We start from the raw sequence: 72,089 nt of genomic DNA on the forward strand, positions 1-72,089 counted from the left end.
TTTTCACTTTACAAGAGGATCTTTTCCAAATTCCACCCTAAATCTGGACAGATACATTTTGAAGAACTTCTACTTTCCTCATATAACTTTTATTTTCAAGTTTATGTCTGGAGAGAAGTAAAGCTTAAAAAAAAAAGGCTATTTCATATTGCACTGAGGCTATTTGGATTCCACTGGGAGACAAGGGGAATGGGTGCCAAAATCAAATCTGTATAAAACTCTGAAGTTTGGGACAGAGATTATAATGCTCTCTTATAAATAAGAATCACAGGTCTTTTCTGATGGGGTCTGGTTTATGAAGAAAATGGAAACTCTTTCTCTTAAGAGACCACAAGCAATATGTTTATCTTTCCACCTGAGGTTAACGTTGTTTGTGACTTTCGAGCTAGCAGCAATTGAAAAACCATGTTGAGTTTTAATATGTTATGCACATGTTAGTTTTTATGAAAGCATAAATGCATATGTGATTCTGATGACCTCATATGAAGTATAGAGAAATTACATTATATAGAAGAGTGTCTACAAGACTTTTCTTGAAATCTTTTTCCTGCAGAGTGGAAATATACTTCTCATGTCATATAAATTATAAAAAGTTCTCCAAACATAGAACTGCCTACTTTTAACTACAGCTAAAGGCATCATGACTGTGGGATATGGAACTTCTGAGTCTCAGATAGCAACAAAAACAAGGCATGAACACTGATTTTACTAAAGCCATTTTCCAATGATTGCCATCAAGGCATTTTAAAAACTACATAAGCAACACTTATATATTCAAGCTCATCTGTAAATACTTTCTTCACAACAAAATAAGCAAATTGTTAAGGATTTATAAAACATAAAATAGACACAAGGAATTGAGTCATCAAATATAAGCAAATCAGACCGCACTGACAAAGAGCCTGATGGGTCTGGAGTCTAAATAGAAACAGTGATGGAAATCAGGAAGCATTCAACCCTCCTTTGGTTAATATTTACTGATCAATACATATTGACAATTACACTTCTAAAGCCATTTCTTGAAGCAAAAGTTAAAATACCAAAACCTACCTTCCAACATTGTAAACAGTGCCTTTCTTCTTAAGGTCCAAACATATAGGTGAACTAAAGAGAGATCATGCACACATTTCCAAATACATGCGTTTATACAAAAAAATAAAAGCCATAATGTACACACGTACCTGAGCAAATGATTAACTAGCATCCTTACTTCAGGTAACTTTGGCAGCTGTTTATGGACACATCACCTATTTTAGAATAGGGATAGCTTGAACCTTGTGCTGGTAATGCTCAATATTAATGGTCAAGGCACACATATATATGTGCATATATTATATGTATATATGTACATATATGTGTATGTGTATATATATATATATATATATATATATATATATATACCATTATATAATTGTTACAGCAAAAGCAATAGTAAAAACAAATATCTGGGACCATTGTGGTACAGTGAGATAAGCGTTCATGGTGGTCTTGGCTGCTCCATTGACAATGTATCTCCCTGCTGAGGCTTGTAGGAGGTGGTGGGTAATGATTCACTATTTTGGTCCCTGCCACACATGTGGGAAACCAAGATGGGATTCCTGACTCCTGGCTTTGGTCCAACACCCTGGTTGCTGCTGCCATTTAGCATATGCACCAACAGAAGGAAGATCATCACTCCTCCCTGTCTCTTCCTCTTTCTACCTAACTAAATGATGTTATGACAGTTCAGATTATTCAACTAGACACATGCTTTCTTAAAGAAAGTAGCTTTTTCTCTGTAAGAAATGGTGACACAATTTCCAAGAAACAGTTTTCAAGGGATAAATCCAATAGAGCCGTTCTGAAATGTTTCCTTTACAAAGGCAGATTATTGTTTGTTTTTTCCACGGCATTTAAGAGCCCACTTGAAATATCAAAAACCATATCTGAGAATGTGGGTTCAAGTACCAGCTTCTTCAGTTCCAATTCCAACTTCCTTGGAGGCAGTGCATGATGTCTCAAGTAGTTGAGCCCCTAGCACCTACATGAGAGACTCAGAGTCAGTTCTAATGTTGTGCTCATGAGCTTAATTAATATCTGTTACATGGAATTGATATATGGCAAAACTATGAGTTTTATATATATATGTACATACATATATATATATATATATCCACTTTATACATCTGAAACAATTATTTTTAATAGTTAGTGAGTGGCACATTTTACTTTTACACTGCATTGCTATGCTTTGTTTGTTTTACCAGTTTTCAACCAGTACAAAGAACCACAGGGCAGTGAGAATAGAAGACTCTGGTTTGTTTGTTTTTCTTTGCTCTCTTTTCCCACGTTAGTCTTGCTATCTCTATTCATTTGATGCTTTGGAGCTTTGACTGTTTTTCTCTTTTCTGTCTCACCTATGATCTTGAAGTCACATTCTCCCTAGGCCTTTGGAAACCCACCATTAATTATGTCATCTTGCACTTTTATCTTAAAAACCTTTCTCTTCATTAGTTTTTTTATGTGCTGTCATAAATATACTCCTGAGTTCCTTTTGTTGAAAAGTAGCAAAAAACAGCACATACATACATGCACTAGCATATTTTTCTTCTTGTCTACTATCTTCCCATCTATCTCTACTAACAATTTCAAAATTCTTTTACATCCTCAAAAACCCTATGGGTCTCAAATTTTATTTGACATTATGTGGAAATGGTCATCAGATTTCTATCCATTACAGAGTTCTATGCTTTAGGTAGGTACTAAAAAAATTTAAGCAACAGTTTAAATACATGAATGTTTCAAACGTACTGTGCGGAAAAAACACAATTCTGGAAAAGGTCCAAATGCCTAAGAGACAAATTCTCATTATAACTCTTACATTGTGCAACCAAATAATAAAAAAATTAATTTATTCCAGCTGTAAGAATCCATAAGAATGACACTTAAAAATTCCTGCTAAGTATAAAAATGAAAGAAAAAAACAATATATGTAACCTAACTCAATTTACATGAAATTTAAAATTAACAAAATTGAATATTATATGAATTACAGGCATATTCATGTATATAAATAATATCTGTTTCATAACTTAAAACTTCTATGCTTTTTCTTATTTTTATCTCTTCATATCACAGTTTGAAACTTCTGGCCTGTGGAGACATAAGTCTCACACAATCATTCGATAATCCTTGCTAAGGCAACCACAAGCGAGGCAATAGATGAAAGCCAGGATAATTTTTAAGCTGATAATTCTGATGGCCCATGAATGATACAATAAATATCCAAATGACCCTTGGCAGCAAACAGCTTGCCCAGCCCTGCATATTGCTCAACAATGATATTCCTTTTGTTCCTTTTTGTTATTATTGTTTTGATAAGAATCTTTAACACCAGATCTGCCTCTACACAAAATGCTAAGTATAAAATATAGTATGTTAAACAGGAACAATTAATAGGTATAAAGCAGCAATTACACAGCCAATAATAGTCTTTTTCATTTCTGATGCCCCCACCAATCTTTTTCTAACTCTCCCATTATATGTAGCTTTACCTAGCTATCTTTTATTTTTCTCAGACAAGTCTTTCTTTGTTGACTCCATTGTCCATATTATCTTATGCTTTGTCATTCTTGGCATTCAGCTTATTTGTTCAACTATATACCCATTTGGTTTTTTATTTTGTACAAATATTGCCTTATATCAGATAGAACTTATGATATCTGCCCAGCGGCTCCACTTCTGATCCAGATCCTGGCTGGTGCCCTGGGAAAGCAGCAGAAGATGACTTAGATACTTGGACCCTAGTATCCATGTAGGAGACCTGAATTGAACTTTTGGCATTGGCCTGACCAATGTCTTGCTGTTACAGCCATCTAGAAAGTGAACCAGCAGAGTCTCTCTCTGTCTCTTCCTCTCTCTCTACAACTCTGCTTTTAAAATAAATAAATAAATAAACCTCTTTTTTTTTTTAGTTTTTTTTAAAGATTTATTTTTACTATTTTTTTCATTGGAAAGGCGGATATACAGAGAGGAGAATCTTCCATCCGATGATTCACTCCCCAAGTGAGCGCAACGGGCCGATACTATGCCAATCCGAAGCCAGGAGCCTCTTCCGGGTCTCCCATGCGGGTGCAGGTTCCCAAAGCCCTCGACTGCTTTCCCAGGCCACAGGCAGGGAGCTGGAAGGGAAGCGGGGCTGCTGGGATTAGAACCGGCGCCCATATGGGATCCCGGGCGCGCAAGGCGAGGACCTTTAACCACTTGCGCCACCGCGCCGGGCCCAAATAAACCTCTTTTTAAAAGAATCCCCTTTACAAAAAAAAAAAAAAAAAAGAAGAAGAAGAAGAATGGAAAACAGATGCTTTTTGAGTTGAACTATTCTCTTTCTGATCAAAAATCTTATAACAGTAATTTGTTCTTATCACAAAAGCCTCATCTGCTCAAATTTATTCCTCATTATTCTAAAATATGACTTTTGCCCCCCACAAATCTATTGTAGCTTTTAGAAAAGTCAGCAGTGATCTCATAATTGCTTGTAGGTATTACAAGTCCTTAACTATTTGACCTCTCTGAGATATTTGATGTCTAAAGAGAACATTCAGTAATTTGTTAGACATCTATTGAGTCTTTCACATGTGTCAGAAAAATGTGAAAATGCTGCCACTAGGCTCCATCACATTTGCTTCACTAGCCCTTCAACTTCATCAACATTTTTTTTCTGTCTTCCATGAGCCCTACTTGATGTCTTATTTTTGTCAAGGATTCTTCCCAGACTTTTTCTTATGCTATTTTTGCACACTGATAAGTCTCCCTTAATCAAACTGCTCATCATCTCTTATACTATTATGATATCGTTCTTACCACTACCCGCTGAAGTAAAATGGATTACAAGAAATTTTGTACACATTGGTAACTTTATCAGATTGGCCAGGTTTCAGATCAGATGATACAAATGATATTCAGTCTGTGGTATATGTAACAGCTGGGTATTTCATTAAAAAGACTAAATGTTCCCCTGAGTCAAATTAGAGAAGTATTAGAGAATAGTAAGTGTGGTAAGGGTCAAAAGATAATTACATGGAGAAATAGTGACACATGACATGCTGGAAAACTGGTAAGTTTAAGACAACACACTTCTTTCAAGCTATCATCTCTCAACAGCTCCCTGGCCTCTTGTTCAACAGTTAACCATTCTGCAATGGTACTAGATGGTGGGATACACAGGATAATAAAAATTATCTCTAATCATTAATCTTGAGGCTTTATTACATTTACAGCTTGCTGTATTTCTTGCTCCTCATTTGATATATAAGAGGAAGATTTACTCTTCAGTTATCCACACATGGTTAAAAGTTGAATTTAAAGGAGACAGATTGAGGCTGCATAGAGTTTGAATTTGAATCCCAGTATCACCTATCATCAACTTGATTATCTTGATGAGCTTAAGCTGTAGAACAGCCATTAGAAACACTAACATGAAAATATTCAATGTGATGGAGAACAAATTATTTAGTTTTTTTGATAAAAGCACAACATAAAATAATTAACCTCATTCAGGTACAGGAGCCACTATTTATGATTTTGCTTCACTGAATACTGCGTTTTAGGTCTACAAAAACCAAACACATGCACAGAAGGAAATTCTCAACTGTTTTCAAGGGAGGGGGGCAAAAATGGAAGTCTGGGTGACTTTCTGAAGTATTTAGGACAACAGTTTGAAGAAGGTATCCCCAACCCCAGGATGTAAAATCCATGTTTGGAGAAAGTGAACAGACACCTGTGAATAACATACAACAGGGAAAAGTGCCTTCACAGAAATCAAAGTTTTTAATTCAGTTTTTTAAAAAATTGATTTAAAATATGTCTAACCAGGGAAGGCCTCCCCAAGAAGCCATTGAATGTTATCAGGACAAATAGATGTTGGACTCAATGCTGGGTGTGTGCTTGCAATGAAGGAATCTCAACTGAACTTGAACTGTGGTTATGCCCTATGGGTGGAGGGTTGTGGGAGGAGTGGGGGAAATCCAAGCACCTATAAAACTGTATCACATAATACAATGTTATTAACAATAAAAAAATAAAATATGTCTAATAGTATTCACAGTGAAACAAAGCAATCATGGGAACATAATTTTTTGAATTTTTGCTCATTTTTATTGAAAAGTCAGATACACAGAGAAAAAACAGAAATGAAGATCTTCCTCCCACTGATTTATTCCCCAAGTGGCCACAACAGCTAAAACTGAGCTGATCCAAAGGCAGGAACCCAGAGCCTCTTCCAGGTATCCCAAAAGGGTGAAGGGTCTGTCCCATGGCTTTGGACCTTCCTTGATTGCTTTCCCAGACCACAAGCAAGAAGCTGGATGGGAAGTGGGTCCACCGGGATTAGAACTGACTCCCATATGGGATCCCAGCATGTGCAAGGCAAGGACTTTAGCCATTAGACTATCGTGCTGGGCCCAAGGTTATAAAAATTTTAAAACTAAAATTAGAAAAACATAAAGAGGTTATGAAATACCAGCCAAAACAGTGTAGGTGGTATTCTGGCTAAGCTGCTTTTACATTGTATATAATGCAATTCCATTTTTCTGAAAAAAAATTTGTATTTTAGTATTACCTAAACATTAACAGCAATGACAAGTCTCACACAAGGCCTTCAAAAATGTAATGAACATAGTTCTGATTAGAAAAATATCCCCAACCATGGATTCTCATCATTGTATTCAGCTACTTTAACACTTCTGAGGAAAGACTATGGATAGATATGAAAACTGCAAGTAAAATTCAAAGGACAAATTTCTCATATGAGTATTAATCTGTCTCATAATCATAGAAAATGACCTTTCACTATATATATGCATATATGCATATATATACATATGTATATATATGCATTCAACAATATCTAGATTATGTTTACTTTTTTTTTAAAAAAGAAGACTATATATATATGCATAATGTAGACTGGATTTTGTTGAATTTCATGACCAGAAATATATGTATGTGAAGGAAATTAGTAAATCACAGTTTAATGTTGTTTTAAATAAATATGACTGAATTTTTAAAAAATACATAGCAGTGTCTTCTCACATTATTTTTGCAATCTTTTGAATTATACTTTTTGTTTCGTGTGTGTGTGTGTGTGTGTGCTTTGATATCTTTTCAAAGATTTGCAGAGAGAGAAGGAAAGAGACAGAAGGTCTTCTATCCACTGGTTCAATCCCCAAATGGCTGCAGTTTCCAGAGTTGAGCTGATTTCAAGCTGGGAGCCAAGAGCTTCTTTATATCTTACATGGGCACAGGACCTCAAGGACTTAGGCCAGCCTCTGCTACTCTCCCAGACCATATGCTGAGAGTTCAATTGGAAGCAAAAGAACCAGGATACAAACCAGCACCTATACAGGATGTGAACACCACAGGGAGGAAGGCTAGCCTGTTGAACCATGGCACCAGCCCCTGAGGAACAGATTTTTAATCTCAAACTTACCAATGCAGAAATTAGGCAAGTCTAGAAAGGATTGAACAGTAGCTTCTAATCAGATAAAAGTGATAGAGATGGCATCTTACTACATAAAGAATTCTAGGACTCTTACATAATGGAATAATGGTTAAAAATCTAAGCAAGAACAGGAAAAGACCCCTTTTCACGTCAAGGTAAATATAAGAAAAAAAAAACACCTGAAATAATCTACAAGTAATCTACAAAAACTCAGAAGTATGATACATGGCATGCTAGCACTTAGGTTCCCATGTGAGATAATACTGTTTTCAGTAGATCTCAATATAGATCAACAGACGATAAACATATATTCCTTTAGTTAACATTTTCCAAAACAATGTCAGTTAAGAATGAGGAAGGGAAACTAAATTAATGAAGATTCTGTCATCTGCTTGAGTAACATTAAAGTAAATAGCTTGTCCACCCAGCCTAAATTGGTAGTTCTGAAATATGCACACTGGAGACTCATGAGACCCTTCAACCTGTTATGCTATCTTACAGCTGCTGTGTAGTCTGTTAGGAGCCACAGACTTACAGACCGTAGACTTGGCCTGCCTGACAACCCGCAGCATTGCAAAACCTACCTTGGGCAAGCAGGGCCACAGCAAGTAGGCTATCACAGCCAGAACTTTCCGTGCAAAACAGGCAGAATAGAACCTCCACCCTTGTTCCTGTGCAAATCATTAGTTCCTCCCCTGTTTCAATATAGATAATTAGTTCCAGGAAACCCTTCCCTTTCTCCTCTTCCCCTAGAGGAGAAGGTATATATATGAGGAGTAAAATAAAGAGCATTGGCACTCTCTTTCACCAAGTACCTGTGTCCGTGTGTTTCGGGCCAGCAGCCAGGGATTCCCAGTCCACCCTCAGGGTTTGAGTGTCACGTCCTGCAGGCCTGGACAATATTCAACATTCTTATACATTATTGTTAGGATCTAAATTTCCCCTATGGTCAGGCAGTTTGTACACCTCAAAATTATGTATTTCAGGAAGGAATTAGGAGGTCAGCCTTTACCTGCTCTCATGTCTGAGCAGATTTTGCCTTTCTTTCCTTTTGACCATCTTCACATCCTAAAAATATGCAAAGCATCTTGTGGTTGTAGGGTCATAGTGAAGTCAACCCTTGAACTACAAATGTTGAAAGAACCTGCATAACTAGATATCATGATTATTGTCAGGTGGAAAGTTAGAAACATAATATGTTTTATGGTTTAGGAAGTTTGCTATTCTACCTCCACACAAAGAATGCTACAAATGACCAGGGATTGGTATAAGTAAAGGCGGGCTTATAAAACAGTTATGCTTAATGTGAACCTTAGATGTAGCAAGGGAATTTGCAAGTTAAATGTTGAGTGCAGCAGAAAGTAAGACAAGAATTATTTTAAAGACTTATTAAAATTAGAAATTCCATATTTTGCAGTATGGATATCATGTAATAATCTATTTGTTGAAGGACCTGACAAAGTTAATTTTCTACAAAATATTCATAATTATAAGAACTGCTAATAGTAATAATACTTATGGTGATATTATTTCAATTTAAACCATCACACATTTATTGGATACTTGCTAAACATAGGTCAAGAAACATACACTATACAAGGAGATAATTCATAGATTGCACTTACTTTTATTTCATTTTTCTGTGGAAAGTGTTTCAATCACAATTGCAAGAGAATAATAGCAGATAGAAAAAGGAAACATCTAAGCCCGACATGACAGCTCAGTGGCTAAAAATCCTCACCTAGCATGTGTCAGGATCCCATATGGGCACTGGTTCATGTCCCAGCTGCTCTACTTTCCACTTCAACTACAGCTGTTGCAGTCACTTAGAGAATGGAAGACCTTTTCCTCTTTCTTACTATCGGTAAATCTGCCTTTCCAGTGAAAAATAAAATAAAACGAAATGAGTCTCCCCAAGAAATAAAGAACATGGAAACATCTGATATTCTGGGACTCGGATAGAGGGAGAAGTTACTAGAGAGACTTAAAATAAAAAAATAAAACTGTATCTTTAAATGTAAATATATTATTCAGATATGTTATATATAGCATCTTTAAACATAGGACTTCTTTGTTAAATATACTATACTAAATGTGTAATGTTTGAAAGTTATTTTTAAAGTATTTTGCTAAATAGACAACATGATTTAACAAAATTATTGCATAGAATAGTTATTTAAAAAGCACACATTTTAAATAAAATAACATACCATACAAACCAACATGCAAAGTGTGTATTATTGATTTTTTGCAACAATTTTTACAGAAAATGGCCACTTTATATTTTTGATTACAACTATTTTCTGTGTGAGCCTTTGATGGAATGTCTTCACATGAGAGATGCTTTAAAATTCTATTAAAGAAGTTAGTCAATTATAGATAATCCATTGACTGAATGAGGTTTCTATCAACAGACTAAAGTGGTTGAATGACCTGTTTGAAATTGGGTTGTAGATTGAATCTATTCACGAAAACATGTTTCGTATTGATTGGTTCTTAGAGAATTTGATGATTTAGCTTTAATATAAAAACTACAGTTAGTGTTCCTAAGCTCTACTTGAATATCTTTTGTTAATCTTTTTCACAAGGAAGCCAAATTATTTCTTCCTCATAACTGCCGTGCAATTTACCAGGATTAGTTTAAGTGTGAATTGTCAAGTATTTTTTCCAGCTGTCCCCTGTCAGGCTATAATCCCGTACAGAGCCTTGTCAGAGGTCACTGAGCTCTCGACTAATGCACTTCATTAGAGGAAGAGAGCAAAATGCTTCAGCACATAAATGGCAAGCAAGGTATAGCAGAACTGGGAATTCCAAAAAAGCACATCACACCAGGCTTTCAATCTGCCAAATTTTAAATATTGCCTTCGGAATACTACAAATAATTCAGAATTATTATTATTGGATTGAATGTTTGTAATGATTTGGCATTTTTTTTAACATCTGATAAAAATTTGCACTTTTAAATTCAAGCCATTAACGGTGGATATGCCATTAAAGAAAACTGTAATTTTTTAAAAGCTTCTCTATTTTCATAGTTACCCGTTTAGATCAATTTTGCATTTTAAAATATTCAATTCCTCCTGACAACAAAATGTTACTTTTTTTCAAGACTTCTGAAAAGCCATCAACTTTCAATTTACAAATATAGAAACGGGCAGAATTAAAGAAATTTGAAGTTGTACAGATCTAATCTTTTGTACAGGAATATTTGCTGATTTCCAAAAAAATTCTTCCAAAACGGTTACCCCCCCCACTTACAAAAAATTACTTTAACAATTGATCTTTAAGAAAACTGTATTTTTAGTACCTTGGTATTGAAATTGTTATTGTTGGGCTTTATCCTTATAGGAACAATCCTGGAAGATTATTCTCCACCATGAGAAAAACTAATGTTCATGATGCAGCATACTGTAATACATTATGCTACTTCTATTGCTATATTTACATAACCTTAACCAAAAATAAGGGGAATATGAGTCTGAAAATATTTTGTATAGAATCGACACATGAACCTGATTTTCTTATGTAAGCATCGTTTATTTCTAGCAAAGAACCAAAATTTTTAATCATGCCTGTCAAAAGTACAAAAGTAATCTACATAATTAAGGATTATAAAATGGTCAATATCTTTGCACGACTCTCTCAATTGGCAAACATGTTGCTATTTTCAAAAAATTCTTTTCCTCTGGAACAATTTATTTTAGTATCAGTAAGCTGTAATTTAAAAGCAAAGGCATATATAAAATACAGTAAAACACCTTGAAAATCGTAGGAAGTTTTGCAGTAAGTCTAACATTGTGCTTGCTCATCTTAAATTGTTCAAATTTATTTTTTCTCAAACAACATAATGCAAAATTGATGCTTCATCTTTAGAAATTATCTACATCAATAGGCATTAGTTCTCTGTAACGAGAACTATAGTGATTTTGCCATTTCTTTTCTATAAGCTAATTATGCAAATATTAAATATTTTTGGCATATAAGTCATTGGTGTATTTTTACCATTTTCCTTTTATCTTTTTTCCCTCATTTTTTCATCTAACACAGTAGATAGCAATTAATGTAAAAACTCATCAGTGAATGCAATTTACAAAGCAGAAATGTGGTAAAATTTCTTGAATATTCATTATGTCATTTGCAAAGAAATCCAGAATCGTGCAATTAATTTCAATAACCCTTTGAAAACTACTTTCCCAAGCAATGTTCAAATATTCACTGTTTTCTTATAATTAGTTAACTCTCTTTTGTTACATGATTATAAACAGATATCCTTAAGATATTTTCTTCTCAAAGATTTTAGAAAACTTTAGATATTTTCTATACCAAGACTTAATCATGTGACATTTTATATGCTCTTACATTTCTTTTTCTACATAATTTGCAGTCTCCCATTGGACCTCCATGGCAGAAGGGATTAAAGAAATTTTTCTAATATTCCAGTGCTTCACATTATGGATCAAGTATAAGCTCTTCTCAACAAAAGGATCATAGGTCTCAGTTTAATTAAAGTTTCCCAGTGGTCTGCAATGATCTCAGCATTCTGTCTTTCACTTATGCCTGTGTTTTTACTTAAAACTAACTTTTATTTCAGGGAAAATAATTTCAGGTGGGCTGGCAGGGCCCCAGGCCAGGACACGGCCCCAATAGGAGACTGAGCTGGGGAACACCTGAGTTCCCAGGTACAAGGGCTGTGGAGTGACCAGGAAAGGGGGATAGGATGTGTGGAAGGGGTTTCCACTCAGGGAGTATGACACAGATAAGCGATGACTTTCAGGGTACTTATGCTGACAAGGCCACTGTATGTACAGGTAACTGAGGGGGACTGAGGCTAAGTAGTTTGGTAGAGGGAAGCTAGCGGACCTTTCTGAGTCAGACTAATTCACCTGCCCACACAGGACACTTGAGCTGGTCTAGTTAGCATCCATCAAGACTGGCTACCACCCTTTGGTTCCCACTAAAGTTAGGTCTGGGAGCCTCTTTGGCAGGGCTCAATTGCAGTATCTGCCAGTGAGTATCAGAACAGGGGATGAGTAATGAATGATAGGCTGAGCCATGACAATGACCAGCATGTGAGAATCAGGTCTAGGAGCAGATTCTGTAGGGGAAATATGGGCTCACAGCTGTGTAACTCTGATATCTGATGCTTTGCTCAGGAGCTAGGACAGATGACAAGAACACCCCCCTCCCCAATATTCCTGGATAATGGGGTGGGGAACAGGCTGAGCTAGTCCAGGCTACACACCTGTAGGAGCACCCAGGAATAGGGTACGGGTGGACACAGCTACAAATATATCAGCACATAAAAAGGCCAAGATAGGGATTAACTATACCATGTAAGGGCTTAACACACACTGACACACATAAGATCTGGATCAGGGAGTAGACCTGGTTGGGAAACTCCTCTGGTGAGATATAACTTCAGCTGGTGAGCATGTGAGTCAGTATTGGGTGTTGGTCAGGTCAGGTAAGGATGCTCCACTTGCTGGCAAGAGTATGAGTTAATACTGGTGGGAGGAGGGGGAGAAGGTAAGGATGTTGGGGAGGGATGGTGAACTGAACAGGACCAAGTCAAACCTTAGCACACTGGCATGTGCAGGAGCCAGGATGGAGTGTAGGCCATGTCAGGCTAGGTTACCACACCTACCAGTTTGCATGAAAGCCAGGGATGGGAGCAGACTAGGCACGGCTGTGCTGCAGCACCTGCCAGCTAGAGCTAGGACTGGGGGAGGGCTGGGACAGGTCAGGCTGATGCAACTGATGGCAAATGCAAAAGTAGGGCTGGGCTATGCCAGGTGAGATTATAGCAACCACTGGCATGCACAAGATCTGTGACTGGAGGCAGGCTTTGTCAGATTGTAGTTGGGTTGTGGTTCCTGCTGGTGAGCACAAGAGCTGAAATCGAGGGTGAACATGGCTGCGACATCCCTCAGCATAGGTGTAGACTGAGTCTAGGATGTGCCAGACTGGGCTAGACTCTAACACCCACTGGTGCTCATGGAAGCTAGGATGATATAAGACCAGCTGGATAAGTCTCTGCACCCACTGAATCATGCTAGAGCTGTGCTGAGGGGTATACCAGGTGTGACTGGGTTGTAGCATCCAATAGTGAGAGCCAGAATGTTTGTGGGCCATATGAGCCACAAACTGTACTGCGAGGACAGGAGTCAGGCCAAGTCAGTTTGGGCCAAGCACCAACCAATGTGTGTGATTGTTGTTGAAGGACTACACTGCTATAACATATGGGAAATCACTGCAAAGGAGGAAGAGGAATGTTAAGTGTGGAAGGGGAGAATTCCTGAACCTAAGGAGTTATATCATGAAAAATAAAAAATATATATTTTAAAAAGGTGTATCCCTAGACTCAATCAATCCATCAATAAACAAATAAATAAATGAATTGAGGCCTTTCATTTTGTAAAATCAATTTATTTTATTTTTTATTTGAAAGCAAAAAAAAAAGGTATTTCCCATTTGCAAATTCAAAGTTTAAGCATCTAAAACAACTCCAATTCATCTAGGCCAAATGTAGGAGGTCGTGAATTAAATCTGGCTCTCCCGTTTTGGTATAAAGACCCAAACACTTGATCTGGTAAGCTTCCCAGGCTGCATGTTAGCAGGAAAAAAGAATTAAGAGAATAGTGCGTATTCAAACTCTGGCACTTCTATATGGCTTTGGGCATTCAAAGTGGTAACTTAAATATTATACCAAACACCTACCCTGATATTTTCATTTTAAACATCTTTTATTTTAAAATCTTCAACTGAGTTATTAATATCAATTAAAGCTTCTTTAGTAAATACATTTAAAAATTCATCAAAGATCCCTATGATAGTGCCTAACACATAGTTGATATCAACCCACCCATCCATTCCATTCATTCATTCATGAAATAGTCATAAAAAATTTTGAATAGCATTTGGTTTACTTGCATTTACTATGCATTGAGATTACAGGATGAATAAGACACCCCATTGTCCTATTCTGAGGATTTCATAGTCTAGTGACTTAAACACACACACACACACACACACACACACACACACAGAGATTTAATATGTGAACATAAATGAAGTGAGAGAGGTATATAGCAGGATATCATGGAAAAAATAGAATAGGGACACTAAACATGCAAATCCTATTAGAAGAAAGGTCAGAACAAATGAAATCAGTATTCAATTCCAATTCCAATGTGACTTGACTATTTTATTTCATTATAGGAAACTGCTATAGAAAAATATGCTTTAAAGAAGAACATGTGTGAGAAGTGTCTTAGTGTCAAATGATATCGAGTCTTCCTTTTACAACATAATTTGTGGTACATAAAAGCTGAGCAAGACTGTCTCATTGTATTGTGTTTAAAGTAAAACAACCACATCTGATATTCATTTAGGGATTGTTATATATCAAACAATGTCCTGAGAATTTTGCATATATAATTTATTTATTCCTAACAATGAATCATTGAGGTAGGTCTTAACACTGTATATCTATGATAGGCCTTGAGCTGTTCTTCCTACACATATTTGCTTAATGATATAATCTAAATACTTTTTCTCTAAATAAATTATTATATAAGTCTCTGATTTAGACTCCCCTTTGAATTCAAGATTCGTGTATCTTACTATGTTGAATGTATGACAGGCCTTAAAAACCTGGAATACTGAGTTTGTGTCTATATTCATTAAAAAATTGTTTTATGTCTTTTTACTTTCAACTTTTCAATTTTTGCACCCAAAATTTTAGAGTTACCCAGGACAGTATTCTCCAGTTCCTGTAAGCAATCCATCTGCAAAGGCGGTTACCAGTATTTTCAGAAAGATATTCTGAAACTTGCCTTATTTTTGCCTTTATTACCATCAAGCTGAAACTTCATCCCATACACTTGTCTAGATTCTAATGAAAGATCCCTAGGCAGTCTTCTACTTGAATCTACTCCTGGTACACCTGACAGAGAAATCCTGGGCAAACACAAAGCAGATCAGGCCACAGTTCTGCTTAAAACATGTTCAAGGCCTTGCAGATCACTCAGAATACAACCAAACTCCTGCAAATGATCTATGTGGTCTAGAAACTCTCTCTTTCATCCTTTTCATGTTTCTCAGAAGTTTTACACCTTCACTTTCTTAGTAAGATCTTTCTCTGAGACTTAGACAATCCTCTCTTCCTTAAGCTCTTCCCTCATATCATCTTCTCAATGACGCATTTACTGATGTCCAATTTATTTCCTATAGTTTTTATCCACTTTCTTTTCCTTCTATCTTCTCTATTTTACAGTCCAACATTCTACATCTTTTTGTTACTGTTCTCTATTGTCTGATTTATCTAGTTTAGATTACAAACTTTATGTCAGAGTTTCTGTCTTGGATTATTCTTTGTTGAGCACATAAGACAGTGTCTGGAACATATTAGACATTTCAAAAATACTTCTGGAATGTCTGAGCAAACTTGTGATGCACATTAAGGGATGATACCAGGAGTCGATCTGCTCATCCCAGGTTTTGTACTCAGCAGAACCATTTCATCTCTGAATCCCCAATTCTTTCAGGAAACTGAAACCATTACTGGAATTTCTTTAATAGCAAAGCTCTGGCAATCAATGTACCTGAACATGGAGTGTAGAATATTTTCCCTACTGTGGGCTATTACAAAATTGGATGCATTCCGGAAGAGTTCAGAACATTCAAAACTGTATCTTAGTCCCGGAGACCCCCAGAAATGTCCCAAATGCTTTTGCCACAGAAGCAATGGCTATCTCATCAAGGACTGTCAGTATGGGCACCAAAGACCCAACTGCCAAGGAGATCACAGGGAATTTGGGTGCCCTCGTATGCCAGGAACTCTGAGGTCAACCATTTCTTATCAGATCTCCTACATGAAATGGAAGAAGCCCAGAACCCTCCCCACAGGGTCTAATGACATCAAAGCAACAGCCAGGAGCCCTGGGTGGTCCTCAGAGACAGAGGAATAGTAAACTTCCTTCTGGACTCAGGAAAGGCGCTTTCTCTGGTCTTTACTTAGTTCCAACTTTGGCTCCATATCCTCTCTTGCAATGACTATCAGAGTCGCTCCAGAGCTCCCAAAATTAGATCAGATATACAGAGAGAGACTAACAAGGAAAACTTAGAACAGACAAGAAAATGTCAGCTTGGATTCTCATATACCTCACTAGGTAGGGCGCAAAGATGAATTACTTCTCATTAACCAAGTTATTGAAGATTTCTCTGCGCACCCCTCCTAAACTGTTCTACTCCTAAATTTTTAATATATGGCCTGTTAGAGTTATAAGCCTGTTTGGATTATCCTAAAATTCACAAAGCTCAGTACAATCTCTCTTGAATACTATAAACTGCTATATATATATATATATATGACTCAATACAGCTGAAATATACCCTACAACCATTTTAAGGTTATGTACGAAGTAAAATTGAGATGTCAATGAAGTAGTTACAGAATTTGGTTAAGAATTTGCATTTGCTATCACATTGGTCATTCAGTAGCATGTTAGTTAACTTCATGGTGTTGTAAATTTCCATTTTTCATCCTGTTGTTGGTTTTGCATTGTAGCTTTTCATTTAAGGGGATAATACTCTGCCATCTCTACTTTCAGATCAAAGATAGACACCCAATGAAACTGTCAAATATATCTTGACAATAAGATGCTGGACTCTCTGCATGGTCCATGCCCGTAATGATAGAATTAGGACTGTTTATGAACTATATTATTTTAATAATATAGAGGAAATCAATATGGTGGGAAGGTCTTTGAGAGGGGTTAAGGGAAATACAAGAGCCTATGGAACTGTGTCATAAAACAAAATAATTTTTAAAAAGGCTATTGTAAATTTGAATGCATTCTGGAGGGGTTCAGAACATTCACATCATGTCATATTGTGTCAAGTCCTGGCAAAACTTCACACACACACACACATGCTGAATGAATCCCACACTTTTGCAAATCATCTGTAAAACACACACATACCATTTTTCTCATTACACTAAATTGGCATTAATATCGAATAACATTCTGCTCCCTAAACTGAGACACACCTGTATAGGCTAGTATAAAAGTAAAGTTGACAACATCTTTTACGTATTAGCTTATATCTTGGCCAAAGATTTGTTTGCTGCCATGGAGACTTGGATTTAGAGCTGTTTTTAGTGTAACATAATAGAACACATATAGAGAGTATCAGCCAACTTTAAAAAAGTGTATATTGAACACCTACCCTGTCCAAGGCATAATGAGGTTAGAAAAAAAGGATGAGAAGTAGTTCTACTGTAAAGGATATTATGGTTTGTGTGGAAACAATAAATAAGTAAAATATACATGAAAGTGTTATCAAAATATCAAGACCCAATTTATAATCCTGGCTGGAAACAATCAAGATAAAGATAAACCAAAGTTGTGAAGGATAACTCCATGAAGAAATTGAAAAGTTCCTTTAGTAGTAAAAATGTGCTGTGTTTCAGGTGTTTTGCATATATTGCCTCACTTAATCATCACAGTCATGGCAACCATACGGGGTTTTTATTACTATGTGATTTTTATAGGTAAGGAAATTGTGCTGAGATCCAGTAAGTATTTATTACAGTCTTACTAAAATAATTTTAGATCTCCAACCAGGAATAAAATACCAAGCTTGTATGATAATACAAAATGATTGGTTTCTGCTCTTTATGAATTGAAAATTTGGGTTAGAAAAGTTAGAACAGTGCCCAGCACGATGGTGCAGTGGTTAAGGTCCTCGCCTTGCACGTCTGAGATCCCATATGTGTGCCAGTTCTAATCCCAGCAGCTCCACTTCCCACCCAGCCTGTGGCCTGGGAAAGCAGTTGAGGACGGCCCAAAGCTTTGGGACGCTGTACCCACATGGGAGACCCGGAAGAGGCTCCTGGCTTCGGATTGGCTCAGTTCCAGCCGTTGCGGCCGCCTGGGGAGTGAATCATTGGATGGAAGATCTTCCTCTCTGTCTCTCCTCTCTGTATATCAGCCTTTCCAATAAAATAAAATAAATCTTAAAAAAAAAAAAGTTAGAAGAAACAAAAATGCAATGTTACATTGAATCATTCTGATAAGAACAAATTTTCTTCCACCAAAAAATCTGGTGCACAGTGGCGAAAGTAGGAACTGTGCAAAATTATTAGGAATGACAAAGATGAAACTTCCTCCAAAAAAAAGGGACTCCCTGATCAGGCAGATTTCTTCTACTGTGTGACACGTATATAAATCACAATCACAAAATGTATACTTGTGCAAGCCTGATAGAAGTGAATTTTTCTCATCCTTGTGAAGTCAAACTTGAAGGATTCTTTCTTAGAAGAGTGATTTATGGAGTGAGAATACTTTTATCACATTTCTACCATAGGGGATCAGTAGCGTCCAAGGTCTTCAAGCTTTTCAGTTTTAAATTGATGGAACAAGAAATGCTTAACTAATATATACAGAGTGTTCATGCGCCAATCCTCGAAGAAGTTAATTCTATTTGAATTTTCTTAAAATCACCTAAAGTCACCCACATTCATTTACAAGAGAAAAAACTGAGAAGTGTTTTCTGTCTTTTTTTCTGTAGGAATGAAACAGATTTTATGAAGAGATGACGGCACCTGCCTTGGTATATAAATTCTATTATTGGTGTGGGATAAGAAGAGGCATTAGAGGAAGGTAAAACCCATCATAGAAACCTTTTACTTCATTATCAAGAGCTTCAATTTATATAACCAGACATTCATCATGCATAGTCAGGCACAAAAGGTACTATGGGCAAAAAATAAATCCCAATTTTTGCCTGCAGATTAATTATTTTTTAGTAGGAGACACTGTAAGAATAATGATAAAAGGTCATGATTTATATGTGGATGCATGTCGAAAGAAGTTATGTAGAAGAAAGAGGCTGATGTGATCTAATTTGTTGTATAAGTACTATTGGATTATGACAAGCATGACACAATTGGAAATGGAGGAAGTAACATAAATGAAATAAAATATTTTTATTAGAGGAGGGCAGAATTAGTGAGATGAAAATCAAAATTAAAAAATAGGATCTTGCAATTTACTGTGTATGGAGGATGAAGGAAAAACCATACAAGACATAGATATCTGGCTTGGGAAAGTTAGGGAATAGATTTACCACCAACTGAAATGTGGAAAGCAAAATTATTCAGCTTAGGAGTCATCTATGCTCCAAGATTATCAATTCTCATCCTAGTCCATTTTCTTGGCTGGTATAACACCTCTTACTGTTCCATGAGAGATGTCAGTGCCAAAGACTGAGGTTAGCCGACTACTCAACAGCACCATTCCCCAATTATTATTTGCTACTTGGTATGTGTTGATATCTTGACTTAATTGAGTATTAAGCCTCTGATTGTGGATGAAATGAAAGTGTGCTATTGTAAAACCTTTGAAAAACATTATAGTAAGAGGAGAAAACAGGGTGAAAAATATCACTAACCTCCTATGTCTATATTATGATTTATGGCATATTTGTCCATTTTACATAAATGCTAGAAAAATTGTTTTAAAAATGACCCTACCTATACAAGAGCTTGGTTGAGTCTGGGCTCCCGGGTTTCGCCTGTTACAGCAGTTGTTGGTATTTGCGGAGTGACTCAACAAAAGAGTGCTTTCTCTCCCCCAGCCTCTCTGTGTGTCTTTCTCCCTCTCTCTCAAATTGTTTTTAAAAATAAAATGCATTCAATACTTCACGATGCAAGACTATTCTGACTTAAGGCTAGAGCATGGATTTCCATGGGCAGAGGTGAGAGACTAGTAGCAGTGAAATAACCATGATATTAGATTCCTTCACCCATCAGTGGTTGATTTTGCATCATTTCATTCACATTCACGATCCTGTATGCTAGGCATCAGAATCACTCGCATTCAGAAACAATGGATTTGAAAATTTTATCAACCTGTTCAAGAAAATAGATAATTTGTTACAAAAGCAAACTCTCAATCTATGTCTATATCATCCAAATTTCAGCTCGTTTCACTACTCCATTATCTGTTGATCGAAAGAAAAAGACTAATGGGAAGAAAACAATACTTCATCAAGTACAATAAAAGGAAGATATATCATAAAGTTTTATATTTTAAGATTCATTTATTTGCTTGTTTAATGTCAGAGCCACAAAGAGAGGGAAATAAACTGAGAGAGATCTTCCATCAGCTGATTCACTCCTCAGATGGCCGTAATAGCCAGAACTAGAACAGGCCAACACCAGGAGCTTCCACCAGGTTTCCCAAGCAGGTGCAGGAACTTGGTTCACTCTCTGTTGCTTTCCAAACCATTAGAAAGGAACTGGATCCAAAGTGGAGCAGTCAGGACACGAACCAGTGCCCACATGGGTTACATCACAGCAGCTTTATGTACTATGACACAGTACTGCTCCCTGCCCCCTATAAAGTTTTCTATACCATAGATGTCTTGCATAGTGTTTTTAATGATGGTTATTTTATTTTATTACACGATGAATTCTTCAACTAATGCCTGCATAATGAAAATGTAACATGTTTTTCACCCTCACACTTCGATGATTTAAATATTTACTAACTGATTATAATGTATGGGAAGGTATTTTCAACTTGATAAAACTTATATTGAAAGTGTGTAAGTGGTATAGATTTTGAAATGTTCTCAATAAGTTCATAAAAAGGGATATTCCTGGACCATATGTTTTGTAAATGCTATAACTACACAAAATATGAAAAATACAATAAAAATTCTGATTTCAATATTTCTTAAATATTCCATGCCTTCTTCTAAATGAAGTGTTTTCTCTATAAATGTAAACTATTCCATTTTGCCAGGTTTTCCTCATTTTAGATTTTCCTGCAATTTCATTTCAAGCATTGAGGCAAGTATAGCTGTGGTTGTTAAGGAGGTGTTTGCATCACTTCTTGTATGGAGTTCATCTTTCACGTTCTACTCACATCTTTCAAGAATTAAAATATAGAATGACAATGGCAATATGCTTTTGACACCAGATGGAATTACAGAATTATTGTATATATAACAAAAAGCTAAAGTCAACCAAATTTGAACATAAATATAAGAATGTATCTGTGTAAACTTTTGCTCCAATGCCTACAAGATGTTTAATATTTGAATTCCCTGTTAGGTTTAATATTGAATGTAGACTCTATACTGAAAATATATCATTAAAATCATTGAAATATAAAATCAGAATAATTTGCTCCTCTGTCCAAAAATCACTGTTGCCAATATGTTTAACATTCCTACATCTCATTCTCTGGTCAAGAAAATATTTTGAAAGTACAGAACATATCATATCCCCTTTTAAAACTTGGTTGATTGCCTTTGTGTTAGGAGACACAATATTAAATTTGTTTTTCTACCTCAAAGAAACCTTTAATAATGAAGTTTGAATTTTTTCTTGACTTTTCTGTTCCATTTCCCTTTAATGGAACTATTATTGTCACATTTATTATATACCAAGCTTTGCATGTATAATCTAAAGATATGTACATACTGTGTAGGAGCCAAAACAGAGTTTGGAAATAATAGCAAAAGTGATTAAAATCTATCAGAAATGCTTATCATAGCTTCAACACTAACTAGCCATGCATCAAATCCCAACTCAAAAGTAACTGCTATCTGAAATCATTCTATTTTCACCCAAACTTAGTTACATATATCTCTGTGTTGCAGTTACATTCTCCTCAAATTACTAGCATAATCTAGTGATTAAGCTAGTTTTTGGTCGTATGTCTGTCTTTCTCATTGAACAATGAGTTATGCCAAAGTAGGAACCATGTCTTCTTCAGATCCACAGGGATCAGCAGAATAGTAATTCTCAATTCTGTATCTCAAAAACTCGGTGGAAGGCAAAACAGGTTTAGATTTTAGAAAATTAACATTATGTATATGATATGTAGGATATAAGCCAGCAAATTTAGTTCTATGAGCACCATAGTAATATTTCTGTAGTGAAATCTTATGGCAATCACCAGCTTTATTTATCAGATATTTGCAGTTGTCTCCCTGGCAGGGACATAGGAGGATAATACTGCTTGTGATTGGAACAAGTCAAATACGTAATTCTGGTGCTGAACAGAAGTAATATTCATCAATTCTAAGCTCCTATGCTAACTGTTAATGCAAGATTCTTCAGAAATGTCTGCCCTGAGCTATGTTTCCTGAAGTTTGTGTTCATTTCCTTGAGCCTGGGTGATTGATCCATTTACAAAACATCTCATATTAGAGAAGTATTGTGTGCACTACAGTATTAGCATTGCCTTTAAAGATATCATTTCTAGATTGCTAATCCATGTTTTATTTGTTAGTCAGTCTGGAAGATCATTCTTTTACTCTGGCTCTTTTTACTGTGTAATTCTAACCATCAAGTAAATAAAACAGATCATTAAAAACTGTAATAGTTTATGTGGCAAAATGCATTGCATAATACATTGTTAAAATTAGTGAATGTGTGAATGAATTAATGAGTGTTCTTTTTTCTAGAAGGTTCTGTCTAAGGAAGTCAGTTTATATACCTCGGCAACAGTTTTTCATATTAACTCAGAAATTATGAATTGATTTCCTTAGAAGTTTAATTTGTACAATTTTAGTTGACATTGAGGTATCTCCAAGCAGTACTTCAACTCTTCAGCTACTAACATGATAGCTTCATTTCAAAATACGTGCCAGTCTTGGTTTTCCTTACACAGAAAAACATAATCTTCTTGGTTATTTGGGAAGAAAATAGTTTAATATATGCTTTCTATAGTTTTGTATAGAACTTTGTGGACCTGCACTTTAGATCTGAAAACAGATCATTCATATGTCCCAGACATTCCACTCCTGTGTATTTACCTAAATGGAATAAAATCATTATATGAAAGCATTATCTGTATCCCTCATGTTTATATCAGCTCAAATCACAATAATTAAAATATGTGTTCAACCCAGATGTCCATTAACTGATGACTGGATAAAAAAACTGGTATATAAATATGATGGAATACTACTCATCCATAGAAAATGAAACATTGCACTTAGTGAAACAAGCCAGTGCCAAAAATTCAAATATCATACACTTTCTCTGATTTTCAGTAGCTAATATATAGAATAGCAAAAAAGTAATGTGCCAGTAAAAGTGACATTTTTGCATTTGATTTTTGATTATACTCCTTGTCTATACTCCTGCGAAATAGTGACTTTTCCATTAGTTCTTTGTTGGATTATTTATGAAGTGGAGAATAAATTTGTGATTATGAAGTAAGTTGAAATATGTCAATGCAGAAACTAAAAGCAAAATAAGAGAGAAAGGAGTAGGCAGGATGGGAGTGAGTGAAGGAGGACATGTAAGATGGCATGTATCATTAAGTTCCCAAAACTGAACATATGAAATTCATGGAATTTTCCTTTTATATGAACTATTAAAATGCACATTATTTTTTAAGATTCCACATAATTCACAGCCAATTGTGTTATGATGGAGAATATAACACATATATCAAACCATCTGGTACAGTGAATAAGCTGCAGCTTGTAATGCTGGTATTCCATACTGGAAAACAAGCTTGAGACTTGGTTATTCCACTTTTCATTCAGCTTCTTGCTAATGCACCTGGAAGACAAAAGAAGGTGCCCTAACTCTTGGGCCCTTGGGCCCCTGTTACCCATGTTATAGGGAGAACTGAGTGTGGGAGAAATGAATGGAGTTTTAGTCACTGGGCTTTGCTCTGGCTTACCTTTGTCCATTGTGACCATTTGTGTGGGAATGAACCAATACATAGATATTCGTTCTTTCTCTCTCTCTCTCTCTCTCCCTCTGTCATTCCCACTCTCACTGTGTATGTGTGTGGCTGTCTGTCTCTGTCTCCATTTCTGTGTGTGTGTGCCTTTCAAATAAATCTCTAAAAAACAAGTAAAAATGCTAATGTCAGTGTAAGAAACTTCACTGATTATTTATTCACAGACCCTGCCTATATTTCCCAAGAAATAACTCCTCTTTGGCAATTAACTTCAGAGAAACTTATGTCTGAGATAGAACATCATCAGAAAATGCCTAAACCTTGTAAAAAGAGCAATAAAATACCTTTCCAAAGAAACCAAACCCAGATTCCATACCATAACTCAGGCAGCACGACCCATCATAAACAAAAATTCATTATGCCTGCTGTGTGGAAAAATGTTAAGTAAGAAGAAATAAACAGAGAATGTTTTAACAAATCATATTAGGCAAATGAAAAAAAGGGGATAAAGCCACAGTTCTGAATGAGACTGCCAATAAAGCTCAACGCCGAGCCAAAACTTGGAAGAAATCTAAACATAACCAGACCGAGTTTAAGTCTTCCTAAGATGTTTTATTCTGGGTTTTCCCTTTCAACTATTTCCTTTAGGTTTAAGAGGGAAAGCTTGACCAGATCTAGATATGTGATATTATATCCACACTGACTTTTTCCAAACGTACACTGAAGAAACAATTGGGCGTAATTTAGAGACACAAAACAGAGCATCAATCCCACACAAGGATTAAAGTCACAAGAGAAGAGGAAAGAGAAAGTTTGTGCTTGTACAAGGTTGCCTTTGCAAGAAACCTCAGCATAGTCACTAATGTGCAAAACTGTGAGTAGAGGCAGTGTGCATGCAAGTCAGGACTTACGCAGCATGCTTAACTCTGTCAAGAAAAATGTTGCAAAATAGCCATATGTAAAGCTAGATGCAATCTAAATGCTGTCGTACATGGTATAATACATGCAATGACATCTAGGTGCTGAAAATCCAAACAAAACTTAAATTCCTGTAATGAAATAAGGTCAGGCTTTGTACAACAAGGCCACTTTAGCTTTTTTTTTCCTCTTCTACACCTTGATACTGCAGAAAGGCATTCCAGATGTAAACTGGCATTGATCATCAGTGAGTGCAAAGGTTCCCTTCGTGTGCTGGTCCGTATGCTCTTACTGCTCCTGGCAAGACGGTGAAGATAAAGTGTGGCCAGAGAGAAAGTGGACAGAAGACAGCTGACAGCAGCCAGGAGACATGAACTGCTTCACCTCTGCTGAAGGGAGTTTGAGCTTAAATACATTATTTCTTCCCTTGGAAATATCTCCTATACGTGCTCAGAAGCAACTCAGGCTGTGCAGTTAGGTTTGATGAGACATTATGAATAATTCTGAGATCCCAACTCTTACTTTTAACATTGTTTTTTGGTTGTATGAAAAAAATCATTTGGTTTCAGCCAATCAAATTATGAAAATGTTTATAGGACAGAATGCCTTTGGATGCAGAGTATTTGCGTAGTAGAAAGCTGTGAATTTAATACTATCCACGTAAAGTCCAATAGTTGCACCAAATCACATTATTTCACAGTGATACCTTCAGAACAACAAAATGGACTGAGCTTCAGAACATAAATGACTGCATGATCATACATCAGCTCTGTTGCACTCTCCTTCAGTATGGATTTTGTTTGAACTTCTAAGTACTGTGTTCCTCCAATCAGGTATAAATTTCTGCAATTTGTGCTTTGAAACAATCTTCGTTTATCCCTGTGTATTCTACCTACATACACTCAAATGCTCTTATAGAAAAGAAGAGACGACAGAGGAAATGAAACCGTAGTGTATGGCACAGCCTGCCATGCGTAGCTGTCATTTTACCTCATCTGTTGATACTCAGTGTTTCTTTTTGAAAGAAGTGATCAGATGCAGACATGAAAATATAACATAGTGGGGAGAAGCCAAGGGCCACAGGAGAGTGAGAGAATCAGAGTAACTGAGCTTCAGACTAATATGCATTGCATCATTCTTTTAGATAAAAACACTGCTTGCAGCTTATCTGTTCTTTATGGCCTTAATCTATGGACAGAATAGAGCTGCAGGCACTACCTCATCAATTGTTAAAGAGTGTTGTTTCATTGATCAGTCCTCATTTTGGGAGAACCCACAGTACCATACTTTCCTTCATCTCTTTTTGCATCTAAATATTAGATAATTAACCTCAGGATTGAGTTTCCTTCTTTCTCTCCCACCACCATACAATGCGAGTGTGTGTTTACATATGTAAACAGTACAGAAGAAGCAATGAGGCAACAGTCAGTAACTGGGTTGACAAAGTTAAGTTCAGAAAAGCTGATATATGGTGAATTCATAAATTGCAGGGGATGCAGTCTGTGGTCAGTCTTATAATTCAATCCAGCCCTTTCCTGACACAAAACAAGTTTAAAGACCATTACATTCAGTTCTTCCTAAAAAAGAGTTCAGAACAGCTTTTATTACTTGATTATTGTCAAAGACCTACTTATTTGCCTACATTTTCTAAAAACAGTTTTTGTCTTGAAAGGGCTAAAAGAACTGCATTCACCAATGCAAAGCTAAGAGTAAGATTACCTTCTGAATGCTTAAAGAAAAAACCCTGGGAAAATGAGATTATTTATTTTTCTGACATCTAGTATTTCACGTTCTTTAAATGCTATCAGAATAAAAAATATGGCAATGAATCTGTTTCAGGCTAATGGCTGAGTGTCCTGGTTTAAATACACTCCTTTTTTTTTCCTATGTCTTCTTAACAGAAGCGTTCCTTATACTCTGTTCAACGCTGGAAGCTTCTGGTTAATTTATTGAAACTAAAATGTTCATATTTTCATGATCAATAAATCATGTATGCTCTCGTGGCCACAAAACAGGTATTTTACAGGTTGGTTATTTTTATTTAAAAATCAATACTCTTAAATTCAGCCAAAGCACAACAAATATTTAACTGATGTTGATAAGCAAACACGATATTGATACACAAATGTTATGTTGAAACTATTGACAAGATGAAAAGACTTGCAAGACTCAGAAGGCTTAAAGAACGATGAAAATTCCTCCTTGAATAAATTATTTTACTAAAAATATGGATGTTTTTACGATTTTAAGTATTTTGGTTTGGATGGTAAATGTTTCATTGTTCTGCTTTGAAAAAAGATTGTTGTTTTCATATGAAGAAAAAACAGTTGCAATAAATAAGTGTTTTAAAAGCAGTAACTTAAAGGTTTTGGCTTTTTATTTAATATAAGGTACAAAGCACATTAAGCAATCTCTCTGAAAATGAAAAACCTGGCTTTTTCAAATTAATTGAATTATTGTGCCAATTTTATTGTTCAGTCTGTTTTTCACAGTGGCATTATTATTGTTAGTGTTACTAACCATGAAAAGCTTCTTGTATTTACAGTTTGATTAATAAGTTGATATTTACAATGTTAAACATAAACCTTATATGATTTATTCAATTTATAGAATGATCATTAACATTCTATAATTAATTATTATTCCTTTGATAATATAAATATGCTCACCTAAAAATTAGGGTATACAAATTAGCAAAATTATTTTAATTATACCAGGTAATGTGAATATGGATATAAAAAGAATGAGATATAAAGATAGAGATATAGTTTCTTACACATTCCATTATTTCTGGATCAAGTGCCAGAAACTTGAACACATATATGCTACCTTACAAATGCTTACCCACATATTTATTCCTTTTCTTTTCCTCTTATTTCTTTTTTTGTTCTTTTCTTCTGCCTGCAGAGTATAAGATAAATATGTATCTTATAGAGCGACAAATGGATACAGAATCCATTTTGTGATGGTTTTCACCTGATTAAGCAGCATAGTGCTTATGAGAGACCAGTGAATTTGGGAAGTAGTGAAGCTTAGGTATATAGACAGATAAGGAGGATTTGGACCATTTTGATGTCTATATCCACAAAAATACTGGATACATTCTTATATATACAGAAAGAGAGACATCCACAGAGCACATGTTAGCTATTAGAAGCTACATAAACTTATACTTAAGTGAAAGCTTCAAAGTATTTTGGCCTCTGAAAAACATACAATGTCTTTAATTCATCGAAAAATGTTTTCCATAAAAAAACCACACAAATCTTCCAATTTCTTTTTTGTCCTACAAAGTTGGGAAGAATAGGAAAAAAAACTCCCATAATTTTTTCTATGTAAGTTTAGTAGAAATACTAAGACTACGGCAGTAATTTTCCTTTGAAATAAGGTATTATATTTCCCATTGCAATTTGTTTCGCCGTTTAATGTTAGCTCAAATTTTTACCTTTCACAAATACAATGCAAGCATCTTCCCACTTTTCAATATGTGTTAGAACTATTTTAAATAAAAGCAGCTCTATCTAATAATAAAGATATGAAACTTGCTTTCTAGGAGTTTATAGTCTAGCACGTCCAGTTAAGTGTCATGCATGAAGTAATGGGCATATGATCAAAGAGCAGCACAAGCATTCAGGGAAAGAGAGGGGTTCCAACTGGGGGGTTGCAAATGTGGAGACTTCACAGATAACTTTCTTAAGAAACAGTAGCAGCAGATTTCAAAGAGAATGTCATAACTGGAAATTTACAAAAAAAGTCAGGGAGCTATGGCATATCATAACAAACAAGACACAGAGTGATGCTGTCAAGTCATATAGCCTGGCTTGATGTTTTGACTGACTTAATCAGTCAGGTCAGGAGGAAGAAAAGAAGGGCTTGCCCTGGAACTTACATGACTGGTACAGACAAAACAGTCACACTTGTTTGTGCATGTCAAGAGCTGGTGGGCATGCATGTACACACAGCAGTAAAGAAAAGGCACAGAGACACGTGGAGGTGATGGAAGTGCTCTGTCATTGTGGGCAATAATCAGATAGCTCCCTTTGGGCAGCAAAGAGCTCTGAGAAAGAGAAGGAAAGGAGAACTGAAAAAGCTGATTCTGGTTTATTCACTAATGTTAAGAAAATAGAGAGCAATGACATGGAGTCACCAGCAGGGACCTAGAAGGTCAAAAACTGAAGTAAATGCAAGTTTTAACAAATGGAAGCAAGGAAGCAAGACAAAAAAGGACTCTCAAAGCATCAGTTCAATATCCCTTGACAGTATGATACAAGATTTTCTGCCTTTGTCTATGCCTACAATGCCATTATGCACTTACTTAGCATAATTTCCATTTTATACTAAAGAACTATTACATTGTGATCATATTGTAGGAAATGGCAGGAGAGGAAAAAGGAAAAAGAAAGGGTTGCAGGAGGCATGAATACCTATACTTACAAAACTATATCATAAAAAATAATAATAATAATAACAATACTTTAAAAAAAAAGAGTCAAAGTATAGGGCTGGAGAAAGGGAAGGCAGAAGGAAGCATAAAATATGGGTGACTTGGGAAGATTAAGAATCATAGAGCAAAAACCAAAGTAGATTTCTAAGTCCTGATTTTAGGACTGGGAAAACATACAGGCCAACTTAGGCCACAGACAATGTCACTCAAATACTTAACTACCATCTTGAATTGTAGGAAGCTAAGAACTTGCTTAGTTGACAGATGACTGTGTAATTAATCATCTTAAAAGTCCCTCTTACATGTGTTCATTGGAAATGTACACATGCATCTTGAACACGAATGAACTCAGCAAAAGTGCTCATTAAAAAAGTATCTTCATCTTCAGCTTCTGTTTTCTCTAATGATAAAAGATGACTGTCATGTTAACAAGTTCATGAATAGTATTCAACAAGTTTAAGTCCTATCAGACTATTTACTTATGACTCCTGTTTGCTCAACACACAGTGACAATAAAGCATTCTACCAATATTTGTTACTGAGCTTCAAAAAGTGTTTCATATATCTCTTTATTAGTTTGATCCAAAATACCTGTGATATGCATAATTACAATATGTCATTATTTTCAAGGACAGAATTCTATTTTGATGTAATATTCTACATAATTAAGTTAAATATCCAGTGTCACCTCTTGTGAAACACTTTCCAAGGATAATATTTATGCTACTATAGGTTGTACTCAAGATATACAATGATTGATAGGTGGCTAAGTTCTAAACTTGTTTGCGACTTGAAAGTGTTTCTATCAGTGCAGCTACCTTCTTCAAAAAAAATTTTTGTTTTAGAAAAGCAGATCACGTTTATACAGAATGGGAGAGATGGAGAGAAAGATATCCCATCTGCTGGTTCATTCTCGAAGTGGCCAGAGCTGAGCCAATCTGAGCCAGGAGCCAGGAACTTCCCCCAAGAGCCCCTACACGAGTGCAGGGTCCCAAGGCTTCGGGCTGTCCTGTAGTGCCTTAGCAGGCCACCAGTAGTGAGCTGCCTGGAAGTGGTGCAGCTGGGACACAAACCAGCAAATACATGGGATCCCAGCATTTGCAATGTGAGGATCTAGCCATTGAGCCATTGCAACTGGCCCGGTACAACTAACTTCTAAATGAGCAATTCAGGTATGGAACACTAACTGCATTCTTTCTTTTTTTAAAAAAAACTGCAAATCTCACTTCCTTTAAAAGGGAGAAGTAGAATTACTATTACAAGACAAATTTAATTTAAAATATCTTGATTAACTCCTTGTAACTTCAGGCCTTGTTTCATTTGGCAAAATAGCTGATCAGAATCTGTCGATGAATACAGAACAACTGAACAGTAGTAAGCACTTAAGCCCAAGCCAGGTTAGACACCTGTTCTTGTATCTGTGGTCCAGCCAGCCCAATGACACAGGGTTGAATAGAGCTATCCCCTCAGGCCCTTCATCTAGTCATATTTTCAAATCATTTATTTGTTCATTGCCTAGCTAAGTTTCTGCTGCAAAAGGGATAAATAGGATACCAGTCATGGTTGCCTTCTGTCTGAATGTCAAACTACATGGCAAAATGTTAATGTCCTTAGCAATAGGTTAATGTCCTTTCTGTGCCAAGAACAATTCTAAAGATGACCATAACATAGGAATGTTTCCTCTTGGAGTACATACTAAAATCCTGAGTACAGCTCAACAAATCTAAAATTGCTTTCCCTGTAAGCTAGGTTGAACGAAGAAGTCAAAAAAATGTAGAAAACAGGAGCTGGGTTCCTTGCCATCAGAGAGAGAAGCTGTAAATAGTGAGATGGAAAGCTAAAATTAAATAAATCTGTGGTGCTGGACTAGAAACAGAGCTATTATATGAGAATAGCATATGTTCCATATAAAATAATATAATATGCATTATGTTTTGAGAGAAAAAGAGAGAGGCGGCCAGATGGAGTGATGGAAGGAAGAAGACATAAATGAATACTGAAATGTTTATATACATGGGTTAATAATCATGGTTGGGCAGAGAAAATACAGGATGAACCTAGAGCATATTGTGGTGCATGAGAGCACAGTATGGCTTTGTTAGTGAAGGACAGAAATATTCGGAAGAGGCACAACAGACAGCCTGAAAGAATACCCAAAAGCAAAAGCTGAAAAATACTTTAAATAATTACAGCACTTCCATGGAGGAGAAGAGATACCATCTTGGGAGGATTCCAACTGATAAGTGTGTAAACAATAAACAGAAATTTTACCACTGAAAAATAGATTGTGCTATAGGCGAGATCCACTAATGAATACTAAAGTTAGTTGAAGAAGCTAAGGAGAGATAGGATGTTTACATACCTGGCAAGCATCTTAATGATGGGTCACCTGTTTTCACTCTGATCTCTGGTCCTTACCATTCCTTTCACATACTGGGGACAATCCTGCCTGCTGTCTGCTGTTATTACCCCCACTTCCTGCAGTGACCTTCATCCCCACATCTCTCCAGGTCTCTTGCAACACATTGAAGACACCTTCTCAATGTTTCCTCTCTTAACTATTTCAATCAAAATTGTAACCCTTTCCACCTATTTTATTTCTTCCATGTTCCACTTTATCTTTCAACTTAGCCCTTACATCCTAAAAAACTCTGCTTACACTTAGCTCCTACTGATTGCTTGTAATCATCTGAGATTATCCCTTTTATCACCATTATTGCTACTACCCATAAGTAATGATGATTTAGTCCTTATTGTACTTTCGTTAGAGCCACACAGGACACAAGCTAGCATTTATTTCTACAGGAAGATGTTGGCTAATGCAGGTAGCAGAGAGAAGTATGTCCCAATGAATGCAGTACAAAGATGGACTCACAGCGAAATGGCTGATCATCTCCTACATTGTAGGAGGCACCTTGGTGGCAACATGGTGGACTTGAGAAAACTCACTCGACACACCCATTCTAAGACTGGAGGGGAGAACAAGAGAGAGGGATGGGAACTTGGGGAAGGGGCAGGGAGATCCCAGTGCTTATTAAAATGTGTCATAATATTTTTTTAAATTAAAAAACAAGGTATTCTCCAAATACCAGAAAACTTAATCTATTTTGTTCACTAATACATCCAAACCACAGAATTTGTGGCAGGCATCAATGAAGGCATATTTCTTAAATGACTGTATAAATTCTGCAAATTCTACGTTTCTGTTGTGTTCCAAAATAGAAACCATTCTTATGTCCATGGAGAGTCATGGAGCAGTAAGAAAGAATATGCAATAATAGCAATACTAAAGTAAAATAATTAGTCTAGCCAGAAGAATAGAAGTTTTAGTGAGACCCCCAAGTAGAAATACTCTAGTCAATTTCAGCAATTTCAGCAGTCAGAAAAGTTCTTCTCCTGAAGCAAGGAGTTTTTAAGCAAGAACATAAATGATGAGAAGACTATTAGAAAAAAAAAACAGAAAACTTTTTTCTCATCAATGTGAATATGTGTAACCTCAAAAGACAGTTCAGGGCACTCCATAAAGTAGTATCATTCAGCCACTTGGCTAGAGCAGAAAATCAAAATGTGAAAATATCAGCAGGTGCAAGATCATGGATGCCCTTTATAAGTCTGTTGCAGGTTTTGACTTTGGTTCTAAATGTTTGAAGACACTAAGGACTTTTAAGCAGAAAATTGACTTATTCAGATGTTAGTCTTACACTCCTTTTGAATATGGGTTGTCAGTTTTTCTAAGCGGGACTAGACCCAGAGTCACACTGTTATGGCATTCACAGTGACTAGATCAAATTTCTCATCCAATTTCAAGAAACTGTCCTTTATATCTTAACTCTTACAGAGTTTTTATGATCAAATTTTTCTTCAAAGCAATGTTAGCCATTAACCCATTTAAATATGTTTAGTATGGCCTGAGATTATTTCTATCTTCCTCTCTCTTCTCCTCCCCTCATTTTTGGTTAACCTGCATAGATACAATTTATATCTACACACACACACACAAGAATATCACACCAAGTTTTATTGTGAGCTGCTATTATGGTGAAAGGATTATGATACTGAGAGAATTCTAATGACATATTTGTTTAACAATAATAATTTAGTCTCTTTATGGTTACATGGATTTATTTTAAAACTAAAGAAGTTCCATATAAGATATTTTAGCTATGGCATGAATTTTCTTCTTGGGCACTTGAGGTAAATTTAATACAACTGACATCATGTCAGACTAGCTTTCAAATTCGTATTTTGGAAATAATTAAACCATAATTCTCTTTAAAGGCTGGGTCTTTATTCTCCATGATATATAGCACTTTGATAGATACAAACAGAGATTTCGATTTTCATTTCATAAATAGCTATCTTGTCCATCTTGGCATTTATTTGCAATCAACTCAATAAATTTTATTGCCTATCTCCTGTATACAATTCATTGTGTAATATATTGCTGTCCTTTATACATTCACAGAACAAAAGAATAGAAAATTTTGTAGCACTAAGTAAGTATATTTAGTAATAAGATTATATTTATTATTTCATTTAGATACACATTGTACAGGTACCAATTCACACGGAATGACCAGGGAGCAGATGGTTTGAAAAGAAGTACCACTCATATCACAGATGAAAGATGCTATTTTTCATGCTTTCTTGCTTTTTCCCCTTTCTAGACTTCTATTTTCACAAAGTCCTTCCCTGTGACCTCGCTGTCCCGCAGGGTTCTCCTATGGCTCTCACCCCTACAGTTCTGTGATGATGTGTCTGAGCCAGCAGTAATCCCTGGAGTGTTCTCCATGTTCCCTAACCCGCCCACCCCCTGCCCTTTCTTCTTCCTGGACAATGAAAACTTGAGCACAGAATTTTGGAAAAGCATTTCTGGAAGGCTGCCAACCTGCACTGGACAACAGAGAAACTGGATTTTCATTCTTTTCTTGTGACCTTACTTTTCCTCAAAACCAAGGGAGATGGGCAGGGAGTATGAGATTTTCAGAGGTGAAAACTTGGCAGCAAAGACCAGAAAACAAAGAAATACAGTAACATAATGGACAGCAAAGGAGAAAAGCAAAGGATTCAATGTGTTTTGTTGAACACTTGTTCTTTTCTTCCTTTGTTATGTTTGCTTACGATTAACTCTTTTGGCTTATTTCACAGTTAAAAGAGCCTTTGCAAAAATGAAACCTACGTTTTGCTTTCTTTTTTTCTCTTTATCTTTTGTCACATGAACTATACATTTATTCATTCATCTCTTGTTTCTCATGACATTGAAAGATAGGAATATCAACAAACAACAGCTTGATTCACATTAAAATAACCTAGAAAATGCGCCTATACCCAGTGTACCTTCCATTGGCTATACAGCAAAAAGTTTTCATGATGTTCAACAGGTTCTGTTATGCAGACACCACCTTATCCTTGCAAATGTAGTGAGCTTTTGTTGCTTACTTTTCATCCTGGGCAATATCATCTCATAATTAGAGTGTTAACTGAAACACTACTTAGCACACCAGGGAGGATGTTTAGTAGCCAAGGCCAGTCAACCAGTCTGCTGTGAGCCACAGGGCATCTTTAGTGCTCATATCAAAAGTTCAAAAAGTGATTAAAGACTTGAGGGCAGCATATTTCCCTGAAACCTGTACCCAAACAGCCATGGAAATCAATGTGGCTGTCACTTCAAAACATATGTTAAAAGTGAAAGGTTAGTTGAGGGTCAAGGGGGGCGTGACAGTTTATCTTATGTCCTTTCAAAATGGTTTACAGGCGAAAGTACCTTGTTTTTAAGGCTACCTAATTTTCTCCCTCTATCAATGGAATCAAAAGTAATAATCCAGAGGCAATCCCTTCCTCCTCCAGGCAGGAAGCTTCCACACCATAACACTCATATTCCTTGCAATTGATTAAGATTGCCTTAGATGTGGGGAAGCTGTTTTTGATCCTCTTATCACAGTGTAAAGTAAAACATGTTTGACTGGTTAATAGCAATGGAAGATGGAGTTACAAAGAGGGAAACTTCACTTGAACACAAAGAAAGACAAGAAAGACTGCAGGCCTTTGGTCACACCCAAGACGATCAGACAAGCTTATTTTAGACACCGGGAGTTGAAATGTTCCTGACAATATTTTTTTCTTGGTTACCATCAATTGCAAATGTGACTAAGAAAAAGAACACTCATGTTAGCATTCTAATTTCACATATGTAAAACAAACAAAAATATTTTTCAGGATTAGGTTCCACAGTCCAGGTATGCAATTGCCAAGGGCATCTGCAAAAACAATTTTTTCATATGCACAGGCAATGCTAAATGAATTCACTGTATTTCATGTTATTAATATGTATGATTTTAACTTCCCCCTCATAAATCAACATTCATTCTCCCTAGTTTTTCCATTTATAATGTAATCCATTTAGGATACTGCACAAGTAGTCATTTCTCTAAGGTTTTGCTATAACAATTAGAGAAAGTCATAAAACATTAGCCTGCTAATGGATTTTAAGAGTCAGCTAGATTGGCCCTTCACTTTATAAATGGAGAATCTAAGGCAGAGCGAATAAAAGTTCAAGGCAGAGTTAGAATTGAATTTTCAACAGTGCTCTTTCCATAGAAGATGAGCCACACCGTACCAGTAATAAGTGCTTGTGAAGTTACAGTTCCAGAGTCTGAATCGTGGCTCTTCCACTGCCTACCCCTGTGGCGTTGGAAACATTACTGAAACCCTGCAAACTTCAGTTTCCAATCTATACCCCAGCAGCAATAACAGTGGGTGTTTCACATGGTACTTATTAAAGCGGTTGGTAAAGTGTGTTGTAGGATAATACTTATTGCTCAATTTTCCCTTGTAATACACTAGCTGTTAACAGTTACTTTTGTTTGGGCTGTGAGAACTGGAACCCACATTTTTCCCTAGTGAAGCTTGCTTGAAAGGCAATATATCCATTTAAATAACCACCATGACAAATCTTTGTTTCTGTAATGTATATATGTTTAAATCTCTCAGTAGCAGAGGGTGATATCACAAAAGGACAAACGTACTGATGTGAAACTACATTTCCTGTCATTCAGGAGAATTTTTTAAAAGAGATTGTAAGATCATAAGTGAGATACTACTAATACAACATAATAATCGAACAAATAAATAAATGATTATGGTGTATGAAGTATATTAAACATAAGGTGTATAATTATTGTGACTATCAGAAACTTACTTCAGATAGAACTATTTTGACATTCAGCAGAAACAGTGTCATTTTTGATTCATTTTTAAGAGGGACATACATCTATCACTGAAACTTACATTTGACACTATTATGCCATTCTGAATATAATTTCTTAAAAGCACATCTCTAATTGTAGTTAAAAATTACACAAGAACTTTCTTCCTTTTCTCGAGTCTCACGTGGAAGATGCCGTGTTGGGAAGTTGCTAAGCACTTAGGAAACTTTGCTATGTGGTTTATTTGAGTTCTAGGAAATTCTTCTTGGTGTTACCCTGACCTCAAGTGGTCCGTTTTCTGATGCTATCAACAGGGGGAAATATATCCCATTCAAATATATTTTATTATTTGGTCAGTTTATAAATTAGGTAGAAAGTGTCATCTAACATTAGTAACAAGAATTTTGTATTTTTTTTAAATTTAATTGAAAGCCAGAGAGAAACAGAGAAAGAGATCTATTACCCATTTGTTCATTCCTAACATGTCTGCCACAGCTAGATTTGGGAGACCTAAAATAAGAATTTGGCACTCCATCTGGATTTCCCACATGTATAGCAGGGACTCTACAGCCTCCGGGAGTACACATTAGAAGGAAGCTGGGATTGGAAATGGAACTGGGGCTTGAATCCAAGCACTACACAGCGGAGTTGAACAGATATCTCAATAGCTGCAACAACTGTCCACAATTAAACCTATGTACCAATACCTGAAGACTCTGAAGAAAGTGGATAGATGTTTCTGAGGCCAGTTTCTTTCATAGTGAAAGTTGATAAGAAAATCTGCTTTAGTATCATACTCAGTTCTATTCAAACTGGGACATTGCATACAATAGTGCTTTAAGAATATTGGCTTGGTAGCTGGCACTGTGGCCTAGCATGCTAAGCTTCTACCTCTGGTGCAAGTACTCCACACGGCCATGGACTCAAGTCCCGAATGCTCCACTTCTGATCCAACTCCTTGCTAATTGTCCAGGAATGCAGCACAGGATGACCTGAAGCCCTGGGCCCTGATCCCACATGGAGTCAGAGAGAAAGCTTCTGGCTACTAGCTTTGGCGGTTCAGATATGTATTATTTCAAAGTCTATATCAGCTATTAAGATGCTTCTATCACATATACTTCTATTACACTGAACTCAATAGTGAGATTTCAAGGGTTTATTAGAAAAATTAAACAAAATAATATAAGTAAACAATTTAGTAATATGTACCTTATTTACATGGTTGACTCTAGAACTGGCCTGACACTTCACATCTGTGTTTGTAGGACTTATAACTCTAACTATTAATTAGTCTAATGGAACATGACGATCTAAGTAACAAATACATAGTAATTTACATGCTAACATTCAACTTCATTCAAATGATAGAAAAAAGCAGACTTTGAGAGGCAGATAAATGGTTCACACCCTGAACTGTAGCACACAGGTGGCCATGTACCCTGATCATATAGCAGAGCAGCCCCTATTTCCTATGAAATTTTCAGCCATATCACATGTGCTTTTCATCAGTGAGAATTGTCTCTTACATTTTAAGTTCTTGTTTTAAAATCTAACAACATTAAATGTTTGGCCATTCAAATTATATGTAACTACTCAAGGTTCTTATGTAACTTTTTCTGGGTTTAACAGTTTCTGTGTCAAATACCAGCCTGTTTTACATAGACCAAATCTCAAGGACACTTTCTTTGGGTTCTTTTTTTTTTTTCTCTTGGAGCTTTAGTTCAAAACAGTTCCACGTGATGGTAAAAAGTTAAATCTATTATATAAATTACATAATTCCCTCTATGAATCAAGCATTCCAAAGGATCTGTTTTTAATAATAAAAACCTGGTTTATGTTCGCATTACTTTTAGAACATCAACATTTACATAAGTATTTCCTAAATTAGATGTTCCCTATCAAAAAGATTGTAAGATTAAATATATTGGAAAAGTTATCAGTATTAAACAGCACCATTTTCTATTTATGTTAGGCAAAATTTTTAGTTTCTGGAAGACAGAAATCTTTTTTTAAATTTGCTTTTCCAGGTGATAAAAAAGCATGTTTTTATAATTTTGAGTGATAGTTTTATCAATCAGTGGAATTAAAGTTCTTAAACATGTATTACAGAGGAAAATTAATCTTCATGACTAAGATATAAGAATGATGGCAGTTCCCCCTGAGCTTTGATAAGGGAACAATATTTCTAAAGATTTTTTATTATTATTATTTTAAAGGCATATACACAGAGAAGAAAGATCTATCCATTGGTTCACTCCCCAAGTGGCCACAATGGCTAAAGTTGAGCTGATCTGAAGGCCAGGAGCTTCTTCCAGGTTTGCCACTTGGGTGCAGGGTCCCAAAGTTTTGGGCCGTCCTCTACTGCTTTCCCAGGCCACACGCAGGGAGCTGGATGGGAAGTGGAGCAGCTGGGATACAAACCAGAGCCCAAGGCAAAGACTTTAGTTATGAGGCTATCGTGCCAGGCTCAGATAAGGGAGCAATGTTTATGTTCTCACTTGTCACTGCCAATCTCTGGAAATGTAATCTCTTGCTGTAATCTAGATAATTGCATACTTAGTGTTTTATAATCCAACTTGCATGTCTTTGGCTTTATGCTTAGGTGAGCTAACAAACCATGGTCTAGATGCTTGGGCCCTTCTAAATTAAATGATCAAGTCTAATCTCCAATGTGAGGGTATTATGAGATGGAGTCAATGCAGATAGGATCTGAAGTTCTGGTCATCAAGAATCAGATTAGTGCCCATACAAGCAGCTAAAGAGGCCATGGTTTTGCCCCCTAGCATATGAGGATAGCCTCAGGAGGAGTCTTTTATCAACCAGAAAGCTAACCCTTACCAGACACTAAATCTGTACCACTTCTTGAACTTGGAACTCTGTGCCTCTAAAAATATAAAAAATGTGTTTCTGTGGCTTGCAAGGCACCTAGTTTATTGTATTTTGTTATAGCAGCCTGAGCAGACTAAGATTTAAGCCTGGCCAGAAATTATTTGAAGATAATTTATTATTTCATAAATTTCAAAGTAGCATTTTTTAATTTATTTCTAAGCACAGCAAAGTCAGGTTTGAAATACATGTTAACCATGATGCTAATAATACTATAGAATGGCTAATTGGAATTACTTAGATCTGCCTAAACCATTATGCAAGAGTAGTAAATAATTACTTATCAAGCACTAACATTTGAATGCCTCAATGCTAGCAATACACTGCTGTGTCCATAAGTATGATGGGTGATGTGATGAAGTATATATGTAACTGAATGTTATGCAGTTTGATGTGCTCGATTTTTAAACCATAGTAGGATATAGTACTTAGCTGTCATTTGAAGGAAAACTGTTAGCCAGTTGCAGAGACAGAAAAGGTCAGAAGTGGTAAATGGACCAAGAAACATGAAGATGCAGATTTAAGCAAGGAGGCAGTCTGCAGAGAAATAGAGGCAGGACTGGAGATTTGGATGGAGAAGGAGGTTGTGAGCACAGTACATGGGAAATTTCAGTTCTTTACAGTTATTCTGCAAATCTAAAACTCTGTAGAAGCAAAATCTATTCATTATATTTGAAAGTGTATCCCATAAAAGCAGTAGCAGATTGAAATTTCATGTTCGCCCTTCAGCTTCCACTCAGGTGTGCCTCTTAACATACCAGTAGCTGATCGAGTTTATACTTCTACTCTACCGTGCTCTTCTTCAGGAACAGCTGGAGGATAATTGACAAACAAAACGTTAGAGCCTGGCACCATGGCTCAATAGCTAAATCCTCAACCTGCCAGCACCGGGAACCCATGTGTGCAGTAGTTTGTGTCCCAGCTGCTCCACTTCTCTTAGAGCTCCCTGTTTGAGTCCTTGGAGAGCAGTAGAGGATGACCCAAAGCCTTGAGACCCTGCACCCACTTGAGAGACCCAGAAAAACCTCCTCGCTCCTTGCTTTGGATTGGCTCAGCTCTGGCCATTGTGACCATTTGGGGAGTGGCCCAGTGGATGGAAAATCTTACTGTCGCTCTTTCCCTCTGTGAATCTTAGCTGCCTTTCCAGTAAAAATAAAATAAGTCTTCTTTAAAAAAAGAAATTAGATATTACTGTATTGAGAAAGAAAAGAAGCAGACAGAAAACAGAACTTTTGAGAGTTAGCAACATTTAAAGCAAAGAGGAAGAGATGACGGTGGAGATGGAAAGAGGATGTTTAGGAGGGTGTCTACGTAGAAGTTCCACCAAGAGCCTGGAGGTCATTATCAGATGTTCTTAGTAATTCTTGGAATTTCTACTGGATTTCTAGGGAGATTCTATCAAAGTGTTATAAACTGGGTAGCTTAAAACAACGGGAATATATTGTCTTGCAACTCTGGAGGCTGTAAATGTGAGATCAAAATGTTGATGGCAACTGCAGTTACAGAACATATGAGGGGTAATTCACTCCACATTTTTTTCCTGATTTGGTCGTCATTAGCAGTTCGTGGTGTTCCTTGATTTCTATTTGTAGCATTCTAATTTCAGCCTGTGTCATCACATAATATATTTCCCTTTGTCTGCCTGCCTGTTTCCTAATATCTCTCTTCTTATAGGGTGACTAATAAATTAGGTCCAACGTAATCCAATACAACCTTATCTTAGCTTGACTACAACTTTAAGGGCCATATTTCCAAATAAGGTCACACTCACAGGTGCTGGGGTTTAACAATTCAAAACTTTAAGAACTCTAAGGTCCAGTTATAGAATAAAGACCTGGTATTTCAGACATTGAAGATGAGCCAATAGTAGGTGATATGAAGCTCTGAGGTGTCAAGATGGATGCACGTGCCGTAAGGTGGGGGGCATGCTTTACTGGTTTGTGCTTCAGGAGATTTGACACATTGCAATCTGCTTATTGAAGTTTTACAGATATTTACTAATAAGTCAGAATATAAAAGAAACCATTGCACAATGTTGGGTGGTAGATTCTGGCTGTGGCTTCCTCTTCTCATTGGTATTGTTTTTTTCTGTTCTCTTGCTCTGTTCTCCCCTTGGTAATGGACTCACACATTTCTATTTAAGGCCCCTGGCCTTCCTCAACATTATTTTTATATTGCTAGAACCTCTATGAATCTCTAGTGTGAATGCATAAACGTTCATCCACTGGAATTATAAGTCAAGCTTTTTTAAATTATGGAATAAATATGAATGATTCATGGTTAGTAAAATAAGAGTTGAGTGAAAGAGAGAATAAAAGAGAGGAATGAAAGGAGAGAGGTGGGGAGAAAAAGAGGGAGGAAGAGAGGAAGAAGGGAGTAAAGGGGGGGATCCAGCATGGTAACCCAGTGGCTAAAGCCTCACCTTGCATCCACTGGGATCTCATATGGGTGCTGGTTCATATCCCAGTTGTTTCATTTTTCTTCCAGCACCCTGTTTGTGCCATGGGGAAGCAGTAGAGGATGGTCAAAAACTTTGGGAATCTGCACCCTTATGGGAAACCTAGAAGAAACTCCTGACTCCTGGCTTTGGATCAACTCAGCTCCAGCCCTTGAGGCTACTTGGGAGTTAACCTGCATATGGAAGATCTTTCTCTCTGTGTCTCCTTCTCTCTGTTAACCTGACTTTCCAATAAACATAAATAAATTTTTTTTTTAAAGGAAGGAAGGAAGGAAAGAAAGAAAGAAAGAAAGAAAGAAAGAAAGAAAGAAAGAAAGAAAGAAAGAAAGAAAGAAAGAAAGAAAGAAAGAAAGAAGGAAAGAAAGAAAGAAAGAAAGAAAGGAAAGAAGAAAGAAAAGAAAAAAGACAGGTAGAGAAATGCACCAAATCAAAAGCCTGGGCCAAATCTCAGTTCTTCTCCCAACTAAGCATGTGATTTTAGGGAATGTTAATGTCTGGGTTTCAGGCTCTTTACCTGAATAGGAGTGCAACAGGTTACCCCTCCATCAAACAGAGGGTACTGTTAAGTATTTGATAAACAAAATTAATGTTATTGAATACATGGTCTTCCTTTACATACAGCTGTTAAAAGACTCTTGGCTACAAACTTTCTAAGAACTAAGTCTGGGGGGAAGGATTTCACACTGGCCATCAGAGCAGATATCCTCTTGTCCCTCAGATCACACTGGGTATAAATAATATACCTGTGTACTGCCATCTACTGGTGAAAAAATTATTAAAAAGTGGATTCATTTCCTTAATCCATTCCTTAAAAATCGACCTTTGAAAATGAAATTAGATATCTTGTTAGACTAATATCCTCCCTCTTAGCTATTTTTGTTCCTTTTTTTTTGTATGATAGAGTGTAACATTTAAAAAGTACACAAATTTTAAGAGAAAGAATGCCTATTACTGACTTGAATTTATTTATTTATTGAAGGGTTAAAACAATTGCTTCTAATCCATATCTAAGTGTGCAGATTGATGAATGGTTCCAAAGACAACTGAATAACAAGACCAAACATTTGTGGCTCACGGTGATTTGTCAGCATACATGCCTACATGGAGTTTATCAGCTGGATTTACTCAAGGTTGTTTCTTCCCCCTTAGCAGCATTAACTACACTTGTAGCCTTGGAAAAGAAATTAGGAAGTGTGTCAACTGTATGCCCCAGAGTTTGCTACATGCTGTTTTCCTGTATGTTGAGTATAACTTTACACTTGGAAAATGGACTTTGGTTAGATGTGGGTTCCGGTGGGGGGGGGGGTGAGGGGAGAGGATGCTTATTAAAAAGTAGATACGGAATGGAATAAAGGGAGACAGGCATTGGCACCATAGTTATAACATGATTCGTGATGCATTGATCACATATCAGAGTGACTACATTAAGTCTAGCGCTGCTTCTGATTTCAACTTCCTTTTTATGCACCTGGGTGGCAACAAGTAGTAGCTCAAGTGGTTGGATCCCTGACAACAACTTGAAAGATTTGGAATGAGTGCTAGGCTTGTGGCTTCAGCCTGGCCCATCCTGGTCTTTGCAATCATTTGAAAAACATATTGGCAAAGATATTTCTGTGTGTTTCTATGTCTCCATGCTTTTAAAATAAAGCAAATAAATAATCTTTTTAAAATGTATTTGTACTTGAGAGGCAGTGTTAAAGACATAAGCACAGAGAGAGGGTTTCCAGTTGCTGGTTCACTCTTTAAATGGCAGAAACAGCCAGAGCTGGACTGATCAAAAAGCCAGGAAACAGGAGCTTCTTCCAGGTCATCTGCACAGCTACAGGCGCCAAGGGCTTGACACATGCTTCTTTCCCAGGGCATAAGCATGGAGCTGAATCAGAAGCAGAACAACCAGGACACAAACCTGCTTAGCCTACTGTGCCATGGCACTGGCCACATAAATAATATTTTTTTAAAGGAATAGGGAATCTCTTTGTGCCAATAGCACTCTGCAAGCGTGGTGAACATTTTGAAAATGCACCAGACTTTCTGCAGAAAATGTGGAAAGTACCAGCCCTACAAAGTAGCACAATATAAGACACCCTCCATGCCCAGGGAAGTGGTCTTATCATAGGAAGCAGAGTGGCTATGGCAGACAGACTTAGCCGATTTTCTGGGAAAAGGCTAAAGCTACAACGAAGATTGTGCTGAGGCTTGACAGCACAGAACCTAACTTTGGATCCAAGAGAATGTTGGCTATTAAAAGATGTAAACATTTCGAACTGGGAGGAGATAAGAAGAGAAAAGGCCAAGTGATCCAGTTCCAAACTTTGTCCTCTGCTTTATTATGAAGAGAATAAAATCCTAAGGTTATTGTTCACTTAATTTGTTTTGGGAGGAGGAAATAAACTGGAGCCATCAATAAAAAAAAAAAAAAAAAGAACAGGGAAAAGAACATAAAATAAGAATTGTGAATTTAAAAATAAATATGATGAAGTTTCCAGAAAAGCTCATGAGATTCCACTTTCCACAAAGCCTTTGAGGTCTCCTTATATATTAGAGAAGCTCTTACAACAATAATGAAATTGTGGTGTTAGGTACTATAAATCACCATCATATTGTAGTTTTCATTGTTCTGTCATAGGCACTAGTGCTGATCTACCTTATTTTATGTAATATTATCCAACCATTTTCATAGATCTCTTTTAGTAACTTCTGAACTAATTTTACTTATGACGATAGCTGAGAATAAACATGATTTTTTTAAATGTCCATCAACTTTTGTTATGTGGGAAGTCTTAAGTGGGAGATAGTTGCTATTCCATCTCTGGATTCTTCTTAGTGTTCGGATTTTAAGAGTTTGCAACATTGCCATTAGCACATCAAAATAAGCAAACAAAAACAACAAACTTCAGCTTCTGTTTAAGGACTAGAATAAAAGCAATATACCGGCAAAGGAGTTTGTTTATTAATTGCTTTGGTCTACTTTACAAGGTCAAATCCATTCTCCTAATGACGAATCTCATCTGTTCTGGCAGAGAAAGAAATGTTTTCTTTCACTTCTATGTGTGGCAAGAGCTCATCCATCTCAGTAAGTTCTGAAGCGAAATCTAGCTGCATCCGAGAGAGGAGTATTCAAAGGGCAACTGATGGCCAGGAAGATATATTGAATTCACTTTCCTGAGACAGACATTCAAATGGTAACAAGTGATAGAAAACAGCTCTATATTTCAGCGTGATGTGTGTTTGCTCCTGATGATTAAACCCCCTGTGAACCATCTGCATTTAATGGGTTAGAACTACTTTGTAGTTGCAGTTTTTTTTCCTTCCATTGCTCTCTTATTTATTTGAGAGAAGACTGATCTCCACTCTTTAAAAATTAAGCATGTAAGAAACTCTGCCAAGAGAATCAAAAAGAAAAGGCAAATTTATAGGCTAGTGTTGTTTTAAGCATTTAGTAGTATAAATAAGAAGTGTAGATAAATGTGTACAAGTAGATGCATAAGTGACCCTCTGTTTATCTCAGTTACATTATTTGCCTAAATTCCAGAGCAGAATTAACCCAATTAGTTTATTTAATGGCTAATGCTGTCCCTCAGCTGAGCTCTTAGGAGGTGCATTGCTCTTGCCGAGAAAGTAGTGGGGGTGAATATTCTGTTACCTAAAAGTCAAGCTTTGGGACAGTGATGTGTATTCAGTGATTTCTAGAGGAAAAAAAAAAAAGCAGTCCAGGATTACCATCGCTTCAAGCAATATTCACTGTGTCACTGATGTGACTAAACTGAATTTCTGCTTTAAAAGAGCAATGATGGTAACTTTCTGTTTGTGTGCCTTTCTTGCTCAAGATGTGTCACATTGTGCTAACATCTCATTATTCCTCCCTGACTCAGAAAAGTCAGCAGTTCTAGCACTCAATAAATATTTGCTGAATTGAATTGAACTCTGAAAACTGAGAGGTGAGATGGGACTGATTGTCGGTGACACATTTTGGATAAGAATCTTGATTTTCTTTTGCCAAACAGTGAACTTCACCAAGGTCCATGGAAATACACTAAGGAATTTTCAGTGTAAGGAATCTTCACACTGATACAGACGCTATCTGAGTCCTATAACTACGCTACACAGACTTAGAAAGTTTTCTCCTGCCATTTCTTTTCAGTTTGGGGATTCTGCCCTACTAACAACATTTAGCTTTCTTCCTAAATCATTAACATTTGGTCTAAGGAATTTCCAAGAATAATTTTTCCTGACAATTTTTAGATGTTTGGGATAAGAAACCGTATCCACAAGAGAAAGTCCCTTAGAGTTTTTAAAATATCAATCAACCTCACAGCTAGGAATGGAAGGAGCTATATATGAGGGAGCAATTCTTCTGTTATGAAATTTAGGCCATAGCCTTACTTAAAGTGCAGCATGCTTTGGCCAAACTGATGTAGAAAGAGTTCAATTAAAGTAGCAAAAGCAACACCCAGCTGCTTCTTTGTCTTCTCTCTTTCATGGAGTAGGGAGTATTTTTTCTGCAATGACCTTAGAATCTTTTCTTTTTGTCGGTCAGAGATCAAGGGGTATACCAGGGTGAAACCTTTTTCTTATTGAACTTTCCCATCAGCTTTCCTCAGATGTGTATTTGGAAGTACACTTAAAATATGTCTACCTTTTCTGTTGCATATTTACATACAGATATGATTTCTTAATGTATGATTTTTCTATGTCAAGAAAATTTTAATAAATGTCACCTATCCAACTAAACTAGATATTTCTTGAATACAAAGAACATTACTTGAATTTATTGATGTTTCATGGTTAGCATAACACACTGCAGTATTTTGCATCTGAGAAATTTTTATTGAAAGACTTGATGGTAGAAGATTTGAAAAACACATTGGATAAAGCAAATAATGTTTATGGTGAACCTGAGCAATTAGATTCAGTCAATAAACATTGTCATAAAAGAAATACTTAAACTTGGATGAAGTTGCATGTGATATAAACAGATGAATGGAAGATTGCAAAACTTTAACTTGTATAGACAGAATTTTTCACTTACTTGAATTCCCTTTCAAAAAAAGAGAAAGATAAAATGTGATTCCTGTAAGTTCCTAGTCATCTCAGTTCTAAGTCAACTATGACCCCTTCTCTGTAACTTTCCATGACCTTTCAAGGGTTGAATTAATTGATCTTACCTGTACTCCAGTAGCATCCTTCTCCAGAGGCTCTGTCACACTGTGATTACTATTTAACCCTAACATCTCCTAATTAACCTTTTAGTTTCTCATTGGTCTTAACACAAAACGTTTCTCAATCTATGTTTGAAAAACTAAACAAGGCTAAATGTAAAGATTTGACACATGAAGAAAAAAACATATTGCAATTTCAAGAAGAGGAAACCAGTCTATAAAAGTACTCCACAGATTATGAAAAACTACATTTCTTTTTTAAAAGAGTTATTATTTATTTGAAAGGTGGAGTTTCAGAGAGAGAGAGAAGGGAAGACACAGAGAGGTCTTCCATCCTCTGGTTCATTCTCTGACCACAACAGGCCAGAACTGAGACAGCCCAAAACCAGACATGTAATGCTCTATCAGAGCCTCCCATGTAGGTGTCAGGGGCCCAAGAGATTATTCCATCTTTTATTTTTTACCAGGCCATTAGCCAAGAGCTAGACTGCAAGTGGAGCAGCCGGGCCACAAACTGACTCCCACCAAGGAAGCCACCATTGCAGACAGTGGCTTCACGTGCTTCCCTGATGTCGGATTTCTTAATGGAATGGATCACTCTGGAAATTTGGTGAAACATGTGAGTCCTTTCTTAGATAATATAATTTTAAATTTTTGAATGAAATGTGAAAGGCAGAAAAAAGTGAGTAGGTAGATGATAGATACATACATAGATAGATAGATAGATAGATAGATAGATAGATAGATAGATAGATAGATAGATACAGGAGGAGAAAGAGATCTATCATTTGTTGCTTTACCCCAGAAACACCTCATCAGTCACAACTAGGACAGGCCAAAGCAAGAAGTCAAGAGCTTCATCATGGCTCCCACACAAGTGGCAGAGATACAAGTACTTAAAGCATCACTGATTGCCGCTTGTGTGTATTTGAGTTGGACACTGCAATCAGAAGCAGAACTGGGACTCCAACTGAGGCACGCCGTGAGCATCCCACATGGCGTCTTAATTACTATGCCAAACAGCTGCCCTAGATAATGTTTTTAGATAAATAAAAGAAAATGCAAATACTTAAAAGACAAACTAATTATATTGTAACACATGCATTGAAATACTTAGAAAATAAAATTCTAGGACATATCTTTATAAAGCATATGATCCTGTAACAGAATTAAAAACTGCCGCTAATCAAATGATTTTAATTATAACATATGTATAATAACATATATAAATGTAAAAAGAAAGTTTTGACCTTTCTATTGGTGATAAATTCAGTCAACACTAATAGTACAGTCTTCGCTCAGTATCTCAGGGAATCGTTTCTAGAAACACCATATGTACAAAATCTACTACCAAGATCCATGGGTGCTCAAGTCTCCACATAAAATGAAACAGTGTCTGTTATAACTTATACACAAACTCCCACATTAAATCATCTCAGAATTGCTTACAAATACCTGCACTACCTAACGCAATGTGAATATTCTGTAAATATGGCTATGTTGCAAGGAACAAAGAATGGAAAAATAAATTTGTAGATGTTCACTACAGAGTTTTGCTCAAATGTTTTTGATTCATAGTTGGTTGATTCCAACAACATGAAACTCAGGTACAGCCTATTGCATTACCTATTGTCGATAGTCACAAACAGAAGAAACATCTAAATTTCTTTCTTTTTCTTTTTAAGATTTTTTTAAAAATTTTTTATTCCAAAGGCAGATTTACAGAGAGAAGGAGATACAGAGAGAAAGATCTTCTGTCCACTGGTTCACTCCCAAGTGGTTACAATGACTAGAGCTGAGTCATTCCAAACCCGAGAGTCAGGAGTTTCTTGCAGGTCTCCTACACAAGCACAGAGCCCCAAGGCTTTGGGCCATCCGCTACTGCTCTCCTATGCCACAGATGGAGATGGATGAAAATTGGAGTAACCAGGACATGAACTAGCGCCCATGCAGGATCCTTGAGCATGCAAGGTGAAGATTTAGCTACTGAGCTGTTGTTCCAGGTCCATGTTTCTTTGTTTTAGAAAAAAATTAAGGGGCCAAGGCTGTGGGGGCAGGTTAAGCCGTCACTTGTAATGCTGACATCTCACACGGGCACCATTTTATGTCCCAGCTGCTCCACTTCTGATCCAACTCCTTGCTAATGACCCTGTGAAAACAGTGGAACATGACCCAACTGCTTGGGCTCGTGAAACCTCTTGGGAGACCTGGATGAAACTCCTGACTTCTTGCTTCAGCCTGCCCAGGACTGGCTGTCGCAGCCATTTAAAGAATGAACTATTGGATTAAAGCTATTCCCTCTTTGTAACTCTGCCTTTCAAATAAATAAATGAATCTTCTTTAAAATTTTACTTTTAAAGAACTAAGAATAATAATAAGAAAATATCTAATTATTTCTCCCTTCTCAGTTTGTGGAGCTTCTGAATTCTATCCACATATCCATCCCCCTTTTACCCCCTGTCTGCTTTGTGACCTGTGCTCTAGTCATATGAGGAGACTGTTACCTTTTCAATATTTTCAGATTCACTAGATTGTAACAGGTGGGGGACTCCTTTTGTCTTCTACTGAAAAACTGTCATGTTTTTTTTTATTTGCAAAACTATGGACAATTCTCTTAAAGTACATATCAAAATAAATAAGTAGGTAAGAAATTTTGTTTGTATTATTTGTAATGATTCAAGTACACTCTGAAGAAATGGTTAAATACATCAAGATATAATTTGTCTTCTTCTAAACTCAAAGACTTGCTATAAAATAGGCCATGAGTAAATACTCGTCCTTGGTCTTAGAAAATTCATAGTGACATACAATTCTAAGTTTCAGAATAAAACTAACAAGCTGTTTTCTACTCTCTACTATTTTATTTAATCAAACTAAGGATATTGCTAGTGTTTTGTTTTAAAAAACCTTGCTCTCTGTTTTGTAATATGCCTAGGATAAATAACAAAGCAAAGAGCTTTATCTGTGTCGTCCACATGGGTAGCAAGGGCCAAAAATTTTGGCCTTTCTCTTCTCCTTTCTCCGGGCTGTTAGCAGGATGCTTGGAGCCTCAACAGGATATAAACTAATACCCATATGAGATTCTGAGATCGCAAGCAACAGCTTCACAAACTATGCCACAACCCTAGCCCGATAAGTGATATTTAAGAAAATAATAATTGCATCTAGCATAATTCCTCATTAAAAAATACTTGAGTGAATTAAATGTTCAAATTCAGAAGTCAAGGACACTAATACATTTCATAATTCAGGTTTCCTGGTTTATACACACATGGTAATAGACTTTTGCATTTATTTTCTCCAAGGATATTATTTACTTGTTGGTGAACTAAACCCATGGCACTATATGTGACACAAGATCGTACAAAGCAAGTGGAGGGGAAGTGTGAGTTGTATGATGAAAGTAAAAATAAGCACAGTACTTCATAAGAGAAAGCAGAGAAACAAAGGAAACAATCACACACTCTTCTTTTTGTACGTTTCGTGTTAAGTGCAGTGGTCTGCTCCTCCCTTCCTTGAAGGTCATAAAAAACAATGGAACTAATACAGTCCCATAATTTATACACTGATTTTCATGAGCTTCCTCAGGGTTATGCAGGTTAAGTAACTCTGTCATTCTTTGGAGATAGGTTGTCAGACACAGGGCAAAGATTGGAACTGTTTTTGTTTTTCCTACTTTCAAAAGACATTATGTAAGGAGAAAATGCACACTACTTGATATTCATAAGAAAAAATGAGCATTCTCCAAAAAGCCACCATTTTCTGATATATCATTTTATGCTTAAGAAGCTGCAAATTTTATAAATTCATCTTTTATCAGGAATTCCAAGCCTTGACCACATTGCTGAGGGTCTGGGTGGCAATTATGTACAGGGTCATGTTTTAATCTGTTTGTGTGAAACAAATGTGTGGATGGGGCAAAGAGGAGACAGGAAAGTTATGTCAACAAGTGTCATCCGTGTGGATCAAAGTGTTTCACAGAACATTACACCCTGTGATTAATCCTGTCAGTGATGGGCACCCCAGTAAAGGTAAAAAAAATCCTTAGTTTTTGTTTCTTTCTAAATGAAAAAGAATACCTTAAAAAGTTCATGAAAAAAAAAATGAAATTTCAGTTTGGCACAAAAAATAAGTAAATAAATTTCAAATAAACAATCTTTAAAATGTTCATGGAAAATGCATGTTATGAAAAAGCTATGTCTTGATTTCAAAATATTTTTCACAAAGATGAATGTTTTGAAGCCTCTATATAAGTAAATCATTTCTGTCAGCCATCAGAATTCCAGTAAATAAGTTTTTTTCAATCCAAGTTCGGAAAGAGCAAGAGGAAATTCAGGGAAGAGTACGTTACATATTCTTTGTCTTAGTGTTATTCTTATCCTACTGTATCAACAGTTAATTCCTTACATTTTGGCAACTAACATATCATAAAATGTTGTCTACTAAAAAGAGAATTTGGAAAGTAAACACCAAAAACCTCGTACCATTCTTACTGCTACTATGTTTAGCACAGTTGAGGGTACAAATGTTAGGCACGTGACTGTCTAGAAACATGTAAACTCATGAAGGACAAGCACCATGTTCCAGTATTTATTTTATTATCCCAAAAACTACTTCACACACTGGAGGTGTTAAAAAATGTGATGTTTGAATCATGCTTTAACAGAGGATTGCAGATATAAAACTTCAATTAGAAAAATATGGTTTGGCTTAAAGAAAACGGAATTCTAGAAGCTCCGACTAACCATTAAATATAAGGAGACGGTAACAGAGAAGCAAAACCAAGGACTGAAATGAATTTCAATCTAGAAGTTTTATCTCTCATTTAAAAGATCAAGGTATGAGCCCAGAGACACTATTATTTTAAATTAAAAAAAAAGCAGAAGAAAATGAAAATGAACACTATTAATCAGTGAAATTATAAAAGGAAAGTCATACATTTTAATTCTAAGTTTTAGTTCACAAATTCCTATTAGCCACATACATGAGTATATTAAAAGAAGTCATTCTCTTCTCAAATATGAAGGGTGTTTAACAGCTGCCTAAACAATCCCCTCACAAAAGCTTCTGCTGCATTTAAGCATAATTCTCAGGGCCACAGTGTAACAAGTTTTTCTTGGGAACGAAGCTAAAAAGAGAGAACACACAAGCAATAAAGAATAAAGTTATTATGAAGTCAGGGAATGTTTGTTTAGGACATCACTCATCTTCATCATCTGGTTGACTTAAAATTTTATTAGAAAAGACGACTAATTGCTATAAATAATTTCCCCTCTAAAAAAAAAGACACTTAGATGGGTTTAATACTTTTTTTCTGGAATTTAATTTTAAATATTCATTTATTCCTGTCCTCTAGCTATTAAGGCTTCCAAGTATATTCTAAAAGTCTGCGGGAGCCATAAGAAAATTCAAAGAAACTACAAAGAGCAGATCCTGCTCTGATCCGAGCCATGGAAGTCATCTTCATTTCAATTAATTTACTTTGCCTTTATGAACTTAAGAGTCTCTCAAGGAGGTTGACATTTCACTCATCTGAAAAAGCCTGGAATGTGACAGGGGAAAAGGGAGGAGAAGTAAATCACAGGGGTTAGCAATTTTCCAGATGCAAAGTATTTTTCTTCTCTTCCACCAGAAATTTTGGAGAGCCTTTTGACATCTTAATTCTCTATGCAAAACCACAGTAGCAACAACTGTTTCAGGTATAATGTGTCAAGAAACAAACACAAATGCACGTGAGCATGCACACAGCCATGGGATAAATATAAACCCAATTCATCCTCTTTAACTGAAAATTGGTCTTGTAGTGCAATTATTAGATGTTTGTGTGTACAGTTTAAATGGCACTATGTTGGTTAAAAGTAACAGTACATTTTGTATTTTTTTTTCTTGTTTGTGACAACTGAGTGATTTCGTGCAGGCAGGCCTTTTAGCTAAAAAGACGGCATTTATGAAAAACTGTGCTCATGACGATAGTTTAAATCTTGCCGGAATATTTCAGTTATCACCTTTAGCCACATGGTTTCAGGAAACTTTATGCCCAAATATTTTATGCCAAAGCAAGTTATTTCAGAAGAGTTCTTTCTTCATGGAATGGAAATTCACTAAAACATTCAGAAGCTGGAAAAAAAATCTTTGAGACTTGAAGATAAATTCTCAGCATCAGGGGCTCAGGGGGTATGCCCATTGCTTCTTAGAGCCAGAGGAGGCCAAGTGGCAGTTAACTCCCTAAAACACCCTAGTTCAATATTTACTTGACAGCTTTGGTATCTTGACATTTTCCCCAGTGAATTTCCTTCTTTATCAGGTATTATTTTACAAGGGATTTTTGTTATACAGAACTACCATAAATCAATCTATAACAGAGGAATTTGTTTAATACATTTATTCTCTTAAGAAGTTGCATGATCGTATTTCATTGGCTTGTACAATAGGAAAAAATCTTACTACTGAAAGAGAGTTTGTGGAAATTGGTGCATGGTAAACCTATTTAGGCTTTCAGGGGTTCATTCTTAGATTTTAAAGTTAAATAATAACAACTATTCATTTAAGCTGGCCTCACTGGATAGCTTGACCTTTAGCAATTCCACACACAGCAGCTTATTGTGGTATCCTTTAAATATGAGAAGTAAGAATGTCTTATTTTACTATTAAAAGAAAAATAAAAGAGTACTGTATGTTACATGGCCCATGAAATATTGGCGGTGTGCTCCTTGGCTTTCATTCGAAGAACTGCGATACTGGAAGACCTTCTTTCAAACTCTGGCTTTGTTTCAAACGCATGTCCATTGGTAGCCCCGGTAAGAAGAGAGTCAGTAAAAAAGTTGTTGAGGGGCACGTGACTAAACTGATTCTGGTGGTTTGAAAACCCTGTGTAACTGGAATCTGTCCGAGGCGAATGAGAATAAGGTGTCATACAGGAGGAAGTGTCACGTGGCAACATGCATGAAGTAACCACAGAACCACCGCTTGCATTTCCTGCCCACAAGTTGTTCTGAATCTGGAACATATAAAACAACAATTATTACATTTACACATTCTCCCTTTTGTTTGCTTATTTTTGTTCAATCTTACTTATCAAATTTGGTTAACTATCGGTTATTTACCACCTGTTGGGTGGTCCATAATTGTATTCAAAGTACATAGAACAACAGCTGAGAAATAATTATCTGAGAAATTCATACAGTTTGTTATTCTGTGATAGATCACCAAAACCCACAGTCTTGACCACATAAAATAATCTGAAAGCATGTCAATCTCTCAAGCATTCTTTTGTAGTCAGGATTTTTAAATTAATCTGTAAGATTTGGTCATGATTCTTAGAATCATGTGCTTTAAAAAAGTAGTTGAAAATACAGTTTTAAGTTCAAAGATAGTTTTCATGTTTATACAACAAAATGACACAGTTGCATTTTTTTCAAGTTCTGAAGTTGGACTTGGTGTGGTAGTTGTTGGAAGTCATGGCTGGCATTAGGCTGATTTCTTTGTAAAGATTTTGACAAACATCATTGTGAAAAATGTTTGCCTTCTCATTAGGTTTCATGTCCTGTTTGAATAAATAGCACTGAGGAACTGAGAGATTAATGTACATATTTTAAACATTTTTCTATGATTTATGTATGATACTGTGAATTTGAAACAGACATGTGACATGTATAATAAATTTAGAATTACAAAAAATGAACCATTACTAAGTTATGGAAGTACAGCCAAAAAATATGCAAATACTGGCTAAAGTATCACACGTGCATAATTTAAATTCAATAGACCATCGTATGTAACACTGAAAACTTGTCATAAGGTTTAAAAAGTTACAAACTTAAAAATTTTAAATTATAAAATTTGTGCCTGAGAAATTCAGCTTTGTATTATTAAATATCTAGAGAAAAATAATGTAATATTAGCAAATTTTTATAGTCAGTAACATGCAAATAAAACATTATAATTTACATATCATGAACTTTAAATAAGGATGTCAATCATAATAGACAAGCCATTTAAATACACACAAAAAGTATTAATATGCATTCTTAGGACACAGAACAAACAGTTGGGGTAAGGTGCAATGGAAAAGGCCAATGTTAGTTGGTATATGAGTACAGAAGGAGGCAGACTCTGATCATGATATACATACAAATATTCTCATAGATTAACTGTTTAACGGAGAATAGCATGCCAGGAAGTGAAGATAACGTTGAGGTTGGCATTTCTACTCCCAAACAACAAGTGAACTTCCAATGAAACAGTTAAATATACCTTGACAATATGATATTAGGTTTTCTATCTTTGTCTATACCTACAATGCCCTGATTCACTTAAACAGCAGAATGTTAAACTTGTAACTGATACTAAAGGACTATACTGTAATAACATGGAGGTGGGGGTGAGAAATGGTGGGAAGAAAAATAAAGAGGAAGGAAGGGGAAGGAAAGGAGGGATTCCATATATTTACAGAAGAGCATCATGGAAAATAACACTAAAAAGTTTTTTTACAGAACTGGATGCTTTTTGTAGGGTTATTATAATACATTTAAATTGAAACACAATAGCGAGATATATAATCATATATATGATCATCATATATATGTTCATCATACTTGACTTTCTTATCCTTTTGAACTCTTGACACTAACAATACAATCATTGATTGCAGCACATATGCACACAAATTCTAACATAAAACTTTTTGGCTGCTATATAAATCCTTGGATATAGTCTTACAATATGATGCTTGCATCACTTCTCAATGGCAACTACATTGCATTTATACCAGTAAATACATGTATTACTTCTTGGTCTTTTCAATAAGATCTAGTGCAGAAAATATGCTAATAAATGTCCTAGATCTCAGTTAAAGAGAAGTTACTTTAGTGCTATGGAAAACACTGCTTAACCAGTTTCAAAATATTTGAGAACATCAAAATGTTTTCAACTCTAAGGTGCACTTATTTCTGTCTTTTTTTTTAAAACGGTCCCTTACTTACATATTTATGAAGTACTTTAAGTCTTTTACAGCATGTGAATGTACTTCTAGTTTGTGAAAAAACAATTAAAATGTATAAATCTTAAAATATATGCAGGATTTACATAGTATATTTTTAATAAATTCTTGAAGACCCCTCTTGTGTATGCATCAATGTGTGCACATAAAACTAGATATCTATATGCAGGTACATGTATCTAGACATATATATATATAATGGTTTGCATGTTTTATTAATTCTCAAATCATCATAGACTGATATTTTAATTTTGGCTCACTGCTATATGCACTCCATTTAGCAAAATAATAATGTTTTGTACCAGTGACTGCTGAGTTATGTATCTCAAACCAACAACAGGGCTGTAAATGTCATTACTCTGTCAAACTAGCCCTTCTAACCTAATCTGGGTGATTTTCCTCAAGCATTCAATCAAAACATTGTGCTACATTGCAAAAACCACAGTCACATGTCTGACAAAAGAGCTTTCAGAAATGAAAGTAAACTCGCTTGTTTATTTCTGAAAAAATGGAGGAGGGGACATAGTGATGGAAAATGATTACATATTTTTATCTGTTAAAGGATTTCTCAACTTAAGCAGAAGGTTGCTAAGTATTTGTAACTAAAACAATTCACTTGTATTCCAAATACAAATATATTTACCAGCTAGGTTAAAAAAAATGAAAATAAAAGAAAGAAAAAAAGTCTGAATGTGTATCAAAAAACTATTTTCACCCCAAAGACCTTAATATCAATCTAGCTATAAATTGGAAAAAAAAAACTTTAGATGTGTGACCAGGGCAAATTATTTAATTTTCATTAAAACTTAGACAAAATTAAGTATGTTAAATACCTTACTCCAGAAGATATAAAAAACAAATTACTATATTAATATTTTGCTTGGGCTAGAGATCTAATCTAAATACCTTGAAGACTCTTTTCCTATTCCTAAGAATAGGATATTACACACATTGATGTTGATACGCCCTATCTCTTCTTTCTCCCACCGTACCCACCAACGGCCTTTCACTTTTAACATTTGTTATATGTCTTCATTTCGATGGGGAGCCTACTTGGATTCCATACTGAATGTTCTTATGTAAATCTCAAACAGTATTTTCTCTGTGAACAGGAATTTTACTTCCTCAGGAGCACTCTTTCTGGATCTCTTAACATTTCATGATGATTGAGGTCATATCCATAGTAGTTAATGCTTGTCAACCCCATGAGTGAGGAGCAGTTTAATAACACTGCTAGTTGTTTCAATGTACTTAAAAATTGTGTTTTTACTATCCTGACTTCCATCGAGGTAAAACCACAGTATTGAAACCAAGAACCTCATCTAAGTTTATGCAAAGCAATGGTGGAAGTCAAATTTGAACTCAGGAAATGTTAAGAAATGCTGTAAGACATAATGAGTTTTATGAGATGAAATTGTTTACTGATTCATAATCACAGCTTTGTGGGGGATCAGAGGCTTTAGGTTCCTAAAACAAAACTTATTATTATTGAGCATGATTTAAAATCTCTTAAAATACTTAAATTCTGGCTGATTAATTTTGTCAGTGTAATAAAAAATTTATGGAATAATTGATGCTCATACATGTAAATATATTTCATAATTTGAGGTCTAGAATCACCATACTCTGAAACCTTTATACCAAAATTGTGGCAATCTCATTTCCTGTCCTTGTTGTCTATATTTACTTACCAGGTTTTTCTTTTTTTTTCTATTAAAACTTTCCCACTTAGAGTTGGCATCAAGGAGTTGCACATTAAGCCATCACCTGTACCGTTAGCACCCCAGAAAGGCCCCTGATAGAGACATTGGCTACTCCACTGCTGACCCAGCTCTCTGCTAAAGCACCTAGGAAAGCAACAGAGGATGGCCTGCTGTTTGGGTACCTGCACATACTCGGGACACCTTGGAAGAAGCTCTGATCTGACACAAACCGCACAATTGCAGCCATTTGGGCAGTGAACGAGCAGGTAGATATCTCTTTCTGTCTCTCCCTCTCTGTCATTCATATAAATAAAAAATACTATTTTGAAGGGACGTTACTGATCTTACGGTCCTTTTCAATTGAAACAACATTCATTTAACATTGAAGTGTTTTTAAGAGATTAAAAGCAGGAAGAATAAGCAAAGGTGTGAACATATATAAAATTTGGACCAACTCATTTTATAACTATAAAAATTCTATAACATTAGGATATATATATTTGAAATGAACTGAAGTATTATAAAACATCATGGATTATATACCAATCATTTAGCTTAGAGATGATATAAATAAGTTCTCTGTGATCAAAACTACAAAGATTTTAATTTACTGAATCTTATTTATATTTATAATATATAGTTTATTTTATTTCAGTAATTTTGACACATTTTAAAAATGGGTTTAAAAGAAACATTTCATGTTACCATGAAATCATACTACAATCCATGTCCTGAAGATACTCTTACTTAGAAGACACTGACCTTCTACATTTAATAGAAATACTGAATAATACCAAAATATATTAAGTGACAGTCTTCCTTTAATGTTTAAGTACTTCCAAAGCAATTAATTGTGCTACTTAACATTTTTTAACTAAAATAAACTTATTCAATTCCATTTCTCCTCTACAGACTACTCCCACCCCCTGCCACCAGAATTTGCAATGTTTACATACATACACACATACACATGTACATATTATGTACATTTTCACACTGCCTTCATAAAAGATGCTCACACATTTCTCCGTGAAACTTATAGGTTGCTCACAAAGACAAGGGATTTACAAAGTAGTGCTTGGGATGATGTAATTACAGCAAACCTCTTCTACATCAACATCTAAAAGCTGATTCTCGTTTTTCCTTGTTGCCAAAATGCTTACGTTTATTGTCTACTTAATATTTTATTCAACACTTACTATAAAAATGTATTTAGCACATTATCACTACATAATTTAATTTACCAGATTTTTATGTGGCCTTTTAAAGATTAAAACCACGAATTTCTACGATAAATATGATCCCTTAAAATGAAAACATCAGTCTCTACAAAAGCACTTCACTATTTAAAGAACCTATGCTTTGTTAGCGTTTTCCTTCCTTCAAAAATTTAGGGTAATCACTACACTCCTAAATCTGTGTTGTGAAAATATCTATTAAGAATCATATTGTAGTAGCATACTGATACTTTTAGCTGTTGGCTAACTTTAGATCCATTAACTTTTCAAGTTACTGTGGCCTAGCAGAGGTCCAGTACAGGGAGTTTACTAACAGTAACAAACATATACTAAGACTTTGTCTACTTGGACAAGAAATTAATTAAGTAATGAAGAGCTCAAGCTCATGCTTTAAGAATTACTTGAGATGAAAGTGAAGATGTATTGCCATTAGTATCTGCATATGAAGTCTAATTTTGACCAAAATAAACTTAAAATTCAAGAGTTCTTGGAATCACTGCACTTTCAAAATTCTGAGACTACAGTTTGAATATAATAAGAAAAAACTTAATTATTAGAAAGTATTTATCAGAAAAGGAACATATATTCAACACTGAGTACCACTTTGAATTTTTAATACAAGTCTTATGTAGAATTTCATTAATTATAACCTGAAAGAGGAATAGTGACTTTCACATTTAGAAAAACATTATTTGACGTAATAGTTATATGAGATTGTTAATCTAAAACAAGACCGATTACCTAAATAAATAAATAAATAAAATGTGTCTCTCTTGTTACTGCAGACATTCAAAGTACTAAGTCTTATAAAAAATGTTGATATTGGAAATCTTGGGAATATCATATGAATTTTCTTTATTCAAATAATTTTTGAAAAGTATTCCAAATTATAAATATAAAAACATTGAGATAACTTTTCTTTAATGTTTATTATCAAAATGCATAATAATTGCTATCGCTAAGAAAGATAAATTATAATCTTAACAAATATGCTTTAAAATGAAACTTTAAATCATCTCATGTAAATAGGTATTACTATAACAGTACCTAGCCTTCTATCCTCAAGCAAAAATTATCACATGGGCATTTTCCAATTATTACACTATCTTGTCTGTGTGTGAATATAAACATATAAATATTAGTTATCTCTCATTCTTTAGTGCTGGATTCATTGCAATTCCTTGCATTAGTAAGAAATACTGATAAAAGTTTGTACATTTTTCCCTGTGCATATAAAACCTATTATATCAAATAATTGGCACAGAATATTTATAATCTTACAACTTCTACTTGGGATAAAAATAATAGCTTTGGATTTATTCTTAAAACCCTTAGTAAAGTAATTGGTTTTATCATCTTCCATTTGTATAAACTTCAATATTAAAATTATACTTTTATGATTTTAAAATCAACTGTAAATTGGCACCAAATTTTATCTATTTAATACCCACAATTTAGAATAACAAAGAAAATCCACTGAAACATGAGGCGGCTTAATAAACATGTCATCCATAACAATGGATTGAAGTCCATGATAAGGTTCTCACCAGCAATATTATGTGAACTGAAGATTTCAAGCTGCAGTTGCATTTTTAGACTTGCCATTCACCCCTATTCTCCTAGGAAATGTTTTTCAGATGTGTAAGCTAACATTGACACTCTTAAGTAATTTATTTTTGCATGTTTCTTATTTATTTTGGTAATCTAGTCAATGCTGTGTTTTGCTTTCCTCCTCAAATATAAAATTCCTATATAAATTCAATTACAATCAGCACTTTTATTTAAGGAAAAACGCAAAAGAAACTAACTTACTGTGTACGGTCACTTAATCACATTAAATCAGAACATTACCCTTTATGAAAATAAATAATTATTCATGTACTTTAAAACATGAATGCCCTTCATTTCTTTCAGGTGGCATTATCTATTTTGTTACTTATTTACTACTTACGATGTATTTTGAATAAAATTTAAAAATTGTTAAATAGAAAATGAAATATTATAATAAAATTAAAATTAATATAAAATCGACTCATATATCTGCCCACACTTTCACTTAGTGAATACAAACTGTTTCATGCTGCACATGACTAATTTTTAGTATATTCCACATACATAGGAAATATCACTTATGCATCGACAAAAACTCCATCCGTTATACATTTAAATCATTGCAAAGCATATATTTTTGATCAATGTAGATCATTTTATATTTATCCCATGACTTTAAATACTTTAACTTCTAATCAGCAACAAAGTATATGTAATATCAACTGTTGACCTAATGACGATCCACAACAAAATAAGATTCACTCTGTCATTATATCTCATCAATTGTTTCATAAACAGAACATTAATTATAAAATATAACAGCTACAATTGTATTACTAACGTTTCACAAAGATTGTGGTTTTTTATTTATTTTAGTACTTGAGAAAATTACTTAAATAGCAGTGAAAATTTTGCTGTACATTCTCCGAAGGTAAAAATTGATTCAGACAACTTTAAGTTGTGAAACTACAGTGGTTCACAACAATGAGTTCCATATTCCCTGCTTGGTTTAACTGAATGAAAATTGAGATTAGCATAGACACTGCTGTAGAAGAATGAACAAACAGCGTCTTTGATACCATTTTTATCGGAACACCAGAATTTTGCTTTAAAAATTATGCACCTGCTGGGTGCAAAATGGTAGCATAGCAATCTAATCCTACCTGTGGAGCTATCATCCCATTTTGGGTGTCAGTTCATCTCATGGCTGCTCGAGTTATGTATGTACCAGCTCCCTGCTAACAGCATGGAAGGGCAGCAGAGGACAGCCCAAGTTCTTGGGTCCCTGAGTAAGTGTGGAAAACCTGGAGGAAGCTCCTGACTTCCATCTTCAAACCATTTCAGTTGTGATTGAAAGCAAATTAATTAAATTCGAATTGTTCTTCAGTTTTGATCTTTGATTTTAAATGATCATAATGATTACAAATTACTAAAACCTAAATCCCCCTTGATATGCTTAAATGGCAAATAGCATTAGTAAAAGAACACAAAAGAGTACACTTCATAGGTCTGTGTGGATACTTGCTAAACATAAAATCTTGCTCAAAATTTATGTAGGAGAAAGCTTCAACCTTTTTACTAAAACTCTTGGTGGTAATTTATTGTATTTTTCCAGTTTTTTGATTACTATTTTTCATGATATTATTCCCTCTCCACCCTCACCATTCTCCCTATTTTCCCCACACCATTACAATAGTACAGACTTTCAGCAACAACAGCAAGTCCAACATTTCGCTTTGTAAGTGTACCAAGGCATTTAGATATATACAATACTAGATACTCTAGAATCTTATTGTCAAGGTATACGTTGTCAAGAAAACATATTCTTTGTGAGAAAATAATTCTGGTGAATAAAACAATATACACTCTATCTTCCAAAGTTACCATATTCAGTTTCCTATTTAAAGAGTATAACTAAATTTGATCTCTCCCAGAATTCCTAAGTAAATTTACTGATAATTTGAATTACTTCTAATGCTACAATGTAAGAGATACTTACAGAATTCGTATTTTAGAACCAAATCATACTGAATAATGGGTATGTTAAAATTGCTCTTTATGAAAACTCATTATGTACAAGACAATGCTCCAAGTCCTTTGCATAAAGTATTTTGCTTAGCATTCAAATATCATGTAAACTTATCTCCAATTTATAAATGAGGAGAAAAGTTCCCAGAGATTGATCTGCTTGCCAAAGGTCTGAAAGCTATTAAGCAGCGGAGCCAGATTTGGAAGCCATGACTTCCTGAGTTTAAAGCCCAAAGTTAGTACTCTAATTCCCATCTCTGCTCATATCCCAAGATCATCTTCATAGATTATACACACAAGAGCTTTTCTACTCATACATCATTCTAATGCTCTAAACAACAGAGGGAAACGTCATTATCTAAATCATCAATAGCACCAACACCTGCAACAATGACACTGCCTGTGTACAAATAAAGAATTTTAAGATGAAGGAAGTCCAGGGATTTCTCTAAAGTTAACAAGTTACCAACTGATAAAGCTAATGCTTCTATAATCCAAATCAATCATAAGGACATGAAAATAGCAATTTTTTTGTTAAAAATCAAGGTTTGTTATTGTCCTTCAGAAAATAATTACTCCCAAACTGAAAATATTTTATTCAACCAAGTTAATTTTTTAAGAGTGCTTTGGTTTTGCTAAAATAGAAACACTAATGTTGTTAGCTCCTTGCTTTGTACACTAAAAATACAAAAGTTTCAAGTGTCTTTGCTGTTCTGGATGTAGTAGGCACCAAGAAGTATTTTGCAGACAGGAGGGCATTGCAGCACAGCAGCTTAAGGTATAGCTTTAGTTGCCCATATCTCTGATGGGAGTACAGGTTAGAATCCTAGCCACTCCACACTGCTGACACAGGTCCTGCTAATGCGCCTGAGAAGCGATGACTGCCAGCCACATGAGAGACCCAGACTGAATTCCTGGCACATGGATTCTACTTCAGCTGTTGTGGGCACTTGGAAAGTGAACTCGGGAATGAATATACATGTCTAACTCACTGTTTCTGTCTCTCACCTCTCTGTCACTCTGCTTTGCAAATATAATAGGCCTTTAAAAAAGAAGAAATTATCTGCAGAATTTACCACAAATATTTAGTTTGCAACCTATCTACAAAACAGGCAATTTTGTCCACATCAAGTAGGCCTATTTGGCATATAGATGTTGATAAAATGCAAATTTGGAAGATGAAAGAAATCTGCAAAACTTTCTAGTTTATTAGCGAAGGGAAGAGAGGAAAAGTTAATTGCTTAAGACCACAGAGTTGATTAGCAGCAGAGATTCAGAAACTAGCTATTTTAATGAAGATTAATTCTTTTGTTTTAAAACATACCACTGGAGAAATATTCAAGTAAGTATTTTTTTATTCACAGATATTCGGCATCTATGCAATCTGTATAATACTGATGTCTTACACAGGTGACTAAGCAGTGGGGTATATTTTTAAATATCTTACATTGTAAAAAAGGAGGCAGATCTTAACTGTTCAATACAGTATCTATGAAAGGGTGCCTGGACTCAGTAAAACAGGATTCAGAGACTTTCAGGAAAAAATATGACTTCAACAACAAAAAGGAAATTTAAGACAGAGGAAACAGATTACGTATAAAAAATGACACATTTTTTCTAATTGTCATACCACAAAAAATATGAAACAGTTTAATTTTGCTAAGTCATAGTGTTTCCAAAAGGCAACTGGCAATGTTTGCCAAAATAAAGGACTGAAGATTTATTTTTTATGTATGTATGTATGTATGTATGCATGCATTATTTAGAAAGGAATAAATGCAGAAACAAACAGGAGAGATCCTGCATTGGCTTGCTCATTTACCAAATGTCTGCAAAAGCATGGGCTGGATCAAGCTGATGGCAGGAATCTCGAATTCAATCCAGGTGTCCCACAGGGGAGGAAGGGACTTGTAGAGCCAGGTCATCATTTGCTGTCTCCCAAGCTCAGTATTAGAAGTTGAATCAGAAGAAGAGCTGGGACTTTCTCACATGTGATATGGGCATCTTAATTAGTGTAAAATGCCCTCACTAAGAACTTTCTTGTGTAATGTACTATTTTCATTAAATCAAGAAATAATACCTTAGAGTGTGTGATTATAGAGGTAACACCTTTCATCATCTCATTGCTTGCCTACCATGAGCAGGTAAACATCTTAAAAGAATCTGAGAAGTGTCTACGTTTTTAAGGTATTATATATCATTGTTACATTTTTAAAATGGACTCTTATTTGTTTCCCCAAAATGACAATGTTTTACGGTCAGACCTGAGCTAGTCATTCAGTGATGTATTAAGAAGATAATGTTTCTTTAAAAAGGCCCACAGATTTTGACCTCAGAAAACCTGGGCACAAATTAAACGTGGTAATGGTTTTGATGGAGGAAGTACAATGCCTGGATTTAAATAAGCTCCTAATTATTATTATTTTTACTGTCATGACTGTGGTTACTACAATGTAATGAAGACCAGTTGAAACAAAGTATTTAAGATGTCTTAGAAAGCACTAATTAAGGTTCATAAATAAACATCACATGGAATATATAGATACCTTTACGCTAGGCACAATGAGACACAGGAAGAGGGTGTTTCTGGAACATCTCTGTTTCTCATGTATTCTATACGTTTTTGCTTTCCTGCCAAATTGTTAATTCTGCATTTCTGTCCTGCCTCAAACATTTTCTAGTTTCCAACTTTTCTGTAATTAATAATTCCCTTCTATAATTAGTAACAGTGACCAAATGAAATGTCTTACTGCCTTGAGTTACTGGGCTTTATTTCAGTTTCTATTTCTTCCACTGTGCATTTCTATTTTAAAAAGTCTCGTAATAAAACATTATTTCCTTGAAGTTGAAGCTTAAGAGACACAATCTTGGCATATTTTTTTCAAACAAACTTAAAATATCTACTACATATTTTTAAGTTAACGCAGAATTTATCCCCTAGCCTTATCCAGTCTCTACAGTGAGGAGAATATATTAGATTTCAGAAATTTGGGCAACTAAACATTGAATGAGTTATCAACATAGAAAAATATCCTATAATGTGGGTATTAATTTTGGTCATTTTTCATGAATTTCACTGACGAATATAACTTCAATGTATAATCTCTGTATTCCCATATTTACATTATTTGATAGTATATCGAATGTTCACAATAACGGAGAAACCATAGTGAGGACTATGCACAATTCCCAGGATTTGTAGGAGGAATCTTTTCAATCAATTCCTTGATAAAGTGAGAAAACTACCAAACATACAGTTTGATGCAGCATTTCCATTTGTCCTTTCACTAATAAATTACTTCGTTCTGCAATGGATCATACATAAAGTTCCAAGGATTGATTACACAATAGCAGAATATTGTTAGGAAAAAGTGATGATAAGCCCATGTTTATTGAACCTCATACAGTACAGATTTCAATTGGTGACAGGCCCAATACTAAATGCTTTATGCTGCACTGCAGAAAAAAGGGGAATCAGAAATAAGGCAGCCAACAGCTAACATCAAAAAAGAAAAAAAGGAGAATAAAGATGGAGGTGAAAGAAAGAGAATGAGGACTGAAAGAACACGATGCAAAAAAGAAAAAGGCAAGTCATAAACAAGTGTTGTGTTTAAATGCTATCTTACTATTGCTAAAGTTCTCATAGTTCTTAGCTGAAAGTGTATGCTATGCCAATTATCCGTTAATGTTATTTCTCTGGTTCTGGGATATTTCCTGCTCCCCTGATGTGTTTACAGACGCCAGTAATGTAACTTGAGTCGTGGGTTCTTGTGATAGTAATGTATTCAAGGTTTGCTTATTGAAATATGTCTAGAATGAGGCAGCCTATTGTTCTCTTCCAATGGAGTAAGATCTTGCACTTGGAAAACAAACTGTGCTTGGTCAAACTGAAGCTTCACTGCTAAGCAAAGTGAGCAAATATCTCACCTCTTTGTGCCTTAGTTTCCATATCTGAGAAGCAGGAAAAAAATGAGTAATGCCTGCTTCATAAGGTGGTTTCCAGGATCAAATAAATTGACTTATGTGACCTGCTTAGAACACTGTAGAGATAAGGGGTACAATAGGCACCCTGTTGGCTCAGTTTGTAGGCTAGAAGGGAAGCATCCATTCAGTACTTTGTTTAGAATTCAACTAAGGCATTTGAAGATACTTCTTGAACAAAAGGTTCCCATACTGAACTGGCAAATCTGCTAGGCGAAGTCTTAGTGACAGCCCTGTAAAGAGCCACCTGCTTTCCTAACCCATCTGCAAAGTTTTGTTTCTAATGTTTAAAATAGAAGATAGAACAAGATGAATTCTAACACTCTTTTTAGCACACGATATTACCTTAGCAAATGTGTCAAATTTATCCACAGAAGTAAAGTTTCCAAAATCAGACTTTAATGGATCATACAGAGAACATTTAAAAAGCACATAAGAGGAGCAAATTCACACTCCTGAGGTAGGAATTTATGACTAAAGGAAATGGAAATCCTGCAGATCAGGGCTGAGCTGATCAAGTTACTGAACTATCACGGTATTCCCCAGAATATATATGTTCTGTGTATTTTCACACTGGCTCCCTATATTGTATGGCATTAAATAAGATCATAAAATCAAATTGGGCTTATTGCTTAAAGTATATACAGTTCTTTATAAAACCAGATATCATTCTAAATATCATTTAGTGTTAGAAAATAGTAATACAAAATATTTTAGAAATATATTCCATCTACATACATCACAAAAAATGAAAAAGAAAAAGCAACAGTCTTTAAAAGTAAAAATGAAAAGAAATGTTTAGCACTTTTTAAAAGAGAGCTCTCATTATATAAGAAGTCTTAACATGCATGATTAATTTTAAAAATTGAAAATTGTGTGTATAAGTCACAAAGAACAATGTTCAACGTAAAATGTGAAAAAAAAACAATATAAGAAAGATATTTTTACAAGGAAGTCAGGATTTAAAGAGGCCACATTTGACAGCAGATTTCAGCAGAGTTCATAAAACAGTAGCCATAGAGAGTGTATGCCAGGAAACTATTTAGTTTTAAATGTCAATAAAGGAATGTGTATGAATAATTAAAAAGTAGAGTAAAAAGACTTATTAAATAAACTATTTTCGCTGTTGCAAAGCATAATACAGCCCAAGAAATAAAAAGCATGAAATATTTTTCAGTGAATGATTGTGAAAGAAAACAATAAAATAAAGAGCTTAGTAAAACAAAAACTTAAACTAGAAAAATATCTTCTGGAGGCTAAATTTATACTCTAGAATGCAGTGTCAGACATAATACTGCCTATGCTAACTCTCTAAAGAATATAGAAACCATATCTACTCTTTCTTGATCGGCATTCTATGTAGTTTACCATACCTGTGGGTAGCTGTCAGTCCTTGGCAAAACTGATATGTCATAAGTGGCAGCAAAATGGCTTTTGGCTTGTTGTATTTGGCCATAACGTTCCCTTTTTCTCCACTTGGCCCTTCGATTTTGAAACCAAACCTATTTAAAAAAAAAAAAAAAAAAAGCAGAATTTTACTTAAGGAATCCTAGATAAAGCAAGGTGGATGCTCCAAGATTTCAAACCAGAAAGGTAAACCAAGTCACCAAAATTACTGACAAAAGCAGCTATTCATGTCAGGAAAGGGTCCACAAATTGTAGTTTCTTTTATACTTTGATATGGTAAGTCATGTGTCCATGAGACAACATCATTTAACATAAAAAAAGATCAGGGATGTTTCAGCAAATTTGATATATCTGAGCCTCTGTTTTTCTCATTTGTGGAAAACAAAGGCAAATTCAATTCATAAGACTCCCTATATTTCTACATGCTCCTCTAACAAAAAGTTGCAAGTCAGAAAGACATTTATAATTTTTAGTTTAGGGTTATGCTATAACATAAATGTGACAAATTGATAACCTTAGTTTATTAAAAATCATTGCTGAAGCATTTTACAAAGTGAAGATCCTTCTGAATTGCACATATACTTCAATAATAGCACACATCTGAACAGAAAGTTAACATCTATATCACATGGCAGCAGTGGAAATGGCATGATAAATTGGAAACAGACAAAAATCAGATTACATATTATCTTGAACACAGGACTAAAGGTAAAATAGAATTAACTCGGGTTGAATTATGGTTTTAAAACCTACATGCATTTATTACATAAATCATGACATTTACTCATCTTAATGGAAAATGCTCAGGTGTTTTCACAATAATTTCTCCAACTTAAAACACAGGTAGTACAAACACTAAAAGATTCAAGCAGAGAGAACCAAGTGTTGAGAGAAGCTGTGAATTATTATGGCCTCTACTGTGACACTAAGCCATCTTAAACAATTTCTCTAGTTATGTATTAAAAGAAATATTTTTTATAAGAACCATCTTCCTCAGAGAGCTAAGAACCCATTTAATCCACTCTTGTTTGTTTTAATAGTTAAATGTGTTCATGGGAGGTACAGAAAATTGTGTCCAACACGTACACCTTATTTTCACAAACTATAGAAAAGATCCCTGGGTGTAGTCTTTATACTTCATTTTCAAATGGGCATTATGTGAGCAGCTCTGGGAAATTTCCAGTCTACATAAAAGAATGCTCAAAATGCAAAATATGTAGGAAAGAAGCTGGAAATTCACTATAAAATGCAAGTTTTTAAATGCTTTTCATTAAAGCTTACTTAAGATTTCCAGTCTTTTTCATAGAATCCTGCTCTTATAAAACTTCACTTTTACAATTATGGCTATGATGTTATTATTTAAGTAGACCCTGCAAATTTAGGTCGGCACTTTGAAAAGTTGGCCGCAATTATAAGCAGGCACAGGATACTGTTTGGTATAGCTTTCCAGCACACAGATCATCAGTATGCATTATTCATTATGCCAAAGGCTTGAAATAGTAACAACAAAAGCAGGTATTCTTGCTGTCTCTATGGACAAGCACCAGGAAATATACTAAGGGAATTCAGTAATGAGGATCCGCTCCCCCACTCCACCAGCCTCCACTGACAAAGTGACCTTGACCATCTTCTTAGCATCACAGGAGAAAAGCAGGAAAGAGAACAGCTTGAGTAAATTTGATTAAGGTTAGTTCTCAATACATGTTCTCAGACAAAAACTGATCAGAGCTTGAGGGGAAAACACACATTGTGAAGATCTGATATGCAGTGTTTCCATGGTTATAAGTATTCAAATTTGAATGTATAGACACAAGACCAAAAAAAAATAATATAGATAGATAGATAGATAGATAGATAGATAGATAGATAGATAGATGCGGAACTGGTGTTCTTACTTGACAATTTAATATTGTTCATCAGCATCCACTTTCTATATATTTACTTCCTGAACTAAGATAAAAGAAGCATTTAGCTCTATACATTCAAGTAAAAATCTGCTGCTTGTTATCCCTGAGCCACCAGATGTTGTCTTTAATGATGTAAGGGCCTTGCAATGGCTTAATCTCAAGAAGGAATAATGTTACTCCACTCAGAATAAAATCACTCGCTATTGTATTCACTTCTTCCTGATGGTTTCTGAAAATATGTGTTAAAAATGCATGCAAAGAAAAAGTCATTTTCCTAAAGGACTCTTGTATTTTAAACTATTACTTATTGCCAGGGAACTAGTAAATGTAGTTTAAGAATATCACACACACTCAAAACAAAATACCCCTAGAGGTAGAACAATTATTCAATATAATTTTTCTATTTCAAATCACTAAAAATTAATTGTATTTAATAATCAATATGATAATGCATAATCTGAATAAAACTAATATGCATTTAATTATATATGGAAATCACCATAAGCACAATATTCTAATCAGTATTCCAATTGACTTTGAAAAAGCATATCATTTTTCTGTATATTAAAATTAATGTTGAATTATATATAGACAATTGCAGGAGCTATAAAACTCTAAAGGAGCTACAGTTATGTTAAAGAATATATTTTATGGTGTACATTACACTTGTGGGTTTCTGATATTCTTCCATATTTTACTATACCCCAATCCTAAATATAATTTATGGATTATTATTCAAATAACTTACAAATGCTTGATTTATACCTCGATGGCAAATACAACAAAAAAAGCAAAATTAAATCTATCGATAACTAGATGCATGGCGATGATCTGTTTTTCACTTTTAAAATCTAATATTAAGAATTAAAGTATCAATACCATATTCTGCTACTTTTAGTTACTGTGAACTTTATGCCCACTGCAGTAACTCAGGTATTCTTTTATTGTGTTTGTGTGTGAGTTAGCAAATCCTGAGCAAATAAAACAAAGGAAATTTGCTGTATCTGCGCACATCCTCACTTTGTTCCCCTGGGGCAAGATGTGATCATTCTGATCGTCACAGCATTTCTCTTCCCAGCCCACCCCGAAGGCTTCCATGGGACTCCTACCTGCACTCTGGCCTCAGTGAGCTCTGTCCTCAGAGCAAGCTGTTCCCTGACGTATACATCCGGGTAATGGGTTTTCTGGAAGACCTTCTCCAGCTCCTCTAGCTGCAAGCTGGTGAAGGTGGTTCGATGTCTCCGCTTCTTACTGCTGGATACGTTGCTGTCACATTTGTCCCCCAGTTCATCCAGTTCTCCCTTCTCTGGCATCCCCTTCCCAGGAGACATTCGGAGACTGTTACAGTTGTCCAGCGCTCTGTTCAGTTCCGTGTGGAGGGGCTGTCCTTCTACCTTAGTGATTCCGTAGTTTACTGTAGCCACAGGGAGAAAAGAACGGTTCTTAGGCATGAAACTCTTCTCAACGAAAGAATTAAGTGGAAGCTGTTTAGTGTACCAGGAAAGCAACCTGGTAATGATTTCTTTTGCTAGCATCAATCGCATCATCACAATAGGAGCAATTCATAGTGGGACAAATTTAAAAATCACTGTAAAATGTGTACATGGAACTCTTACAATCTGGCACAACACATAGCTGTATTTTACAGGGTTCACATATCGTTTATAGACAATTTATGTCCAGATTTGTGTCAAAATAAAAGATGTTCCAGGCTTAATTAAAAAAAAAAAAAAAGAAAAAGAGGGGAAGGATTTTTTTTTTTTTTTTTTTTTTTGCCAGTGGACCAGGATAAAGTCAAAGACCCATTGTAGAAGACAAAATTAAGCTACATGTATGGCTCAGAAAACACATTTCAATTTGAAGTAACACCTGTATGAGAAAGTTATTTTCCCTCCACGGAAAGTGAGTTGATTGAAGATTAAATATGTCGCTATTCCACAACATTGAGAATCTTTCAACTATATATCCATGTCTGTGTTCTACCTTTTTTTCAAAAAGCGATCAA

General features: G+C 35.4%; 1 protein-coding gene and 1 pseudogene across 1 annotated transcript in view; one reads left to right on the plus strand and one right to left on the minus strand.

Moving 5' to 3' along the window:
* The first annotated feature begins 41,550 nt into the window (after positions 1 to 41,550).
* On the plus strand, positions 41,551 to 44,445 carry LOC121154949 (annotated as a pseudogene).
* Positions 44,446 to 53,638: 9,193 nt separating this feature from the next.
* Positions 53,639 to 72,089, minus strand: part of ALX1 (ALX homeobox 1) — a 20,852-nt gene continuing 2,401 nt past the window's right edge. The window contains exons 2-4 of the mRNA XM_040989733.1: positions 71,194 to 71,498; positions 68,144 to 68,272; positions 53,639 to 54,268 (exon numbers count right to left, since the gene is read on the minus strand). Coding sequence (XP_040845667.1) covers positions 53,948 to 54,268; positions 68,144 to 68,272; positions 71,194 to 71,498 — 755 coding nt within the window. The 3' untranslated portion in view covers positions 53,639 to 53,947. The remainder of the gene's footprint in view (positions 54,269 to 68,143; positions 68,273 to 71,193; positions 71,499 to 72,089) is intronic.

Source organism: Ochotona curzoniae, unplaced genomic scaffold (genome assembly GCF_017591425.1).
Source record: "Ochotona curzoniae isolate NIBS_2020 unplaced genomic scaffold, NIBS_Ocur_1.0 contig_1014, whole genome shotgun sequence".
Taxonomy (NCBI): Eukaryota; Metazoa; Chordata; class Mammalia; order Lagomorpha; family Ochotonidae; genus Ochotona; species Ochotona curzoniae.